This window comes from Aotus nancymaae, unplaced genomic scaffold, assembly GCF_030222135.1.
Source record: "Aotus nancymaae isolate 86718 unplaced genomic scaffold, 86718_ANA_hifiasm-v0.15.2.pri h1tg000040l, whole genome shotgun sequence".
Lineage (NCBI taxonomy): Eukaryota > Metazoa > Chordata > Mammalia > Primates > Aotidae > Aotus > Aotus nancymaae.
The window spans coordinates 127,840,761-127,901,708 of NW_026988454.1; the positions used below are offsets into that span (position 1 = coordinate 127,840,761).

At 55.1% G+C, this 60,948-nt stretch overlaps 2 protein-coding genes and 1 pseudogene across 5 annotated transcripts; 2 read left to right on the forward strand and 1 right to left on the reverse strand.

Moving 5' to 3' along the window:
* Positions 1-4,877: 4,877 nt before the first annotated feature.
* On the forward strand, positions 4,878-25,053 carry SPDEF (SAM pointed domain containing ETS transcription factor). Of its 3 annotated transcripts, none has more exons than XM_012461638.2 (6): positions 4,878-5,488; positions 17,038-17,502; positions 20,001-20,198; positions 21,581-21,628; positions 21,752-21,898; positions 24,382-25,053. In XM_012461638.2, exons 2-6 carry the CDS (start codon positions 17,067-17,069, stop codon positions 24,558-24,560), a joined length of 1,008 nt encoding a protein of 335 aa, XP_012317061.2. In that variant the 5' UTR covers positions 4,878-5,488; positions 17,038-17,066; the 3' UTR covers positions 24,561-25,053. The 3 variants fall into 3 exon arrangements, with proteins under 3 accessions (XP_012317061.2, XP_064217214.1, XP_012317060.2); XM_064361144.1 differs by lacking the exon at positions 4,878-5,488 and adding an exon at positions 15,275-15,574; XM_012461637.2 differs by lacking the exon at positions 4,878-5,488 and having other exon boundaries at positions 16,103-17,502.
* Positions 25,054-28,312: 3,259 nt separating this feature from the next.
* Positions 28,313-49,119, reverse strand: PACSIN1 (protein kinase C and casein kinase substrate in neurons 1). Of its 2 annotated transcripts, XM_012461639.3 has the most exons (10): positions 49,010-49,119; positions 37,184-37,309; positions 36,068-36,224; positions 34,712-34,947; positions 34,055-34,210; positions 33,770-33,945; positions 33,247-33,367; positions 33,023-33,150; positions 31,829-32,016; positions 28,313-31,127 (listed from the first exon to the last, which is right to left on the reverse strand). In XM_012461639.3, the coding sequence occupies exons 2-10, from the start codon at positions 37,244-37,246 to the stop codon at positions 31,018-31,020; spliced, it is 1,335 nt and encodes a 444-aa protein (XP_012317062.1). In that variant the 5' UTR covers positions 37,247-37,309; positions 49,010-49,119; the 3' UTR covers positions 28,313-31,017. The 2 variants fall into 2 exon arrangements, with proteins under 2 accessions (XP_012317062.1, XP_012317063.1); XM_012461640.2 differs by lacking the exon at positions 49,010-49,119 and having other exon boundaries at positions 37,184-37,522.
* An 8,830-nt stretch (positions 49,120-57,949) lies between these two features.
* Positions 57,950-60,456, forward strand: LOC135268286 (large ribosomal subunit protein bL27m-like; annotated as a pseudogene).
* The last annotated feature ends 492 nt before the right edge of the window (positions 60,457-60,948 follow it).

Genomic DNA, 60,948 nt, shown 5'->3' on the forward strand with positions numbered 1-60,948 from the left:
TCCAGCCTTCCCGAAGCTAGAGCTTGGGTCTGGGGGTGGGGCCCTGTGTCAGTCAGGAACAACTGGCAGCTGCATGTCCCTGTGGCTGGCATGTGTCCCAGCCTTGTCTCTGCCTCCATCGCCAGTCTAGCTGATCAGAGGGCAGGACGCAGCAAAGATGGGGGCGCAGGGAGATGGAGGCAGAAAGAAAGCTAGGAAGGTAGGAATCCAACTGACAGACTGACTTAGACGGACTACGCTTTCCAGAGCGCGCCCACTTCCGTTGCCCGTTGACAGTCGTTCATCACAGTACTCCACCCACGAGGTCAGCAGGGCAAGTGTTGTTATCCCTATTCCCAGGGGAGGCAAGGGAGACCCAGGGTGCTTAAGACTCGCTTGTGATCCCACTGCTTGTCAATGGTTGCACTGCACAGAAACTGAGCCCTGGGCCCTGAGCCCCACCCGGTGCTCTCCACACTCGCCTCTGATGAGCCAGGGGCCAGAGAGGACCAGTGTGGGGAGGAAGCTCAGGCCAGTGGCTCCAGAAACTGGTGTGTTGGGTCTGATGCTGCCAGCTGCTCTGCCTTCAAGGAGTTAGAATCTTGGGAAGAAAGAAATAAGAAATATTGGGGAAATAATTAGAGAACAAAGACTTGGGACATGTGAGGTCTGCAAGGACTGGAGGGGACAGGGACCGGCTTTTGGAGGAGAGGGCTCTTGAAATGGGCCTCAGAAGGATGGGGATTCTCTCCACCAAAACAGGAGGAACTCAAGTCCATTTGAATGACAGGAAAAGGAAATCGGGCGTGCATCCAGGTGTTCCCACAGCAATGTCAGGAGCGGGTCTGGCTCCCGCTGGCTCCTCCTCCTCTGGGCTGTCCAAATTCTCCCTGGGGGTAGCAGCTCCTGACTTCACACGTCAAGGCTTGGAAACTCTAGTTGCAAGAGAGAATTTGTTATCTCAGTAGGTTGGAGAAAAGTTCCAGGACAGAGTCACACTGGGCCAACTGGGGTTGTGTACTGGACCCCAGATCTGGAAGGAGTGGCTATGGAGCAGGCATTGCCCACAGCCGCTGAGTGGGGTCTGGATGGAGGGCAGACAGGAGGGGCCCATCTAACCTGATGAGAGCTGGCCAGAGGAGGATGAGACAGGAGTCCAGCCCAGGGAGCTGGAGGCAGGAAGTCTAGTGGACCCAGCGACCTACTCCAGGGACCCGGGACTTGGCCCTGAGGGGGCGTGAGAGCAGCAACAGGGTCTAACTGGGCATGGGGCAGTCATGGAAATTAGGGATTTGAGTTTGAAGCTGCTTCCCAGCTATGACCTTGGGCATGACATTTTAAATGTACAAGACTCAATTTCTTCCCTTGAAAAATGGGCATATGCCTGGCCCAGTGGCTCACACTTATAATCCCAGCACTTTTGGCAGCTGAGGCAGGCGGATAGTTTGAGATCAGGAGTTCAAGACCAACCTGGTCAACATGGTGAAAGCCCGTCTCTACTAAAAATACAAAAATTAGCCAGGCGTGATGGAGAGTGCCTGTAGTCTCAGGTACTGGGGAGGCTGAGGCAGGAGAATTGTTTGAACCCAGGAGGCAGAGGTGACAGTGAGCCGAGAACCCATCACTGCACTCCAGCCTGGGTGACAGAGTGAGACTCTATCTTAAAAAAAGAAAAGAAAAGAAAAGTGAGCATAGCAACACCTACCTGGAAGTGTTGCTGTGAAGAGTAAGATGGCCTTTGTCAAACACGTGGCTGCGGCTGGTGGTCAGCGAGGCACTGGAACGGGGCAACCAGGTTCATGGAGCACTTTGACCAGCGTTTTCTCCCTCCTCACGGCAGCTCTCAGGGTTCTCTGGATATGGGAAGTGACTGTTACGCAGGATTCAGATACTTGCCCAAAGTCACAAAGCTGGAAAATGGCAGAACCAGGACATGTACTTGATCAAATCCCAAGCTGGTGCCAAGACACCATCCCCGGTGGATCAGGGCGTCAGGAGGACGTGCATCACCCAGAAGTCCCTCATTGGGTAAGTTAGCCTTTTCTCCCCTGGAGCCCACCAGCATTGCCTTAGATGGGCACCCAACCCACCCTGGGCACACCACTGATGTCCATTGCAAGCAGCCTCTCGGAGGCGGGGCCTGTGTGAGCCCAGCTGAGCAGATGGAGGAGCCCTCCTTTGCTCCCTCTTGGTGGACCTTTTACAACTTCCAGAAGCAGTATTTGTTTCCCTCCTCCAGGCTTGAATGGGTAAAGACCCTGTCCACACCCGGTACAGCTTAGCTGGGCCCATCCATTCAGGAGACCTCTGTGAAGTGTTCCCTTGAGCCTTGAGAGAGGCCACACCCAGCATTCAAGGGGCAGCCTTCCCAGGTCAAGGTTTTCCGTGGTATGACCATACCCCTTCCCAATGCCACCTAGTAGTGAGGTATCTTCTCTGGCTGCAAGAATGCTGTGTATTCATAGGTCTGTCCATTTTCTTATCTATTTAAGGTAGGATTAGGGTTGGCTTTGAATAATAAGAATTCCCACTTAACAGAAGTGAAAAGTCCATTTCTCTCATAAAAGTCCTGAGGCAGGCAGTCTATAGCTGGTATGGAGGTTTTATACAATCCTGAGAGACCCGGGCTCCTTCTCTCGCTTCTACAGCGAGAGTAGAGCTCACTGCTCTACTCTCTTGTCCTCATGGTCTAAGATGGCAGCCAGAATGCCAGCTGTCACAGCTGCATTCCACACAGCAAGATGGAGGAAGGATAAGGAAGAAGGGAGTTAATAGTGCATGCCAGCTTACTTTTAAGTAAGATTCCTAGAATCTTGGCACATGACACTTCTGCTTGGTTATAGAGTCACATCTAGCTGCAAGGGAAGTTGGGATGGTCTTAATTCTAGGTTGCCATATGCCCAGCTAAAAACCAGGCATTGACCAGGTACAGTGGCTCATGCTTATAATTCCAGCACTTTAGGAGGCGGAGGTACAAGGATTGCTTGAGGCCCGGAGTTCAGGACCAGCCGGGGCAACGTAGGGAGACCCTGTCTCTACAAAAATAAATAAAATAAAAAATAAAAAGCAAGCCTTGTTTACTGAGGAAAAGGGGAGAATGGACAGCTATCTCTGACACCTCACCCACTCAATAAACATTTTTTTTTTTTTGAGCTTCACTTTGTCACCCAGGCTGGAGTGCAGTGGCATGGTCTCGGCTCACCGCAACCTCTGTCTCCCGAGTTCAAGCGATTCTCCTGCTTCAGCCTCCCAAGTAGCTGGAATTACAGGCATCCGCCACCACGCCCGGGTAATTTTTTTTGTACTTTTAGTAGAGATGGGGTTTCACCACGTCGGCCAGGCTGGTTTTGAACTCCTGACCTCAAGTGATCCACCCGTCTCAGTCTCCCAAAGTGCTAGAATTACAGGCGTGAGCCACAGCACCTGGCCTCAATCAACATTCATTAGATATTCCTTGTACTTACCCACATTATAGTACTTATAGTATAATTTTTTTTCTTTAAGAATTTTATTTATTTATTTATTTATTTATTTTTATTGCATTTTAGGTTTTGGGGTACATGTGAAGAACATGCAAGGTTGTTGCATAGGTGCATACGTGGCAGTGTGATTTGCTGCCTTCCTCCCCTTCACCTATATGTGGCATTTCTCCCCATGCTATCTCTCCCCAACCTCCCACCACCCCCGTCCCTACTTACAGTATGATTAATAGCTTAGCATCTCACGAGCACCGAACAGTGCCTGGCATACAGTAGGTGCCTGTTAAGCAGTGGCCATTATTATTAATGCATCAGAATGCTGTGATATAAGCCAGGCTTCTGTGAGAGTGGGGAGGGGGCCTGGCCGGCAGAGAAGCAGGCACAGAAATGCACTCTAGGGGAAGGAGGTCCACCTGGAAAAGTAGGGTGTCTTTCTTTACTGACGCTGGAGGACGGGGCCACTGGCTTAGGAGTGGTCGGCCAGGTGTACCTTTTCAGGACCTTACCTCCCCTTCCTCCGCCCATCCTACCTCAACCTTCTCTGGAGAATGACTGATAACTGATCCTCATCAATGTGCCAGTGACGATAACAGCCAAGTACAGGGCTCCCTGGGGTGCAGAGTGCAGCGTTATGTTGGGTATTGGTGAAGGTGAGGGGCGAGTTCTAAAGGCCTCGGGAGCCTCCTGCAGCTCCAGGACCCTCACACTGTCGCAGTTACACAATGACTTCTGAAACAAGAGGAGAATCAACGTTATCTAGAACTTTCTCCCCTGACAGAATGGAGGTAGCAGGTATGTGAAGCCCTTCCGAGACGTTTTGGAGAAAGGAAGGCCCAGCCTCCAGGGACCACCCTCAGCCCACCTGGCAGGACAAAGAGGAAGCCAAAAGCTGGACTCTGTGGCCCCCGTGGGCTCATGGAGGGGGAGAGGCTGGGGCGGTAGGCGCTTGGTGGTGGGTACCCTTGTCCTGTGTGATGTCCCTGCTGTCACCCTTTGGGGCTGTGGGAGAGCAAGTTGCTGCTGGCTGGTCCCCACTGTGGGCCTGGGAAAGTGAGCTAGGAGTCCTTCCCCACCGCCACTGCGTGACACGCCTGCATGAGGCCCCTGTGGGACACAGAGAACACCGTTCCCACCAGGTGGGGGTTGGCCCACAAGCCTCAGGACCCCTCCCCAGGATTCTCTGATGCACTGTCCATCCCTGGCCTGGGTATCCAGACAGTACCTCCTCCAGGAAGCCCTCACTGATTTCCCTGGCTGATGCCCACCCTCAGTGCCCCCACGGCCCTCCATCAGGGCATGGGTGGCTCTGGATCTCCACTGCTGCTCACTTGTCTGTCCCTGGCCCTCAGCTGATCCATCTTAGAACCCCAGCCCTGCTCCCACTTGATGCATCTCCTGCGTCTTGCACGTAATGTGAGCTCAGTGGCTATGCAGCAAGCAATGAATGAGTGAATGAGCGAGTGAATGAATGAGTCTCCTGGCTGTCAGGGCATGGATCCCCAAGCAAGGTGGGGAGGCCTGCAAGGGTTAACCGGGAGCCTGCCTGTGGTCTGAGGTAAGCAAGGAGTGTATTTGTTCAGGTAAATAAGGAAGGATTACTTATAATGGGAAATCGGGCCCTGGCCAGCTCTTCATCTCGCGGCTGTCTGACTTCCTCCCAGCACATTCCTGCACTCTGCCGCGTCCACACTGTCCCACAGACCCAGTCCCCCAAGCCTGCTGCCACCCCCCTGCAAGCCCCTCAGGTTGGGCCTTGCCACAGTGCCAGCAGGTAGCCCTGGGCTGGGCGTAGGGGACTCCCTACAGGCACACAGCCCTGAGACCTCAGAGAGCCACTCCTTGAGGGTGGCCAGGCCCCCAGTAGCCAACGCGAGTGCTGCCTCTGCCACCAGGCCTGCTGGCCTCTGGTTCTGCTGGCCCCCCAGATGCCTGGCTGAGACACGCCAGTGGCCCCAGCTGCCCACACCTCTTCCTGGCCTCCGAAGTTGGTACTGCAGCAGACAGCTCCCTGGGCACCAGGCAGCTAACAGGTGAGTCTGATGGGAGGTGCAGGTACCCTGGCATGGGGACTTTCCCTGCCAGCTGTGGGGTGGGTGATTGCAAGCAGGACTTGGCGGGGGAGCGTACTTTGCCAGCTCAGAGTTCACCTCCCAGTCATCAGTGACCCTGTGACCTGGGTCCCTTTACCCTCAGAATTCCCTGCCCCCCTCCTCATGCTGCCCAGACTGCCTCCCTGGGGCCAACTCCAGATGCTGGGTGAGCCACCTTGCCTGGCAAGGCCTGGGGGTACCCCACACCGAGCCCAGCCTACCCAGCCTGAGGGAGGGGAGGCCGCTGTGCAGGTGCAGAGCCCCTGGCCCTGAGACCCAGCCAGTTCTGCTTGGCTAGCAAAACACAAGTGGCTTTGCAGCTGCTGCCAGCCCAGCTGCTCTGCCAGGGGAAGGGTCTCCCTGGTGTCGGGTCACCAGAGGTCAGGGGCTCACTGGAACCTGGTGGGTCAGGGCTGGAGCCAAGGCCGGGTCCAGGTCGGGGCAGGGGAGACAGGTCCAGAGCCCAGGAGCTGGGCTGGGCAGGGGTGACCACAGGAGCCAGGGGTCTGTGGCCACTGCTGAGCACACCCTCTGAGCCCTTGGACACCGGGAGAAGCTGAGGGCCTTGGGTCTCGGTCTTGGCACACAAGGAAGGCAGCAGTAGTGGTCTCTGGAAGGTGCTCATTTCCAAGATTTGCCAGATTCCTGCGGTGGGGAGACAGGAAGTGGGGATGGGATGATAGGGTGGGAAGCTGAAGGACCTGGTGACCGGGTGCCCCTGAGGCTGGCCACAGTGTGTGTGTGTGTGTGTGTGTGTGTGTGTGTGTGTGTGTGTGTTGGGGATGGACAAGCCCAGATCCCCCACCTCACCTATCATCTGGGGCCACCCAGCAGCCCACACCCAGGCCCCAAGTCCCAAGTAGCCTGCGTCCTTTATGATGGCCATGGGCTTTCTCCTCCTTCTCGGCCAGGGCTGGGACTTGCCTCATTTCCTGCCCCAGCCTCCCCAATAAAGCTGCATCTCCCCATCACCAGCTGCTCAGCTGAGTAACAAAGCAAACAGGCGTCCAGGCTGCCCCAGGCCCAAGCTGGTGGGCAGGGATGCGGAGGAGACGCCCCACCAGATAGGTAGGCTCAGGTCATGGCTCAGTCAGGCCAGTTGGCCTGAGCTTCCCCCCACCCACCTGCAAGAGGGGCCAGAGCCAAGGACCCCCAACTTGGAGTCCCACTACCCCAACTCACAGACAAATGGTGGGGGGCATCCTCAGAGCTCTCAGGGAGGTGGGGCTATGTGGAGGATGTGGTCTTATTGGGTAGGGGACCACCCTCCCCTTTGAGAGCCTGAGAGTGCACGTACAAACATTTCCTCTGAGCGAGGCCCCGGGCATCCGAAGCTGAAATCTACTAGACTTGTTTATTGCACACTATCAGTTATAAGACACTTCGGTTTTCACAAGGACCTTCTGAAGTAGACAGGCCTTCTCTGTCAACCAAGTCTGAGGGCATAGGCTGCATTCAGTAGGTGCTCAATCAATGCTCAGAAAGTGTGATGCTGGCGGAAGTGCAAAGACTGGGACCCAGTTTTTACCGCCGAGGTGGTTGCAACTATAAAGTGAATAGCCCTGAAACAATTAGAGCAGTTTTGTGCTAAGTGACTTGATGCCGCCGAGTGCAACCTGGGGAAGTTAATTCAGGCCGACAGGGGGACAGAGACCCTCTAGGCGGAGGGCAAGAAGGAATGGGTGAGGTCCCGCCGTGTGGGACCGTGGTGGGTCACTTTTCCCCACTGCACTTGCAACATCTTGTCTGTGAGACGAGAAGGTTAGACAAGGCTGTTGTCTATTAACACAGGCTTCATGGAAGAGACGGCCTGAGCAGGCTTTGAAGACTGTGTAGGAGTCGGATTTGCCAGCCTGTCTCCCAGGCTGGGGTGGGGGGAAGTGGGAGGGCAGGAGTTCTTGGTTCTGGCTCCTCCTAGAGGGCAGGGAGGGTGGGTGATGCCTGCAGCTGCCTGGACTGGGCTAGAGAGCAGGACAGGACCCCGGCCTCCCTCACCGCCATCCTCGGCTCCCCCCAGACTCCACCCTCTGGCCCACCCCCTCTACCCGCCATCACCACCTGCTTCTTCCTTTGCTCCCCCTGCTTCCTCACCCCATTCCCTCTCTCTTTTCTCTTCTCCAGCTGATCCCCTCATCTGCTCCCAGGGCCCCCCTCACATGGGCACGCTCAGCCCATCATAAATGCTTTCCATTCACCCTCCGTTTCAATCTCCACAACCCTTTAAGACATGCTCTTGACAGCCCATTTAACAGACAGGACAGCTGAGTCTCAGAGGGGGCGGAGTCACTGGCCCCAGCCGCAGAGCTAGAGAGCAGAGAGTCAGGGATCAAACCTGGTCTGGGACCCTCCCCTGGTCCCCACCCCCACCCCATTCATGCCCCACCCTGTGCCCCCAGCCAAGCGAGTGGCCTGTCAGGTGGAACAACTCTTCCCAAAGCAAACTTTGCACAAGCCGAGTTGCCCTGGGCTCTTCCTGACATTTAATGCCAGGCTCCTTCTCCTGGCTACTTTGCGTGTTTTCAGCCTGGGAGGCGCCCCCTGCCAGATTCTGCTCTCCCACCTCTCAGTGGCTGGGGTGGGGGCATGGAGGGGGACCTCCAGGCTTGGGGAGGGAGAGGCTCATCCTTCCTCCCCAGCCGGGGACCTTAGTGTGACTCTGCTGGGGGTCAGATGGGACCAAGGCCTCCCCAGGATTATGACAGGCAGTAGGGTATCTCTGAGCACCACCAGGACCAAGGCCCCCCTCCTTCTCCCTCCAGCTCTGGCACAGGGGAGAGGTGGCTGGAGGGACTGCCCGGGCTGGGGGTCCAGAACCTGAGACTGGTTGGGGGCAAGGCCCAGGCCTGTCTGCTCCTGGGGTAGCATGTTGCCCTGAGGGCTGCTGGGACCTAGCTCCTTCTGCCCGCCCACCCTCTGTGCCAGGACAAAAGAGGGATGTGTGTCTGCTGACAGTTCACAGGTGGGAATGGCCCTGATAACCCCCAGTAACCCACTCCTGCACATCTCAGCCTTGTCGGAAGCAATGTCTATTCTTAGCTTCTCAGGACAGATCTCTCTGAACTTTTCTCATCTGTGGTGTTGGAGCCCTTCGCTTTGTCCTAGCACCCCTTTCCTAGCCTGGAGGTGTGCTCCAGAGCCTGGGGATCAGGGCTCAGGCAGGATTCTCCCCTCAGCTCATCAAGATTTTACAGATCAGCAACCAGGTGTGAGGGGGGTCTCTGCCTTCCTGGCCTGTGCTGGGTCTGGAGGGGGCCGCAGAAACAAAGACAGCAGTAACCACTGTGGATGCACACCTCTGGGGAGATGGGAAGGCTTTTCACATCGCTGTGCTGTCTGGTGACTTTAAAACCCAGAGGCAGAGCTGTCTTTATGAATCCCCATTTCACTGCTGAAGAGGCTGAGGCTGAGATCAGCCAGGGTGCCCCAGGCAGGAGGGGCAGTGCTCCGGGGACATCCCTGTGTTCTCATGCCCTCAACAACTCGGCGGCCTGGCTGGGCAGGGCCGAGGGGAGCAAGACACCCAGGAAACCTCACGGCCCCTGTCCTGTGGCAGGCTGGGAGGTGTGGTGTATACAGGGCTGGAGGAGAGCAGAGAAGAGGGAAGGTGCTGTGGCCGTCCTTCAAGGAGTGTTCGTGCGACGTGGGTGTGAGGACGAGACTGTTCCAGAGGGGTGGCCATGTGACCTGGGCCACATCACAAAGCTGGGATGTATGTGCAGGTGGTGGGGCCATGGCAGCCTTGGCGGGGCAAAGAGGCCTGACTGGGGCACTGAGAAGTGAAATATATTTACACACACATGGGCTCAACCAGGGCTGAGGGAAGATGTGAATGGCAGTTTCTGGAATGTCCTGAAAGTTGAGAGGAATTGTACTTGCGATGGTAGGAAACTGGGTTCTGTCCCCGCCCCATCAGCGTGACTCGCTGCAAGCCCCAAGCTTGTCTGGGGTGGGGTCCCTGCTGGCTGGAGGAGGTGGGGAGGTGCTGCTGCTGGGGAGGGAGCCAGGCCTGACGGGCAGCTCATGAGGTGCAGGACAGCCTGAAGCCAGCTCTGCTTCTTTAGAAGGGTGGGCTGAGTCTTTCAGAGCCTCTAGACACCAACTCCAGGGACAGTGGGGGACACCCAGCCACACCCCTCATCCTGCCAAAAGTGTCAGCTGTGAATGGAGTACGCCTCTGTTTACAAGGAAGCCCCAGGTGTCCCCTTCTGCATCTCCACCATCCTTCTTTAAGTCCCCAAAGCCAGGCTGACAGTAAGATGAGGGTCCTGGGTCATAGAATCCAGATAGTGCCCGGGCTGGAAAAGTCCTCGGAGATGCCCTGCCCTACAGAGCAGGAGACTGAGGGGCAGGGCCTCGCCCAGTGTCTCCCTCAGAGGAACAGGCAGGGCATGACCTGCATCTCCCAAAGCTGAGGCCTCTAGTTCTTCCAGCCCACATCCCCCTTCAGAGCAAACTCAGCTACGATGGTCCGCCTGGGGCTGCAGTGGGCCTCTGTACCTCCAGGCTGTGGGCACCTGTGCCACCCACACCCCCTCAAGGTGACCGCTGTGGGGCTGAGTTGGCAGATGGCCTGTGGGGAGGCAAAAGGGATGGTCGGCAGGGGCCACCTTAGGAGCTAGAAGGTTTGGGGTCTACCAGCACCAGCAGAAAGGAGGGTGGAGCTGAGTCTTGAGTTCGAGTCCCTGCTCGCTCACGCACAGACGGGTGCCCTTTTCTGTCAAGTGGGAATAATGGTGGCTGCCCCAGCTGGGAGAGCCCGGCAAAGCAGTTTTAGTTTGACCTTCCTCTTGTCCCAGAAAGCGCTGGAAGTGGTGTCAGTGAGGGTGTGTGTGGACACCCAGGCTGCCCAGGCAGCGGCGCACGGAGGAGACTTTGCTGATGCGGGCGTGTTCCTGCTGCCTGTGGGAACTGTGGGAAGAGCAAAACCCACCGAGTTCTCCTGGCTTCCTGTGCCCCATCCTCCCGCTATGTGGCCCCGGCCCCAGCTTCACCCACCTTCCGCCCCACAGAACCACATCCCCTCTCCTGGACTTTCCCCACAGACCCCAGCTCCTGGGCACCAGTTGGCTCCCCGAGGTGAAACTCACACAGAGCAGCGCTCCTGCAGAAGTTAGGGGGACAGGTGGCCTGGACAGAGGAGGTGGGGAAAGCCGGGGGGTCTAGAAGAAACCCACCTCCTCCACTCTCATGCTGAGTCCAGAACAGTAAGGTCTGTCTCACTCTGCTACCTCGCTGCTCCCCCGAGCCTACCTCCCTTCTTCTGCCCTTGGACACCCTGGGGAACCAGGTGCTTGGCGATGGCCACCATGGGGTGCTTGAGAGAGCGCAGGAGCTGCTGACCTAGAGGTGGCAGCGTGGGACCCCTTCCTGGGCAGCGGGGTGGTCTGTCCAGTGGGCAGAGGTGGTGCTCTGGGCAGTGAACGGTGGGCTGTCCGGAAGGGGTCTGGCACTTCTTTTGGATCCAGCTAGTTTGAAGAGCAGTTTGACGGGCAAGGTTGCTGCGAAGTCCTCCCCATGGGAGGGTTGGAGGAGCAGAGAAGGGGTGGGAGGAATGGCAGGGCGAGGGAGAGGCTGGGGCCCTGAAGGGATGGGGCAGGGAAGAGGTCCAGGGGTTCAGAGAAGCCGGATATGCTGCTGCTTCTGGGCCTGGTCAGGGGCCTTGGCTGGGGCTTCCTGCGGCCCCGGTAGCCCTGCTCTTCTCCGAGGTGCTGCCCACTCTGCACGGCTCCTGGCCAAGTCCTGGTCCCACCACCACAGCCCCCTGACTTCAGCCCATTTAAGGGGGCCCAGGGGCTTGGATGGATGGAGGGAGGAGCTGACAGCCAGCTCAGTAGGCCACGGTGGGGGGCGGAGTGGGGCGGGGAAGCCAGAGGAGATCTGTTCCCCATCACTCCTCCTGGAGTGAGGCCAGCAGGGGGCTGAGCAGCAGGGCCAGAGTGGCCATATCTGTCACTCCCTCAGCGCTCTTCTCAATGGGGACTGAAGCCAGGGTCCTGGGCACTGGGAGGGCTGGGTTTCAGGATTGAGGTGGCAACAAGGGTACATTCACCCCACACCACCATCCCCCCAGGAGGTAGGGGCTGAGAGTCCCGACCAAGCAGGATATGGAAGACAGGCTCCAACCCCACAGCGACCTCAGACCTTAGCAAAGGCCTCCCAGGTGACTCCATTCCCAGAAACTGTGGTTCGGGAGCTGTCAGGGAGGGCATCTTTTGCTGGTGCCAGTTGGGGTGTGGGAGTGAAAACCTGGGAGGCAAGGGGTTCCAGGGGCACATTCCTGGCCCGAGAGGTGAGAGTAGGCAGGGTGGTGGCAGGAAATGCTGCACCAAATCTCTAATTTTGGATCCCTCTGCTCTCTTTCTTTAACCTTCCTTCCCGGGGGAATGGGAGGCACTGAGAGAAGGGGCCGAGGTGGCTAACCCCCCGGCTGCCACCCCAACAATCTGGCCCTGCCTCTGGGCCTTGGCCTCTACCAGCTGTTACCAAACTTTCTTTGTCTGGAGTGGGATCCGGGGCCTCTGGAGCAGGAGGGAGCCAGGACACGCTGAGCCTTAATCCAGACACGTGGCTTAATTCAGAATAGATCACCTCGAGGTTTGGGAGCTGGAGGCATCGCTCAGGAGACGGCAGCCCCTGGGGCTGGCAGGCCAAGGCTGCAGGAATGCCAGGATCTGCCCTCTGAGAAACCTGGACGTGGCAGACGCCTGGCTCGTCCCAGGACCCTCGGCCTACGGAGCAGTGGCCTGAGTGTCAGGAGGCCTCTCGTCTGGCCCTGGCTGTGCTGTGACTGTGAGCACCTCCCTGCCACTCCTCGAGCCTCAGCTTTCCCAGTGCACGTGTGTTCCCCTGGGCGAATCGTCACCTGTGGATTTCACCCTGGGCTGAACTGCATGGCACAGATGAGGAGAGCCTGGGAGTGTAGGAGGGAGCTGTTAGGGAGGGCTCCCTGGGGGAGGAGGGCTTTGGGATGAATTGTGATGAGGAGGAATGGGCATCCTAGAAAATAGCCATGTTGTGCCCACAGCGCAGGGCAAGTATGAAGTGGCATTCTCATTAGAGCTTGGATTTGTGGTCACTGTGTCAATCCCTAGTTCGGGTCCAGATCCTGCTGCTAATATGCACATGAATCCCTTCTCCACTCATTGTTCCCATCTATGAAACGATCACATAATATATGGCCCCTTCCAGATCTGGGCTAGGTAGGAGGTGGGCTCAGAGGTGGGCACCAGGCATTGGGATGGGGCAGGGAAGGCAATGGGGAGCCATGGAAGATTCTCGAGCACAGAAATGAAAGGGTGCGGCAGGGAAATGAACAGTGGGATGGAATGAACAGCCAAGAGGTGGGGACAGAGTTCAGAGCATCAAGGAGCCCGGTCAGGAGGTAGGCAGATCCCCTAGGAAGATGAGACTGGCCAGAGCATGAGCCTCAGAGAGAATGTGGTCCAGTGAGCAGAGCCCGTGCCTGGCCAGGAAGAACCCCGGGCAGGCTGCATAGCCTCCCTGAGCCTCACTGTCCACATCTATAAAGCAGGGCTCTGGAGTCCACGTCACCCTGGCTGTGGGTAGGAGAGCGGGTGATGTGGGTGAAAGCCCTGGACGTGGCACTGGTGCTCCCTGCCAGGGCCTCATGGTGCCGTTCTCCCTTCTTCCCTCCCGAGGCCAGCCCGGAGCCTGGAGGAGATGCCGAGTTGCAGGTCGGGCACACCAGCCCTGGCTCCCTGACCAGTAAGCCAAGCCCCCGTACTCCAGACCTGGGCTGCCTTGGGGACAGAGCATTCCCTGCCACCCCCAATCTGCAGAGAGTCAAACCTTTCCTCCAGACACACAGTTAACCATTAACTTATTTTTCTTCAGGGAAGTGTTGGAGCTAGGACCAAGGCTTGGAGGGGAAGATTCCTTGGCATTTAGATAGAGGGCAAGGGCAAGCTGGCATGTGGGATGTAGAGGGGTCAGGAGCCTGAGCCAGGGGTCAGAAGACCTGGATTTGCAGATTTACCTCTTTACACCTTGACTTTCCCATTAGCAAAATAATGATGAGAATAAGACCTGGACCTGATGAGGTAGCTTGTGCCTGTAATCCCAGCACTTTGGGAGGCTGCGGTGGGGGGATCGCTTGAGCCCAGGAGCTTGAGACCAGCCTGGGCAACATAGTGAAACCGCGTCTCTACAACAGATTTAAAAAATTAGCCAGGCATGATGGCACACGCCTGTAGTCCCAGCTTCTTGGGAGGCTGAAACAGGAGGATTACTTGAGCCCAGGAGGTCGAGGCTACAGTGAACCGTGATCGTGCCCCTGCACTCTAGCCTGGGCGACAGAGCAAGACCCTGTCTCAAAAAAAAAAAAAAAAAAAAAAAAAGAATAAGGCCTGTGCTGCCTTTCTCCTGGCGAGAAGACGGATGCGAGGGCTTCGCACGCACTCAGCAAATGTGTCAAGGATGTGTCATTATATCCCTTCCTGACAAATACTGCTACTGCCCTGCCCATTCATCCCCACCAACCCCTCGCGAAACCAAGCCCTGAAACGCAGCAGCTGTCTCCCGTCCTACCTGTGGCTGAGGCCAAACAAACAGGAGGGCCACAAGGGAAGTGAGTTCTGCCTCTTGGAAAAGCTTTGGTCTCCCTGGCATGGTGCCCAGGGTGTTGGCAGAAACTGTCCTAACGTGGCAGGTATGGGGGCTCTGGGGATGTGGACAGGGCAGGAGGCAGGGAGGGGGTGATGGGGGACGGGGGCTGCAGGGGGGGTCCCCAGGGGTGGAGCCACCTAGCGGGTAGGGCATGGGCACTGGCCAGGGTGGGGCCCAGGGGCAGAACGAGCTGTTGGCACTGCCTGAGTAAATAATGTGGGCCCACAGCACACACGAGTGTTTGCACAGAAGGACTTGAAATGATTCCAGGTCTGCCCTCTGTCCCCCACATCCCAGCCCCGCCTCGGTCTCTGCCTACCCCTCCCCACCCTGACCTTTCCTTCCTTGTCACTTAAAGGAGCCCTTGAATGGGAGAGTTGAATTCAAAGGGAACACTTTTCCCTCCTGCTGGCATTCTCTCCACCACAGTAAACTGCAGGGCTGCCATGTGACGCTGGGAAGCTTGAGCACTGCACAAGGAGGGTGGGCAGTGGGAGCTGAAATTCTACCTGGGCTCCATTCGTCAAGCTGCACTATCCAGGGGGAAGGGGTGCCATTTTCTGAGTTGTGTGAAGATGAATGGGCTAGTTGTGGCCCTGTCGAACTGGAGGTGTCTTCCAAACTGGGTTCTTTCCCTTGTCCCACCTGCAGAGGCAAATGCCAGCTGCATACGGAGGCTGTGCTGGTCAGTCCCACAGGGTGACTGGAGTTGGACCAGGGAGCCCCCTTACCTGCCTGCTGTCCCAGTGGCACCATAAATGCCACCATTAGAGAGGATTTCAGTGCTTAAAGCCTTCCCCTTCACTGGCTGGTTGCCTGTAAAGCAGTGATCCTCAAATTTGAACATGCATGAGAATCACCCAAAAGGCCAGTTAAACCAGACTGCGGGGCCTCCCCCAGAGCTGCTGATTCAGTGGCTCCGAAGTGCCTGAGAATCCAAGTTTCTCGCAAGCTCCCAGGAGGCGCTGGTTCTGCTGGCCAGGCTCCACATTTTGAGAACCACTGCTTGAGAATCTAAATAGCCCCGAGAAAGGACACCAATTAACTTGCCCTTAACAGGTTTATCTGCTCCTTTCCCCCTCTCTAACTGGTTCTCTGTACTGTTGGAAGCATATAACTGTTGGTAATCTTCTACCTCTGTCTTTATTTTTTTATTTTTATTTTTTTTTAGATGGAGTCTCGCTCTGTCGCATAGGCAGGAATGCAGCAGTGCAGTGGTGCGATCTCAGCTCGCTGCAACCGCCTCCAGGGTTCAAGCAATTCTCCTGCCTCAGCTTCCTGCCCAGCTAATTTTTGTGTTTCTAGTAGAGACCAGGTTTCACCATGTTGGCCAGGCTGGTCTCAAACTCCTGACTTCAGGTGATCCGCCCACCTCAGCCTCCCAAAGTGCTGGGATTACAGGTGTGAGCCACTGCACCCGGCCTGTCTTGATGTATTCTTAAGTTTCAGGCCCCTACATCACTGATATTCCAGAATATCCTGAGGTTTTGGGTCTTGTGTCCCTCTCCAGCCCCCTCCTCACCCAAACTGTACAATCTAATGTGGAGTTCAGGGAAAAGGACCTGGGCAAAACCAAGCCTGGGTGCCCCATGGGGAGCAGGGCCTCTGACTGCTTGTGTTGAGGCCAAATGGTTCCCCCTGGAGAGCGTTGGGGCAGAAGTGAGGAGCAGGTGTCTGAGTTGCTAAGGGTTTTTGATGTTCCCTGGAGCCCTGCCCCTTCTCACCACCACCCCGGCTTCCCCCTGGAAAGCCTGGCCTGTGGCACCGCCTCCAGGAGGCTGTGTGCTCCTCCAGGCATAAGGGAAAGTAGAGGGTGCCGGTGCTGGGAGCTGGGAGGGGCCCTGGGGACAGCACCGTCCAAGGGAGGATAAGGGGAGGTGGGTACTATGCACCCAGCCCGGGGTGTGGGGAGACAAGCAAGCCTGTGAGCTCTCACTCAGTGGCTGCCTCGGGAGTTTACTTAGATCCCCCAGAGAGCCCTGTGGGAGGGCAAGGGCTGGCCAAATCCTCAGTGTGTGAGAGGGTCTCTACCCCATCACCCACCTTATTCCTCTCTTTTCTCCCCTGCTGGTGAAGATGATGGCCACCTTTAGGGTGGTGGCCTCTGCCTGCCACCTCTGCTCCTATCCTTATCAAGGGCAGAAGAAAATCAAGCTTTGTGCCGGGCGCGGTGGCGCGTGCCTGTAGTCTCAGCTACTTGGGAGGCTGAGGTGGGAGGATCGCTTGAGTCCAGGAGTTCTGGGCTGTAGTGCGCTATGCCAATCGGGTGTCTGCACTAAGTTCGGCATCAATATGGTGACCTCCCGCGAGCAGGGGACCACCAGGTTGTCTAAGGAGGGGTGAACCGGCCCAGGTCAGAAACGGAGCAGGTCAAAACTCCCGTGCTGATCAGTAGTGGGATCGCGCCTGTGAATAGCCACTGCACTCCAGCCTGGGCAACATAGCGAGACCCCGTCTCTAAAAAAAAAAAGAAAGAAAAACAAGCTTTGCAACAGCAGAAAAGATTTGGACATTGAGGGCTCCTCGTCCCTGCCTCAGTTTGCTCATCCGCCAAATGGGGCCAAACATGCCTTCCATTGTGAGGGCTGAATGAGGTCAGGAACCTCAGAAGGCCATTTGAACACATTCCATGTGTGAAGCTTTGCGGCCCCCACCCAGCCTGGCTTCCCACTCCACCTCGCTGTCTTTCCCAGCCAGAAGGCCTGTCTGCCCAACCATGTCCTGGCTGCCCAATGACCCGGAAGACCCAGCTCTGTCCCAGGCCCAGCCCACTGTCCACAGGACCCCTTATCCCCATAACCAGCTTAGCGGCCCCCATGGGGATGGAGAAGCAGTCAGACCTGAGTCCTCCTTCATTTCCATAGACGCAGCCGCCGGCCTGAACAGCAGCGGCATGGGCAGCGCCAGCCCGGGTCTGAGCAGCGTGTCCCCCAGCCACCTCCTGCTGCCCCCCGATTTGGTGTCTCGGACAGGCTTGGAGAAGGTGGCAGCGGGGGCAGTGGGTGTCGAGAGACGGAACTGGAGCCCCAGTCCACCTGCCACACCCGAGCAGGGCCTGTCTGCCTTCTACCTCTCCTACTTTGACATGCTGTACCCTGAGGACAGCAGCTGGGCAGCCAAGGCCCCTGGGGCCAGCAGTCAGGAGGAGCCGCCCGAGGAGCCTGAGCAGTGCCCGGTCATTGACAGCCAAGCCCCAGGGGGCAGCCTGGACTTGGGGCCGGGCGGGCTGGCGCTGGAGGAGCACTCGCTGGAGCAGGTGCAGTCCATGGTGGTGGGCGAGGTGCTCAAGGACATCGAGACAGCCTGCAAGCTGCTCAACATCACCGCAGGTGAGCCCTCTCCCCGTGCCCGCTTCCGTAAGAGGGGTCGCAGGCCAGGTCGCTGGGGTGGGTGGGTTGGGGCACTGCTGGATGAACTCTGCCCACCTCTGCCCCCGCCTCGGGTGGCTTCGGGGTTGCTGGCGCTTCTCCACAGTCAGCTGTGAGCCTGGACTGGGAGGGTTTCCACCCATCTCTGCGCCCTAGCCATGCCAGCCTACTGTCCCCACTGGTAGGTACTGGATGACATGAATTCCGACTGTGTCCCCCACCTCCTCTTGGACTCCGCTCTCCCCTCATTCGCTCTGCTCCAGCCACACTGGCTTCTTTGTGGTTCCCACGACACTCACTAGGCTGCTGCTCCATCAGCCTAGAACGCTCTTCCCCCAAATATCTGCGTGGCTCACTTCCTTCAGGTCTTGGCTCAGATGGCACCATCTGCATGAGGCCTTCTCTGACCCCTCCATTAAAATTGACGTCCATGAGCACAGGACATGGTAAAGAAAATAAACCAAAAACGAATTAAAAAAAAGAAAGAAGAAACATTTCTGCCCACATCCCTGCCTCCTGTTCCCACCTGCCTCCTCTCAGGACGTGCTGCACAGTGTCTGTTGATCTTGCTCATTCTCTGTGTCCGCCACTAGAATGTACACCCTACAAGGGCGGGGATTTTCATTTGTTTTGTTCATCACTCAATTTTCAGATCCTAGGATAGCACCTTGAATATAACTGATGCTCAGTAAACAGTTGTTCAACAAGCATTTCCTTTTTCTTCTTTTTGAGACAGGGTCTGGCTCTATCACCCAGGCTGGAGTGCAGTGGCATGATTTCAGCTCACTGCAACCTCCGCCTCTGGGTTCAAGCGATTCTCCTGCTTCAGCCTCCTCAGTAGCTGGGATTACAAGTGCCTACCACCATGCCCGGCTAGTTTTTGTACTTCTAGTAGAGATGGGGTTTCGCCATGTTGGCCAGGCTGGTCTTGAACTCCTGACCTCAGGTGATCCACCCGCCTCAGCCTCCTAAGTACTGGGATTACAGGCATGAGCTACCTCTCCTGGCCAACAAGCGCTTCTTAATATGCCAAGCTTTACTCTAGGACTGGGGAATTGAGTGGTGAACACAACACAAAGTCCCTATGTTCATAGGACTGACATTATAGTGAGGGAAACAGATCATAGATACATAGAGAAATGTGTCACTGATCTGGTGACACATTTCTCTGTTTATCTCTATTGATGACACATAGCTCTATTTATGAGGAGGGAATCTCCCAGGGCGGACATACATGTGTCTGTCAGTCAGACCTGGAAGGTGTGGTTATGGAGCTGATGCTGTGGGCAGTGGGGCTGCTGAGTCTCCAGTCCTCTGTCCTGCCATCACCTCTCCAGCTTCAGGCAGGCCTGACCCATGTCCCTCGGTCTTTAGGCCCTGGCATTGCAGCACCCAACTCTGTGCAGCTTTCTCTGGGAAGGAGGGGTCTTCACGCATCCCTCAGGCCCAGCCCCTGCCCTCAAAGCCTCCCGGTTGACATCTTTTGAAGCTGCTCCTGCCGATGCCGCAGTCCTCTGGTTTCCCAATGCCCATGCCAGCCGACCTCCCCACCCACAGGGCTAGGGAGGGGAGGGCCCTGCTCCATGAACAATGGCAACAGAAACAAATGGCTTTGACCTTGGGGAGGAAAATGAGCTTATTAAGTGGGGGCGGCCCAGCCTGCAGGTCACCGAGCTGGGACACTGGCTGGACCACGGTGTTCACTGGGAGGCCCCATTGTGACCATGCCCACCAGCCTGGCCCCCACCTGTAGGCCTATCAGGCTTACCCTAGAGCAGCACCCCAGGGAGACATCTAGGCCCTAGCTGGGGCTCCCCTCCTGGCCTCTGGGGCCTGTGGCTGCCCATGACCACGCTGTGCCCTGCCATTTACTTATTCAACACATGCATGGAGCAGCTCCTGTGTGACCAGGCCTTTATTCCGTGGAGGACAAGGGGATGGAGTGCCCTGTGCCTCAGTTTCCTCATCTGTAAGATACAGGGGCTGGAGGGAATGGTGGGGTTCTAAGACTAATTCCCAGGTAGGTGTGTTGCTGGTTCCTTGAGGGGTTTGGGAAAGGCAAGAAGTACCTGAGGGAGAAGCCCAGGTGTTTCTGGTAGAATGTCACTGTTTCTCCAGGGCTGGGGCTCCCTCGAAAGGTCCTTTGGAGAGGTGGGGAGAATCTGGGGGGATCCAAGGCCTGGGTGAGGCAGGCAGTGCAGATGCACCAGGTTACCCTGCCCTGAACCAAGTTCATTTTTTAGGGCCCTGGTTCCTTCCTGATGCCCCCCACTCTCTCCTTGGGTACCCACCTCCACAGGGGCCCTCACGGGCCTGTCCGGACCTGGCCTGTCCCTACCCTAAGGAGCACTTGGTCTCAGGCCACAGGTTCCTGTGGGTGCCCCATCACAGAGGGGTGTGCCATATTTGGGGTGGTGCCCTCAGGCTGCCCCTGAGCTGAGGGGGTGCCTCTTGCCCAGATCCCGTGGACTGGAGTCCCGGCAACGTGCAGAAGTGGCTCCTGTGGACAGAGCACCAGTACCGGCTGCCCCCCATGGGCAAGGCCTTCCAGGAGCTGGCGGGCAAGGAGCTGTGCGCCATGTCGGAGGAGCAGTTCCGCCAGCGCTCGCCCCTGGGCGGGGATGTGCTGCACGCCCACCTGGACATCTGGAAGTCAGGTAGGACGTGGCGTGGGTGGGCGCGGCCCCTCCCGGGCTCCAGCCAGGGACAGGATGCCGGCCAGGAGGTTGCCCTCTGCTGGGGCAGCAGCCCCTTGGCCCCCGCCTGGAGTCCACTCTGAATCTCAGCCCCAATTGCCGCTGCCTCCTGGATCCTGACCCACTCCCAGCCCGAGTCAAGGCCCCAGAGCTTTGAGACAGCACCTGGGAGGTCAAAAGGTAGAAGTCAGACTGTGAGGATGCAGGGTGTCAGAGCTGGGGCGACCGTGGACACTAGGAAGTCCTTTCCTTTTAAAATTTTGTTTTTCTTTGTTTTTTATTAGAGAAGTAATAAATGTGCATGTTATAAAATAGACCACAGTGAAAAGTAGTGTTCCATGAAAAGTTTCTCCCTCCCACTCCTGACCCCAGCTTCCAACCCCCGCCCTAGAGGCAACCAGTTACCAGTTTCTTGAGTATCTCTGCGGGGAAAGTCTATGAATATTCAAGCACATATACACACATGCAGTTCTTTTTTTTTTTTTTTTGACACCAACAGTAGCAGAGTATCACCCTGCTCTGCACGCCACAGCACGTCTTGTATACTGCCCCTGTCAGTCTGTATGCAGCAGCCCTGTTTTAATTTTAGTTTTTGTTTTTTGAGACAGGGTTTCAGTCTGTTGCCCAGGCTGGAGGGCAGTGGCATAGTCACAGCTCACTGCAGCCTTGACTTCCCGGTTTCATCGGATCCTCCCACCCCAATCTCCTGAGTAAGCTGTCTACAGGTGCAACACCACGCCCTGCTAATTTTTGTATTTTTTGGTAGAGATGGGGTTTCACCATGTTGGCCAGACTGGTCTCCAACTCCTGGACTTGAGCAATCCACCCACCTCAGCCTCCCGAAGTGCTGGGACTACAGGCGTGAGCCTCCACGCCCAGCCTGCCCTGTATTTCGAATGGTTGCGTGTCAGCCCCTGAGTGTCTAAATCGTCTTGAGCTCGTTGGGCACCACCTGCTGCCTGCACAGGGCCGGGTGCTTTGAGGAGGTGGTGCCTGCTCTATGAGCCAAGGAGTGAGACACAGGACCCCCTCATATGACCCTGCCAGAGACCAGTGCCCTGCCCCAGCCTAGGCAAGCCCCCATGTCAGATGTCCTCATCTGAACAAGGTGATGCCTGCAAGGTTTCTACGGCCCCTCCCAGCTCTGAAACCCTGAATTTTCTTCCAGGAAGCAGCTCCTTGTCACCAGCTTGCTTCCCCAGGTTGGCAGGAGGCAGGGAGCCACAGGGGTAACCCCCAGCCACAGAGGGGCTCCCATAGCCCCACAGTCTCACCCAAGTGCCTCCCCTCCTCCACCCTGGGGGTCTCTCCTGGGTCCCCAACCCCCTCTCCTTGCCCTGCAGCGGCCTGGATGAAAGAGCGGACTTCACCTGGGGCGATTCACTACTGTGGTAAGCCAGGCAGGGGCAGGGCGGGGGTGGGGGCGGGGGTTCTGGTGGGGTGGAGGGTGGCTGCCGCTGAAGCAGGGGCTGGCCTCCCCTTCCCACTCACCGCCGCCCTCCCCGGCCGCCCAGCCTCGACCAGTGAGGAGAGCTGGACCGACAGCGAGGTGGACTCGTCGTGCTCTGGGCAGCCCATCCACCTGTGGCAGTTCCTCAAGGAGCTTCTGCTCAAGCCCCACAGCTACGGCCGCTTCATCAGGTGGCTCAACAAGGAGAAGGGTGAGCAGGGTGCCCAAGGGGCGCGGCAGCAGCACCGAGCACGGAGGTGATGGGAGCTCCCTCCAGGCACTGTGCATGGGGGCGGGGGCGGGGGCGGGGCGGAGAGGTGAAGCTGATTCTCACCTGACCTATCTGTCCTGGATGCCAAATACGCTGCTGTCATGGGACGGCCCTGGGGGTCTGTGTGCAATTTGTGTCCATACCTGTCTCCCGCCAGACTCTGTCTTGCTTAGGAGCTTTTTTAGTACGGCACAGCGCCTGGAACGTAGGAGAGGCTGAAAGCTACTTTCTGGGAATGGGACAGTCTTTGCCCTCAAAACATCATAGCTTCACTGGGGGACGAATGATGTCCAGCAAGAAATAGAATTTGAGCCACGTTTGCAATGTTAAGTTTTCTAGCTGGGCACAGTGGTTCACACTTTAGTCCTCACTACTCAGGAGGCTGAGGTGGGAGGATCGTGTGAGCCCCAGAGTTTGAAGCTATATGGAGCTGTGATCTCACCTCTGTACTCCAGCCTGGGTGACAGCGTGAGACCCTGTCTCTAAGAAAAAAAGTTGGGGCCGGGCGCGGTGGCTCACGCCTGTAATCCCAGCACTTTGGGAGGCCGAGATAGGTGGATCACGAGGTCAAGAGATCGAGACCATCCTGGTCAACATTGTGAAACCGCATCTCTACTAAAAATACAAAAAATTAGCTGGGCATGGTGGCGCATGCCTGTAATCCCAGCTACTCAGAGGCTGAGATAGGAGAATTGCCTGAACCCAGGAGGCGGAGGTTGCGGTAAGCCGAGATTGCGCCATTGCACTCCAGCCTGGGTAACAGGAGCGAAACTCTGTCTCAAAAAAAAAAAGAAAAAAAGAAAAAAAAAGTTGGGCTGGGCGGTGGCACACGCCTGTAATCTCAGCACTTTGGGAGGCCGAGGCGGGTGGATCACCTGAGGTCAGGAGTTTGAGACCAGACTGACCAACATGGTGAAACCCCATCTCTAGTAAATACAAAAAGTTAGCCAGGTGTGGTGGCAGGTGCCTGTAGTCCCAGCTACTTGGGAGGCTGAGGCAGGAGAATCACTTGAACCAGGGAGGCGGAGGTTGTGGTGAGCTGAGATGGCGCCATCGCACTCCAGCCTGGGCAATAAGAACAAAAACTCTGTCTCAAACAAAAAAAAGAAAAGAAAAGAGGAAGTTTGAAAGCAGGTGAACTTAATTTAAGAATGCATTTATTTAAACCAATATTATAAATTATTCAGACTTCAACATATAATTAATATAGAACTTATTAATGAGGTATCTTCCTAAGCCTTAGAAATCTAGTGTGTATTTTACACTTCCAACACATTTCATTGAGAACCATATGTGGCTGGTGGCTACTACCCTGGAGAGTGTAGGGCTTGAGGAGTGTGCGTGTGCAAGTGTGCCTGTGTGTGGGCGCGTGTGTGTGTTTAGAGAAAGGCTCAGAGCCGAGAAACCTGCCCTAGGTGCTGTGGGAGCCTGGACCTCCGCCGTCTCCGCTGTAAAATGGACTGGATTCATCCATCCAACAAACCTTCAGCCAGCAACTGCTCTGGTTCCACACTTGCTCAGCTGACATTTACGGAGGGCCGGGTCCAGGAGGACTCACGGAGGAGGAAGAGGAGGAGGAGTTGGTTAGATGGGGGTGGTGGCGAAGATGCGCCTGTGCACGGTGTGGTGGCCCTGGCTGTGTATTTGAGGGGGTTCAGGGAGAACTGGTGGTCTGCGAAGTCTCCCTGGAGAAGGGATGCTGGCCTGGGCCTGGGCTGGAGGGTTTATGAATAGAATGAAAGTTGAGGATATGAACAATGGAATAACTTGTCCCAAGTAAGCGCTTTCTGTAACAGCTCAATAACCCATGGTAGTCACGTAACTCCCTCTCACACACAGAAAAAGGTGGCCAATGGCAGAGCCAGGACTCAAGTCCAGTTGGCTGAGCTTCAAGTCCACTCTCTCTCCACCACCTCGTATTAATTAATCCTGCCAGAAAGGGCTGCACAGGCCTAACTGCCTGAGAATAGCAGAGATCATTTCAGGCTTAGGAACTACAGAGACACCTGTAGTAGGGGAGGGGTGCTTTTGCTCAGTGAGCCGTGGGCACTGCCAGGAGCCACACAGGACTCTGGATTAGGGCATGCAAACCCCACATGGAGCAGGGACTGGCAAGGGCCAGGCCCACAGGGCCCCAGGGAACCCATCGAGGTACACAGACTTGTCTGCGCCAGGAGGTTTGTGACTCCAGAGTGTTCTCTGCCATTCACTGGAGCCTGCGGCACCTGCTGTGCACACGTCTCTTTAACCTCCACTGCAAACACACCATGCAAGTAGGCATTCTGGTCCCCACAGCCCATCCCGCCCAAGCAGAGGGAGGCCTCCACACGGGGTCCCTTGGCTGACCTGGTGGTCTGCGTCTTTCTCCTTCCTGCCATCTCACTCATACTGCTGGCTCTCTTGGGGCCCTCCTGCTCTCCCAGGCATCTTCAAAATTGAGGACTCAGCTCAGGTGGCCCGGCTGTGGGGCATCCGCAAGAACCGTCCCGCCATGAACTACGACAAGCTGAGCCGCTCCATCCGCCAGTATTACAAGAAGGGCATCATCCGGAAGCCAGACATCTCCCAGCGCCTCGTCTACCAGTTCGTGCACCCCATCTGAGTGCCTGGCCTAGCGGCTGGCCCAGGGCCTGAAACCCGCCCTCAGGGGCCTCCCTCTTGATTGCCCTGCCCCAGCCAGGCCCTGAGCTGGGGGAAGACGGGCAGTCTGCTCTGCTGCTCTGACTTTCCAGAGCCCAAAGTGAGGGAGGGGCGCCCCACTGCTCCCTGGGAAAAAGTGGGCCCTCTGGGGTCTGTGGGACCCCAGGGCAGGGGTGCTGCTCTCCTGGAGGACAGAGGAGCCAGGGCTACTGTCAGTGTTCACTGCTCCCCAACAAAGGACCCTCACCTGCCTCTGACCCCAGCATTCCCAGAGCAGAGCCTCAGAAGGGCAGGGACTCCACGAAGGCCACAAGCAGTTCAGGGCTCTCTCTGCTCCATCGCCCTGCCTCCCATTCTGCATCACACCCGGCATGGTGCAGGGAGGTGTTTGCACCCCTGAGTTGGGGAGGCAGGAGTGCCCCTGGGAATGGATAATAAAGATACTAGAGAACTGACATGTCCCCAGTGTCCGTGCAGTGAATGGCACAGCCCCGAGACCATCAATGGTCAAACGTGGTTGTGGTCACAGGGCCTGGAGTAGCCAAGGGAGGCTTTCTGGAGGAGGTGGCTGTGGACTGAGCCTAACGGGAAAGGGATAATTGATTGGTAGATGCTTCTGGGAGAGGGATAGTGAGTCTTCAAAGGCAAGGAGGGAAGGAGGGACTAGAACAGCCACCTTGTCCTGCCTATCCCATTTTGGGCTGAGAGGCAGGTGGCAGGGCCAGCACTAAAGAGGGTCTGTGTGCAGGGCCGGAGTGGGGAAAGCATCTTCTGCATCCGTTTGCTGTGTTGTAGAGCAGGGCTTTGTACCTGGGTGGGCCGGAGGCCCAGGGCCCTTGTCTCTGCTCAGCCATCTAAGGGAGCTGGAGTTGTTGGGGGGAGGTCACTTCAGTCCCCTCATGGGACACTGGTTTTGCAGCTAACAGGGTGAAAGAGAGGTTGCTTGGCTTCCATTTCTGTTTCCTCAAGGCCTCAGCAGTGCCACCTGTGAAGCTGTGAGCTCCCGTGAGTGGGTGTGAGACTCCCCGTGCGTGATGGGAAGAGGGGATGCATCGGTGTCTGTGGGCATGCTGGGGGTGACCAGGACCTACCACCCACTCTCCTGGGCAAAGCAACTCATTCAATTCCTCATACTTCCCTCACATTTGTCACCTGGCTCAGTGTCCTGATGGTCTACTGTGTGCTGGGCGCTTTGTCATTCATCTTCCCAACAAAACCATGAGGTAGGGGCTACACCCCATTTTGCAGATGATAAAACTGAGGCTTGGAGTGCCTAAGTGACTTGCTGATGGTCGCACAGCTGATCAGCAGAATAACTCATGCCCGTCTCTCCCCAAGGACAGGGCTCTCTCTGCTCCTCTGGCCCTCCGGCTTCCTGACCAGTCAGCAGCCTTGGTGCCCCATCACCCTTACCGTCTGAGGCCTGGCTTGCAGGAAACCATCCAGATCACCAAGGGTTAAATGCTACCCTGTGCTGCTGCCTTCTGCCCTCAGCAATTTTATTATTCAGAAGAAAGTTTACTCCTGGCAGTGAGCAAATAGCACCTTGGCATCTGTCAGCTGGGATTGCACTGGGAGGAGGAGGGGGCCCTGCCCCAGGCCTGTGCCTCGCTGGGCCCCGGCTGTCTCTCACTCCCTTGGAGGGGGGAGTGTGGGGGGAGACTGGGACCCTGGCCAGAACCAGGCTCTGCTCTGCTGAACTGGTTTTGTCTCCAGCCAGTCCCCTGCTCCCAACTGAGTCCAGGGAGCCACTTGCTTGTATGTCCCCAGCTGGGCCTGGGCCTGGAAACGCATCAGGTCTCAGACAGGGGCTGGGCAGGAGGATGAGTAGGGGGAGTAGAGCTAGGAGTGCAAAGCCGGAGCAGCTCCGGAAAGGGGAGATGTGGGGGCCCGGGTGAGGCAGCCCCTGCCCGTGAACCTTGGCAGGCACACGCCTATCCAGTGACACCTTGTGAGCTGGCAGCGATCTGCAGACTCCTCTCCCTCGTCCAAACACCTCCCAGCAGAACCCAACCTGGCTGGGTATTCTCCGACTCCTCTCCATGGGGTCCCACCCTCAGGGCTCCCCATCACTAAATGGAACAGCCGTTTAGTGCAGATAAGACAATACAACAACCGTTTGTCTTTATTTGAAGATTCCTCTGTTTAGCTAAAACCAGAGATTCACATGGAGGTAAGTTTGGAGGAGTAAGGAAGATGGGGTGGCAAATCGATTCAATCCCCATCTCAACCTTTCTCCCTGCCTGGCACACCCTCAGGCTGGGGGAAAGCGGTGCTGGGGAGGTGGCTGAGGTATATTTGCCATGAGAAAATGGGCTTGTGTGACGGCCCTGCCAGGCTCCCGGGGCCAGAGGACCCTTAGAGTGACATCTCACCAGACTGGGGAAGCTGAGGCCCAGGTGAGGGTGGGAACACGATGAGCTGATGGTGGAACTGGGACTGGAGCTGGGACTCTCGCACTGCCCCAGAAGAGATCCCCTTGGGCTGGGGTACAGGGGGTGGGCTCAGGGAGGCGGAGCCAGGGCTGGCCTGGGGCTGGCAGAACAGCCAAGAGCCCAGAGCTCTGGCCCTGCCCATGCCCCTGAGAAATTCTCCCCAAGGAGCCTTCCCATGGGTCCCACATAGAAATGCCTTCAGAGCCAGGTGGGATGCAGGAGGGCATGGCATGGCCCAACGTCACCACACAGGGAGCTTGGTTGGCACTGTGGACAGCCGGGAACCACGGGCCTCAGCAGTCACTTAGAATTCTGCTTTAAAAAGCAAAACCACCTGGCGCGGTGGCTCACACCTGTAATCCCAGCACTTTGGGAGGCCTAGGTGGGCGGATCACGAGTCAGGAGTTTGAGACCAGCCTGGCCAACATAGTGAAACCTCATCTCTACTAAAAATACAAAAAGTTAGCTGGGCATGGCGGCGCATGCCTGTAATCCCAGCTACTTGGGAGGCTGAGGCAGGAGAATTGCTTGAACCCGGGAGGCAGAGGTTGCAGTGAGCCGAGATCGTGCCACTGCACTCCAGCCTGGGCAACAGTGCGAGACTCCATCTCAAAATACATAAATAAATAAAAATTTATAACAAATAAAAAGCAAAACCTATTTGAGGGTCTCATTCCTTCTTTTTTTTTTTTTTTTTTGGAGACAGAATCTTGCTCCATCACCAGGCGCCAGGCTGGAGTGCAGTGGCGCAATCTTGGCTCATTGCAACCTCTGCCTCCCGGGTTCAAGCAATTCTCCTGCCTCAGCCTCCCAAGTAACTGGGACTACAGGCGCGCGCCACCACACCCAGCTAATCTTTTGTATTTTTAGTAGAGACAGGGTTTCACCATGTTGGCCAGGATGGTCTCGATCTCTTGACCTCGTGATCCGCCTGCCTCGGCCTCCCAAAGTGCTGGGATTACAGGCATGGGCCACCGTGCCCGGCCACCTCATTCCTTCTTGATCCATCAGGGCTTGTCACCAGGCACCCAGATCCTGAATAGGCCAGAGCTCCAGGAGCCTCCAGTATCCCCCTCCCAAGTCCAGACAAGACCCAGGCCCCTGCAGGGTGAAAGGACCAGCCCTCAGCGGCCTAATCCGTGGATGATTGGCCAGGACAGCACCCAGTCCTGCTCAGACACCACCTCTGCTTCCCACATCCCAACACAAACAGCTCTCAGAGGGCTCAGCAACCTCCAGGGCTGGAGAAGGCACACAAGACTCAAGATGACAATGCACAGCCAGGTTGACACAATTCTGGATTTTATCCACAGTCATACAATCACAACAGATATATATATATATTTGTATTTATATACCTTTAAATTACACAATCATGTACAAAACAGGGGCATTGCTGAGACCACAGCACTTCTCGGAGTTTCACAAGTGTCGGAACTAATGAAGTCAGGAAGCCTAGGGTGGCAGATGGCGGGCAGTGGGGCAGCGCCGGCTCCTCACAGAACGAGGCCGCAGAATGGTGGTTAATTGGGGACAAAACACATTAGTCGCCGAGCCCTGCTGGGGCAGGCCCGTGCAGCATCGAGGGTGTGGGCAGGAGCTACAGGAGGAGGCCATGGGCATAGCAAAGGGTGTGGCCCCCATGCTCGGTGTAGAGTGCCCTGACACCAGCACTGGCAGGTAGGGCTGGGCCCTGGAGCTCACGGGGACCTCCAGGAAGGAGACCCTCCTGCTCTGGGGCCCTGAGGAGCCTGGGGACAACTGAGAGAGAGTGGTCCCAAACAGGGCCCCCGAGGTGGCTGCTCAGAAGGGAGGGGGTTTCGAGTCCCTGCCCTGGAGTGGGCAGCTACCGTGCTAAGAGGGACAGGCTGGAGTCCAGCTGGGGCTGCAGCTCCTCCGCAGGGGCTGGGAAGCCACTGGCACAGAGAGGGGGAGCCCAGGCCCCAAGATGCAGATGTGCCAGCTTCCCACCTTTCCAAGGTAAAGCAATGAAGGACAGAGGCTCCCAACCCCAACTCCTGCCTGGGGAAAGGCTGGAGAGGCTTCTGCGCTGGAGCTGGGAGGACTGCAGGCTTCCAAAAGCTTGCTTCAGGCTCTGAGGAGCCCAGGACACATCTCAGGCTGCAGCTGAGGCCCAGAGACCAGACAGTGATAAGGAAGGGGGCGCTGGCAGCAGGAAGGAGGTCTGCCTGTCCCTGGGTGCCATCGTCCCTGGCCCTGAGGGAAGCCTGCCCCAGCTCAAGCCGCTACCAGTGCCAGGATGCTCCATGCCCACATGGAGAAGGTCAGAGCCTTGAGGCTGGGGTCTACTACCTCCTAACAGTGGGCTGTTGGGAGAAGCAGCAGGAGTAAAGAAGTACTGAGGGGTGACAGGGCTGGGCTGGCTCGCTCTCTTTACCTGGAGGCCCAGGAGGCCAGGTGTGCAGGAGGGAGGAGGGCATCTGCAGTCCAGAGGCCTAGAAGTGGCATCCACCATAAACAAGTCTCACCTGATGCTGCAGGACTTCTCAACTCCTTGCCCTAGAGGTCCCCAAGAGCCTTTTCTTTCAGCTCTTCGACGTTGTGGGGTTTTGTTCAACCCAGGTCTGCTTCCCAAGCCCCTGAACTCCTCTTGTGCGGGAGAGGCTGGTACCTAGCACTCTGGCACCACTGCTGTCGCCAACCAGCAGGTGGGCCCTTTGCTCCCACCCACCCCCAAAGGTGCTTTCATTCTGACCAGGCTTGGGGAGATGGAAGGGCTGCCAGCAGAGGGAATGTTGTTCTGGGGGCCGTGAGGACAAGGAAGAAAGACATGTGACTATCTTCCTCCTGAGGGCCAGGGCTCCTCCTTCCTGCCAAACTCAGCTGCAGGCTCTCCCCTGATGACTCAAGCTGGAGGCACCCATGGGGCCCTCAGGGGCTCCCCAGGCAGGCCAGAGAAGAGAAGAGAGGGATGGTTAGGCCAAGAGCCTTGCAGGTACAAGGCTTGGCCTCATGGAGGCTGATGTGGAACCCAGGGATTTTACAGTTTTTAGATGGATGTGGAGGGAGGGTAGGGGGCCAGGGGGACAAGATGACCTCCTCCCCAGGAAATGGGAGGAGGCTGCTACTGTTGCTGGCTTTGCCATGGGTTTGGGGGTCCCCACCCTAGGCCAGGGGACTTATGAGAGGAACAGGTCCTCTGCAAGTTGCTGAGGGGATTTGGATCTGCTGAAGAGTCGCTGCTCAATGTGCTGACTGCTGGAAAGAAGGCCCTGTGTAGCAGGGTCTTGGTCCCTCAGATGGGCCTGGGTCTGGGGGAGCTGGCACAGCCCGGGCTGAGGGCCTGCATGCCCTTCCTGCACCCTCCTGTACCCCAGTGATACCATCACTTCCTCCAGCTCACCCCTCTTTCATGTCTGGGAGACCCCTGGAAACCTCCATGGGGAAGGAGGGTGACCATTTCTCCTCCAGTCCCACCGATCCCAAGGGACGGGGCTAGGAGTAGAAGGGTGCTTCCCGGGGCAGGGTGGAAGACTAAAGATGGGGAGGCCTTCCTTCCTGGGGTCTGGAGAGGAGGCTTTTGAGAACAGTGTGGTGGAGGAGGGGAAGCAGGGCAGGGGAGGAAGAGGTTAGGAAACCAGGCCAGGGAACGGGGCAGGTGCCGGCAGCCTGGGGTGGAGCAGGATGGAGGGAGTGAGGCAGGGTAGAAAGGTCAGGAGACATCCCTCAGGGCTCAGGAGACTCTGGTGGAACCTGAAGAGCAGATGTTGTAATGTTGGGCTAAGTCCTAAGACCCCCACCTACCCTGGGACCATCATCCCAAGCTCCTGCACCCCAGCCTCCAGGTGGCCCTGCAAATGCTCTGTCTCTGTATACTTTGTTTTGTTCTGTTTTGACTTTTAAAAAAATAAAAGCTTGATCGGAAAATATGTCTGGAACTCTATGGCAAGGGGAAGGAGACGAGAGTGGGAGGGGAGGGGAGGCGGTAGGGAGGAGTGAGGGGAGTGTGGAGGGAGCCGGCCTCTAGATAGCCTCCACGTAGTTGGCAGGGTAGAGGCCCAGCTGCCCGCTGTCCAGCCGCCCACGGCACCAGCCCTGCTCATCCTCCTCGCCCAGCTTGGTGAGTTCGTCTCCTGGTAAAGAGAACACAGGGAGGGGCTCAGAGAGAAGGCAGTCCCTCCCTCAACACACCCACTGCTAGGGGAGCCCTCCAGTGCCCCCTCTTCATTACAGTACTGAGTCTTAGATTCTGGCCACAGGCCCCGCCCATGAAGACCAGCCCCAGACCCACGCCAATATTCGCGTGCCACCCTTGGCATAGGGGTCCTGGCCTACCTCATTCACCTAATCTGGTTGTCGGGTCTGCCCCCAAGTCCAGACCTCGCATCCACCCTATTCTCAGGTTCTGACATTGCCCCTGGCACCAACGGGGCCCTATCCCTATCCCCTAATCTAAATCTTGCCCCCACTCCCATCTTGGGCCCAGGCCACGCCCACATCCAGGCCACGCCCCATTCAGTTCCCTGCAAATCCTTGCAACCCGTCTTCAAGCCCTACCTCCACCCCACTACACACCCAATCCAGGCCCAAGCCTCTCTTAGGCACCGCCCCTGCCCCACCACGCACCCAGTCCAGGCCCAGGCCTCTCTCAGGCACCGCCCCTGCCCCACCACACACCCAATCCAGGCCCAAGTCTCTCTCTCAAGCACCGCCCCTGCCCTACCACACACACCCAATCCAGGCCCAAGCCTCCCACAGGCACCGCCCCTGCCCCACCACGCACCCAGTCCAGGCCCAGGCCTCTCTCAGGCACTGCCCCGCCCAGCCGCCCTACCGGCCTTAAAGCTGAGCTCGTCCTGCTCCTGGCCGTCGTAGTCGTAGAGCGCGCGCACGCGCACTCCCTTGGAGTCGTCTTCAAAGGGGTTGGCGCCCCCGTTGGCCTCACTGCCCCCAAAGGGGTTCCCGCTCTCGTCGTCCGACCACTCAGTAGCGTAGGGCTGGCCTCTGTCGTAGCTGCTAACACTGAGACGCAGAGGGAGGACCCAGCTTCGATGTCTCCCGGCACCGCACCCCGATGGCTACTCACTCCTCCTAATCAGAGCTCTGACCCCGAATTCTACCAAGGCTAGAGCAAGGATTGTCTACATAGGAGGGGGTGACCCTCATGAGCGCTTTAAACAGATGTTTACAAGCAGGACCATTTACGTTATTTTTCAGCCCTCGAGGGAGACGGCACTGAAGGGGACCCCAGGGCACATCTGAGCCTTCATCAGAGAGGAGGAGTACGGCCTAATGGCTAAGAGCAAGGATCCTGGAGTCAGACCTCCTGGGCATCGTATCTGGCTCTGAGGTTTACTAACTAGCTATGTGACCTTGGGCAAGCCACTTAACCTCTCTGGATTTCAGTTTCTCCATCTGTAAAATGGGAATATTTATGCACTTGGGCTTGAATGAGTTAACACGTGGAAAGTGCATAGAACAGTGCCACACACAGTAGGTTCTCTAGAACGATCCACTACCACTATTTTTTAGAGAGGAGGCTTGGTTCCTATGTTCTAGACCGGGGTCCCCAACCCTGGGGCTGCAGATAGTCTGTGGCCTGTTAGGAACCAGGCAGCACAGCAGGAGGTGAGTGACTAGTGAGCATTATCTCCTGAGCTCCACCTCCTGTAAGATCAGCGGTGTCATTAGATTCCCATAGGAGCGCAAATCCTACTGTGAACTTCGCATGGGAGGGATCCAGGTTGCACCCTCCTTATGAGAATCTAATGCCTGATGATGTGAGGTGGAACAGTTTCATCCCCAAACCACCCCCCTCCCACCCATGGAAAAATTATCTTCCACAAAACTGGCCCCTGGTGCCAAAAAGGTTGGGGACCTCTGCTCTAGAGTGATGAACTACCTCTATCCTTTAGAGAGGAGACACAGTTGCTATGATCAAGACCGTTATTGTCTCCTGAAGCAAAAATCAGCTGCCCCAGTGTGTGGGTGCCTCTTGGCCCCGGGAAGCTCCTTGGGAGGCACTCACCTGCCACGGTCCCCAGCCTGGGATGTGGACTCTACTGCCCCAGTGGCATTGGACAGTGCCACTCCCTCTGCCTTCTTGGGTTGTTTCTCCTTCTTGGTGGTGGTGTGAGGGAGGTCTGGGTTCCACTCCTGGTGGGGCAGTGGAGCAGTCAGGCTTGGAGGCCTACACCGTGAGGCACCTTTCAGCCTCTTCAGGCTCCCCTTCCCCTCCCCACATATCCTCACCTCAAACTGGGGCCAGTTCATGGGCATGCCAGGGCCACTGGTGCTGCGGAACCATCTGAGGTCTTCCTGGGCATCAGCCCCCCGGATGGCCTGCTCCAGCTCACGGTACACATGGATGTAGCTGTGCTCAGGGAGATGGGGGAGGTGGAGGGCACAGATTCACCGTAGCCCCTTCTCATCCTTGGTGAGGGGCCAGAGCCCATTCAGGGGACCAGGGTGCTGGGCATGCTGCCCAGCCAGGAATCATGTGAGCTTTTCAAGCAGCAGCTCCGGCCATGATCGGTGGACACCCTTCTCCCTCCCACCTTGGCCATTCACCCATCATCCAGCATGTGTTTCTAGAGTACCCAGTGTGCATCAGCTTTCACCCAACAGCCCCTGTGTTTGAAGCCTCGTCCCTCTTGACCCCTGCAGCTCTGCCTCCCCTTCCCGTCACTGTGATGTAGGGCTGGGAGGTCCTGCATGCCAGTCACACCATCTGCTGGCTGTGCCTGTGCCCTCTGTGCCTGCCATGACCAGGTACCTGCTGTTCTCAGCCAGGTTGAGGTGCCGTTTGATGTCCAGCAGCACCTCCTTGAGGAAGACCAGCCGCTTTTCCTCGAATTGCTGGCACTGCTCAAACACCTGCTCCATGTTCTCCATGTACTGGGGTGTGGTCTTGCCCACATCTTCCAGTACTTTCTCGTACTTCTCCTGTGTCTGTGGGCACCAGAGTGGAGAGAGGGTGACACCTAGCCAGGCCTGCAGCTCCCAAGCACCACCTGCTGCAAGGGCCCCAGGCCCCTGCTCCCACCGCGCCCTCCAGCACCTTCTGCACATCCTGCTTGCACTTGTCCACTTTGTCCTGCAGCTTCTTTTGCTGCTCAGGTGTGACCGACTGCTCTGTCTTGCTGTTCATCTCCCGTGTCATGGCCATCTTCTCCTCTTTGCAAGCCAAATGGTAGGCCTTCTTGGCTGTCTCCAGCTGTGGGGAAGGTGCAATAGGGAGTAGGGTTTCCTCTGTGACCGCAGCAAACATGGTCACTCATTAACTCCTCCCCTGCCCGCTCCCCGGGAGCTGTGAGCCACACTCAAGAGGCAGAAGGGATGCAGGCCCTGGCTCTAGCAGTGCCCCTCCACCTGTGGCTGCGTCTCTGCTTGGCACTGCCTGCTCCCCTGCAGATACCCTCCTGTCAGGAAGTACAGTGCCTGCCCCATCTGGGGACAAGAGGCCAATGTGCCCTTCTGCCCCCGCTGTTATCTTTCCTGAGGACAGTGCCCCTTTTTGCCCATGGGTCTCTTAACCCAATGGGCACTGCCTGCCCATCTGTGAATATTTCTTCCTGGAAGACAGTGCTGCTCCCCTGGGCACAATCCCAGAGGGCAGTGCCCAGCCCACCCTATCCATAGATGCCCTCCCTGGGATCAGCACCCTCTGATCAGACGAGCCCACCCCATCCCGCCCATAGCAGCACCCACTGAGCACCTCCTTCATCTTCTTGGCCCAGGGCTTCTGGGCCTTTCGGAAGCCGTCTTCAGCCTCCTTGGTCTCCTTGAAGCCACCCATAATCTGCTTGTGATAGGCGTCCTTCTGCCAGTTCTTCACCTTCTCCAGGTCCTCATTCAGCAGGTTGTTCTTCACCTCCTGGTGCAGCTCACTCACCTTGTCCGCCTCCGTCATTATGGCACCCCAGGCCCGCTCCAGGCTGCCATACTGTGGGCCTGAGGGAATGGCAATAGGTCACAGGAACCTCATCGCCCTCTGCCCAGAGGCCCACCTCACACCTTCCTCTGAGGCGTTCTCCTTCCTCCCATGACAGCAGAAATGCCCTCCTCTGCACTATGCAACCTCATCCTTTAGGTCCCACATCAGCCACCATCTCCAGGAAGCCTTCCCTGACTGCTCTGCCCTCACACCATGGCCTGCAGCCCTCCCTGCATTCTTCTCACAGTATCTGCGGCTGTATCTCCCTCTTTATCTCCCCCTCAGCGTGTAAGCCCCATGGAATGGAGTCGGAGGGGGAGGCCTGGATCCCGTGAGCTCTGACAAGCCCAGCACAGCGCCAGGCACACAGTAGGTGCTCCAGGAATGTTAACTGAAGCTTGTGACAGAGGCCTGGAGGCCACTGGGGACCAGTCATTCCACATTGACTTGTTGTTTGTGTACTGGCACCGGCTCTGTGCGGGGCACTGTGCTAGGTTGTGCAGGCCCAGCCCCTGCCCTCATGGGGTTCAGAGCATACTGCAAGAGAACAACATGAACAAGTATACGTAAACCGCAACTTGGAACTGTTCTAGATGAAAGGAACCTGGAGACACGACGCGTAGAGGCCGTGTACGACTGCTCCGGATACTGGACTAGCAAGCACAATTGCTACGGTAAATGTGCACATGGGTCGTATTACATGTCCCAGATTTGATAGTTGAACTATGGTTACATGAGCAAATGCTCTTATTCTTAGGACATACGCGAAGAATTTAGGGGTGAACAGGGATAATGGCTTCAACTTACTCTCAAATGGTTCAGAAAATATGCATATCAATAAACAGTCAGTGAGAAAACAAACGTGGGGCCAGTGAGTCTGGGGGAAGGGTATGTAGGAATTCTCCGTACTACTGTTGCAACTTTCACAAAATTTAAATTATTTCAAAATAAAAGTTTTTTTTTTAAACCCAACCTAAAATTGTACAAAATAGAGATGAACAGGTAGGCCTGGTTTGATCTAGGAGGGAAAAGCGCCTGCGAAGGTCCTGTGGCTGGTAGATGCAGGGCTCCCAGGACCCAGACCGAGGGGGCCGGCGACGGCCTGGGGGCGCGCACGGTGTGGGCCTGGGGGAGCACCTTTCTCGATGAGCTGGCGCCAACGCTTGCCCCAGTCGGTGAGCTGCTGCGCGTACGCCTTCTCGATCTTGGCGCGCTCCTGAACGCAGTTCATCAGGTCGTTGCATAGACGGTGGCCGTCATCAATGCGCTTCACCGTCCGCTTGTAGTTCCCCACCTGGCGGCCAAGCAGCAAGCACCACTCCCGCGGGTTCCCAGCGTCCCCGGCCCCGGCCGGCCGCATCCGGAGCGGCCACGCCCACGGTCTCCCGCCCACCGCCCCGCCCACCGCCTCCGGCTCCTCCCACGTCCCCGCCCGCCTCCCCGCGGCCAGGCCTCAGTGTACCCGGGAAACCAACTTTCGGAGGCTCCAGCACCCTGCGTCAGGCCCCACCGTCTACACGCACCCTCACCCCACTTTAAACATGATTTCCTCGCTGCCACAAAATGCAGAAGGATTTTTAGAATTTGGACTTGGGCTGGAATGAATTATTCATTTTGTTTTTGTGAGCTAAATCTATTATATTTATATAGCCATAGAAGCGTTGAGTTGAGCTGCAGCTTCTTGACATAATATTATGTTTTGTAGACATCGCATTAAACGCTTATTAATTTAGGTTTGGCAGTTTTCGTCTTGGGTTTCGGGAGCCAATAGCAATTTTTTTCCTCCACGTCTCAGATAATTCCGAAGGCTCTGAAAATGCTGGCTTCTGGCCGCGCCTCCCCCTCTGCTGCCCCGTAGGGCTCTGGGAGCTCACTCCCTCCTCTGTGTCCAGCGCTCCACCCCTGCCCACCTCAGGATGGGGGCCGAGAGAGGGAAATGGGAACAGCTGGGAAAGGCTGTGCTGCACCTGCCTGATGGAAGTGCCACAGAGTCACGAGGGCCTGTTCCCACACTGTGAAATGCCACAGGCTCTCTCTGGGGGCAGCTGTGGGGAGAGAGGGGCTCCTGGCTCAGTGGGCAGGGCTCTTATGCCACTTCATGGCTACCGCTGCCTGTTGGCCATCTAGGGCTTTGGAGGGGCCCGGGGGCCTGGGGAGTGCACCCTGAGGTCACGGGGTGAGTGATGGGGGAGCCTGGCCTCCAAACAGCCAGGCTATCTGATCCCCAGGACCTGGGGAGCATCAGAGCCTCACCTCCCAGAAGCTGTCGGTGGTCTCCTCTGGAGCCAGTGAGGCCTCATCGTAGGAGCCAGACATGGTGTAGCCGCAGGGGGATGGACAGGTGTGCAGCTGCAGTTAGCAGGCTCCGCTGCTCATGCGCTGGGAAGGCAGGAGAGAGATCCCTGGAGACGAGGGAAACGCCCTCCACCCTTTGCCCCATTCCAGGCCTAAGTCCCCAAGCCGACAGGATGGGGGGCTCCATGGGAGGAGGCTTGCATTAGGATGCCGGCTTTCTGTCCAGAGACTAGCTCACCAGACCTAAGGTAACCCCAAAGTCATCCTACACTACCCTTATGCTCACCTCCCCATCCCTACTCCCTCCTCCTCCCTCAAATCCACCCTCTAGCTCCGGTATGACCACCTCCGCCCAGAAGCCAGCCCCAGCCCCCAGAGCCGGTTCTGTCTCCTGGACTGTTGGAGCCCAGGCTCAGCGCCTCCTCAGTTACCTGAGCCCCGGAACCCTGTAAATGCCCTTCTGGCTGCCCTTGCTCCCAAACCTCGGCAGCCCCCATTAGCTCCTTACAAGTCTCCTGGGAGTCCCGAATGTGTGGCGTCCTGGCCCACAGGTCACACCACCGCGATCTATGGGAGCGTCTGGGGTGGCTGTGTCTGCCCTGGATCTGTTGGCAGGCATCACAGTTGTCCAATCTAGGCCGTGTGCTGCCCCAGGGCCGAGGTGGGTACTCCCTTCCTCCCCTCCCCCAGCCAGACCTCGCTGTTACCTCAGGCAAGAACGGCTCAGTAGTCAAGAGCTAGGACTCAGAGGGCCAGGAGCCTGCTTTTCAAAGAGGCAGCAGAGTGCAGGCTGGGCCTGGCCCCGCTGCAAGCTGCCAGCCTCTGGCTGGATCTGGGCACCAGGGGATGCCTCCCTGCTTCTGCACTGCAGCCCCAGGACTGTGAACCCTGACAGTGTGTATGCTCAGGGAGGGCTGGCCTCTGCAAGATTCAGCCCAACCTAGGGGTCCAGGGGACCCCCCAGCCCTCACCAGCAGCTGGCTGTCAGGCTCAGGGCAGGGCTAACAACATGTGAGGATGGCTGGTGGAGGATGTCCCTCCCTCAGGGCTCCCCATCTGTCCAGGGCCTGGGGCTCTTTCCCAGTAATAGCCCAGCATTGCCTCTTGCACTCTCAGGCATCTAAACATACTTTGTTCCCTCCCTTTTAGCAGAACCACAGGCAGACTTTCCCATAAACTCACGCACAGTGGGGGTGGGCGAGAGGGAGGGTGGCTGGATTTCATCAAGGGACAAAGAAATGAGTCTGAAGTTTTCTTTTCTTAACTTGGCACTTTTCACTTGTAAAGCAATACTTGCTTCATAAGGAACATTTTAAATTTAGATACAGAGAAGTAGAAAGCAGGGATACTTAAGGAAGCATGGTCAGCCAGACGAGACAGGAATCCCTGGGACCAGTCCCTTCTAGAACCCTTAATGTCACACAGAACTCTGCCCCTTGGGACTCCCCCATAATGCATAGCTGCCATGGGGACTGGAGGGGGTGGGCAGGAGTTGGGTGGAGGGTAGAGTCATTCATTCCCTCATGGGAACAAAGGTAGAACCCAAGCCATGTGTGTCTCACCCACGGTAATGGGAAAGTAACTTAATACCATACAATTGTCATGGATACAATTATAGGCACACACCCTTTACCCAGCAACACCACTTCTAGGAATTGCCTTCCAGTCAGTCAGTCAGATGATGCATCAGATTATTTACTACAGTACTGCTTGTGGACTCAAAAGACTGGAAACAGCCCAAATACCCGTCCACGGAGGGCTGGGTCCATAAGTTATGGTGCAGGCCTGTCATGGAAGCTCTGCTCCCAAATGGAACCTTCCGCACACCACATCACTAAAGCCAAGTGAGCAAGGTGCAGAACCCTGCGGCTGGGGAAAATACAGAAGCAGGGAGTATTTTGGGAAGACTGCAAGAGAAACTGGTTATGGCAACTATCTTTGGGGAATGGGGTGGCCAGGGGAGGGAGACTTTTCTCTGTAGGTCCTTTTGTACCCTTTTAATTTTGCGACATCTGCATGAATTGCATATTTTTAATATTTATATTTGTATTTTTTGAGACGGAGTCTCTCTCTTGTTGCCCAGGCTGGAGTGCAATGGCATGGTCTCGGCTCACCACATCCTCCGCCTCCCGGGTTCAAGCGATTCTCCTGCCTCAGCCCCCCAAGTAGTGGGATTACAGGCATGCACCACCATGCCCGGCTAATTTTTGTAATTTTAGTAGAGATGGGGTGACTCCATGTTGGCCAGGCTGGTCTCATATTCCCGACCTCAGGTGATCGCCTGCCTCAGCCTCCCAAAGTGTTGGGATTATAGGTGTAAGCCACCGTGTCCAGCCAGAATTGCTTGTGTTAGGGGAGAGTTGAGGAAGCTAGGAACCAGGAAGGAGGGTGCTGTTAGCATGGAGGGAGGGGACAATGCAGCTGAGCCCTGCCATGTCAGGCTAGAATGCCCGATGGCTGAGACTACTCTCCACCTCATCCAGAAAAGGCCAGGCCCAGGGCTCCTGGAAGTCCCTGGGGTCCACGCTTGGTGTTAGCAGGTAATGCATCTCTCCAGCTCCCAGCTGAGGGAGCAAGCATAGTGGAAACAGCTCCAACCTCAGGGTCCCTGCTCTGCTACCAACCTGCTGTGTGACCATGGGCAATCTGCAGGCCTCTCTGGGCCTTGCTGGGAAATGGGGATGATATGGCTGACTTAAGGATTAGATGAGGTGGTAAGTGTCCAGCCCATGGCAGACTCTAGGCCCTCCCAACTCCAGCCTCAGGTCTGACCCACACAAGGGTGGGCTCAGGAAGAAGAGCCAGAAGGCAGCATGTGGACCCCCGTATCATGTGGCTAGACACACTGTCCCAGCCTGCCTCCACCTCTTCCAGACTAGCCTCACACCCCCACCCGGGGGCAGGCAGGAGGCTCAACTCTGGACAAATGCCATGTCCTTCCTGAAGGGCAGTTGGTACCTGCTGTCACTAAAAAGGCTTCATCTCTCACCATCAGAACGGGATGTGGCTGGCACCTGGCACTCCCTGTGGGCCATGCTCTTAGCCTTCCTCAACCCTTTAAAGGGGCACGAGCCCCATCTGCCTTCTCTCACCAGTGGCTGTGAGGCTATCTTAGTCCTGAAGACCCTTTAGTGTCTCGATAAATGACAGCCAGCATTAATTCACATGTCAAATCTACCTCCTCTAATCCTCACCACGACCTGAACAGGCAGATTCTGGTGTCACCCCCACACTGTAGCTGAGAATCCAGGGTTCAGGGATGTAACAGGAACAGAGCTTGTCCACATGCCATGGGGAGAAGTGAGCCCAGAGCATCACAGCATCCCTGCGTGGTATTATTTAAGGCTATCACAGCATGACAGTGGCCAGCAAGCAGTGAGGGCCGAATGTCCCACGCATGGTGCACAGGACTTCATGTGGCAGCTCAGCAAATAGACAACGGCCATGTGACGTGGGAACTACTGTTACACTGTTTTATAAATGAGGAAACTGAGTCACAGAGCAGTGAAATAACCTGCCAAAGTTTGCCCAGTGTAATGGTTAATTTCAGGGGTCAACTTGACAGGACTAGGGGATACCCAGATAGCTGGTGAAGCATTATTTCTGGCTATGCCTGTGAGGGTGTTTGGAAAGAGACTGGCACTGCAATCAGTGGACTGAGGAAGGAAGAGCTGCCCTCACCCAATGTGGGTGGGCACCACCCAATCAGCTGAGGGCCTAGAGAGAAGGAAAAGGCAGAGGAATGGTGAGTTCCTGCTCTCTCTTCTGGAGCTGATGTTCTTCTCCTGCCCCTGCACATCAGATCTCCAGGTCCTCAGGCCTTCGGCCGCAGATTGAGAGTGACCCCACCGGCTCCATTGGTTCTCAGGCCTTTGGACTTGAACTGAGCCATGGTTCAGCAGCTCACAGACAGTCTAACATGGGACTTCTCCACAATCACGTGAGCCCACTCCCCTAATAAATCTCCTCTCATCCATCTTTTGCTACCTACCTATCTATCCATCTATCATCCATCCATCCATCCACCCACCCATCCATCCAATTGATTCTGTCTCTCTGGGGAGCCTAATACACCCAGGTAGGGGAAGGTGCAACTGGGATTTGAGCCCAGGGTCCGGATCCAGAGCGCACACTCCTGACCACTACACTCTCATGGCATAAAGCGGTGTTGACATTAACACTGGCTGTCACTAGCTACTGTTTACCGAGTGCCTACTGTGTGCTAGGTACTGCTCTAGATGCCTTATGTGTGGCTTATTTTTATTTACAGATGGGGAAACTGAGGCACGGAGTGATTTTTTTTTTTTTTTAAATAGTGCATCCATGGCCTTTGAGACAGTCAACAGTGGAGCTGGGATTCAATCTTGCTCAGCACGGCCCCTGCTGAGCCTCATTCCCGGGACTCCTGGGGGAGAGCAGAAGCAAGGCTTACTGAGCACTTCCTCAGGACAGGCCCTCACACCCAGCACCTCACTCATTCTCACAGCAATCCTCACAGCGAGGGGCTTCCTCTTTTTCTTCTTGTGGAGACCAAGACTCAGAGAGGTAAGCCAAGATCATGTGGCTACAGGGTGCCAGAGTGAGGACTTGACCCTGGGGCCCACGTAGCACAGAGTAGGATTACAACCCAGACTCAGGAGCCAAATACTCTGGGTCCGAACCCTGGCTCTCTCATGAGCTGTGCGACCCTGAGTGGATCTCTTCCTCTTCCCAGGCCTCAGCGTCCTCATCTGTAAAATGGGTGACGCACGCAAGCTCTCCACAGGTGTCGGCGCTCACTGTCCTTTCGCCACCACTGCTGCAGGTAGTGGGGTGACAGCTCCATCTCAGGGATGACCCTCTCTCTGTGGAGCCAGGAAAGGTCTTGGCTTTCTCATCCATGAGGGCAATGTAGCTTGTGAAGTGCAGGACACGGGGTGCAGGGCTCTGGCACTGGCTCCCCCAACCACTACCAGTGAGATCTGGACCAAGTCTGTGATGGAGGCCTCAGTTCTCCAACTTGGACAATGGGCTTAGTGACAAAGAAGCCCCAGGGCGAAAGGTGTCTCTCCTCAGGCCCAGGCATCTCCTGACAGGGCCTCTAGGAAACCCTGGAGGGCAGGGCTCCCAGCTGTGTTTCATCCACTCCTGGCTTGAAGAAAGGATAGAGGAATTAAGAACATGAGCCTGGGCCAGGTACAGTGGCTCATGCCTGTAATCCCAGCACTTTAGGAGGCCGAGGCAGGCGGATCACCTGAGGCTGGGAGTTCAAGACTAGCCTGACCAACGTGGTGAAACCCCTTCTCTACTAAAAATACAAAATTATCCAGGTGTGGTAACACATGCCTGTAATCCCAGCTACTTGGGAGGCTGAGGCAGGAGAATCAGTTGAACCAGGGAGGCGGAGGTCACAGTGAGCTGAGATCGCGCCATTGCATCCGGTGCAGTGCCAGCCACATAGTAAGTGCGCAGTGCACTTTTGTTGTATAAATGAATGAATAATTGCCAATATTCTGGAATATTCACTCAATAAACAGCAGAAGTGATGAATTCTCTATCCCAGAGCCAGACACAGTTACCTGCACACAGCGGGCTCCCAGCCAATACTGATGATGATGATGACACAACCAGAGCCAGGAGCCAGGAGGGGGTCCCGTGTCCCACCCACCCTCTGTCTCCAGGCCGGGCTTCTCCCGGAGAGCCCTTCCCTCCTCTTGGTCAGCCCTCAGGGCCCGGTTCCAGGGTCTCCTCCTCCTGTGGTCCCAGGACCATCCTACCCTCAGCAGGGCGCCCCCCCGTCCTCAGGGGTGCTGCAGCACACAGGCAGCATCAATGACACAACTGTCTTTGAGGGCCTACTGTGTGCCATTATAGCGCCTCCTCACATGCTTTCTCTCCAATTCTCACAGCCACTGAGATAACTATTGCCTTCCCTGTTCTACAGGCAGCAGCAGAGACTCAGAGAAGTCAGATAACTTGTCCAAGATCACACAGCAGGGAGGAGGCAGAGCCAGACTCAGACCCAGGGGTGGGTCCTTCCCCTGCCCCTGCTCCCAGCTCTCCATGGGTGTCACTCCAGCCCTCCTGGCCTAAGGCCTTCTCCCCCAACAGGCTCAGCTCAGGGGCAGGGCCGTGGGGAAACCAGAGCTGCCTGCCCCTCCTCCAGAGTCTCAGGTCCCACAAAACATTTCCAACAGCACCCCCACCTGCCCCTCCCCTCACTCAGAGACAGACCGACAGGCTCGCCGCACCAGGCCTGGGGCCACACAGGGACTCTGACCCGCCTCTGCTGGGGCTCCCAATGCAGCTGGAAGGAATCAGGTCAGCTGAGACCCACCGCGTCCACTAGAGCTTCTGCCCCTTTGCTCATGCTGCCCCCCCAACCCAGTCTAGGGCGCATGCGTCCTCCCTCCTGTCACCCACCCCTCCCCAAAAAACCCTGCTTCCCTTCAAAGGTCCGCTCAGTCCCTGTCCCTCCAAGAAGGCTTCCCCGAATACCCAGCTCTCGCCTACCCTCCCCTCATCTGACACCGCTGACACTGACACTGTGGTACATTCTTAGGCACGCCCTGCCCTAAACAGTCTTGCTAGTTCAGGAGTAGCAACCTGCTGTCCCAAAGAGCCGATTAGCACAATAGCTAAGACACTGCCCCAGGGACCAGACAGAATGTCTGGAGATGAGGTTCAAATCCTGGCTCTGCCACTGACCCTGGCAAGTTACTTAAACTCTCTGTGCCTCAGTTTCCTCATCTGCAAAATAGAGGTGATGACAGCACCTACCCCATGGGATTGGTGTAGGAGGAAATGAGAACCCAGTGCCCAGGAGGTCCAGAGTTCACCTTCAGTATTATGGGTATTAACAGGTACAGAGCCTTCATGACCTGAGCCTCCTCTCTCTGAATCACCTGGCCCCCCACCCCCCTCCTCAGTTAATACTCCCAGAGCCCTTCCAGGTTGAGCCTCACCTGGGACCCCCAGGTCTCCAGGACACCCATGAAAGGAAGATCTCAGGCCAGGATTCCTCTTTGGGTCTGAAAACCAATCCCTGGACCTCCATCTCCTCTAACCTGGGGTGTTCCAGGCAGTCCCCAAGGGGCCTGCTCATTAGAAATGACGATCCCAAGGTGAGGAGGAAGGAGGATGGAAACACAAATGGGGAGACTCAGGGAGGCAGAGCTCAAACTCACTTGAGGTTAGAGGGCCCCAGAGAAGCCGAGGGCAGAGGGAATCAGGTGCGCTCATCCCAGCCAGGAAGGGGCCCAAGGCACCCCTTGGCGGCCCACCTGTGAGAACAGGCAAGCCTCAGACACAGCCTCAGGCACCCCAGCCTCTGTGGTGGCCCCTCCTCCCTAGCCCACTCCTAGTCTGACCTTTCACCATCCCCCTGCTCTATCTTCCTCCTCCAGCCACCCCCTTAGGAGCCCCAACCCTCTCTTTCTCCTTCAGAGAATCACCCCAAAAGGCCTACATCCCTTTCTTACTCCCAAGCCAAGTAGACAAGGCAGCATTTTGCACAGCCCACGTCGTTAGAGGGCCTCTAAGCCTGTTTCAGGTGGGGCAGGCTCAGCAGGGAGTAAGACCGGCCCTTCCCTCATGGAGCTTACATTCCAGCGCAGGCAAAAAGCCAAGAAGCAAATATAATAAATATCACCACATTAGGTGATGACAACAGTTCAGAGGAAACTCAGGCAGTGTAAGAGGGACAGGGTGAAGGGTGGTGGAGAGCCACGGGAAGGTAGTGTATACATACCACAGCTTCCCCGCCCTCCTGGGCTGAGTCAAAGGTGTGTTCAAAACCCCTCCCAGTGGGAGTGAGGTGAATTGCCCACAGTGGTAACTTGCTTGGTAAGGCATCCTTTTTGGGCTGCCTGTCTCCCTGTCTCATTCCCCCACCCTCAGTGTTTCTGTGGGCCACCTCCTAAATGAATCACGTTCTTATCTCAGGGTTGGCTTCTGGGAGAGCCCAAAGTAAGATACCACAGATGGGGAGGCAGGGCAGGAGCTTGTTGGGAAGGTCGGGCCCCCTCCTCTCTGCTCTGGGGCATCCGTTTTCTCGACTAGTCAGCACACACTTGGCCCCTCTGCAGGGGTCTGTCTGTCTGTCCTGAGCCCACCGCCTCTGTGCCACTTGGAGAGCAGGAAGCCCCCTCTGTGGGCAGCACTCCTGGTGGGAGAGCGGCATGTTTTTGCAACACAAGGAGCTCAGGGATGAGTTCTGACCAGGAAGAAGGGGTTGTGACCCTCCAGTGTCAGTGGCTTGGCGTGGGATACATGCAGCTTGCTCTCTTCCTGGTCCTGGCCAGGCAGAGCTGCTCTGGCTACAGCTGGAGTGGAGAAAAGGAAGGCCCGTGGACCCAGTGTAGGCCCAGCATCCTGTCCGACCCAATGCCCCTGAGGCAATGGCCCAAGTAGGCGGGCATCACCTTCCCCTGTGAGGACAGAATAATAGGCCCCTCACGACAGCCCAGACCAGATGCTGAGCCAGCCCCTGAGGGAGACACTCCTGGCTTTACACTGCAGCCCTGATTCTCAGGGTGCACAGCTGGGCTACAGCAGTGAACAAGACAGAAAACCCCCTCCCTTATGGAACTGACATTCTAGGGGGGCTGAGCAGGCAAGAAACAAGATAAATAAGTGGTAATCAAGGGTGTTAGAAGGTGACAAGGGCTGTGAAGGAAAGCAAGGCAGGGGAGGGGACAGGGAGGGAGAGGGGTGGTGCTCCTTTATGCATGATGGTCAGAGAAGGTCATTCTGAGCAGGTGGCCTTGGAGCAAAGGGCTGAAGGAGGTGGGGAGAAAGCCAGGCAGAGCACTCAGGCAGCCCCGACAGCCCGTGCAAAGGGCCTGGGGCAGAAGTGCAGCTGCCAGGGTTCAGGAGCAAGGGGGTCATGTGGCCTGCGCAGGTGAGGGAAGGGGAGGGGTGAGGCTGGAGAGGTGGGGGGAGGAGGCTGGGGAGGGGAGGGGTGAGGCTGGAGAGGTGGGGGGAGGAGGCTGGGGAGGGAAGGGGAGGGGTGAGGCTGGAGAGGTGCAGGGAGGAGGCTGGGGAGGGAAGGGGAGGGGTGAGGCTGGAGAGGTGGGGGGAGGAGGCTGGGGAGGGAAGGGGAGGGGTGAGGCTGGAGAGGTGGGGGAAAGGGGCTGGGGAGGGAAGGGGTGGGATGAGGCTGGAGAGGTTGGGGGAGGAGGCTAGGGAGTGGGGGTGAGGCTGGAGAGGTGGAGGGAGGGCGCTGGGGAAGGCTTTGTCTGTCAGAGGGAGGCCTTCAGCTTTTTCTCAGAGTGAAATGGGAGCCATTGCAGGGTTTGGGAAGAGGCGGGATGTGATCTGGCTTCTGTTTTAAAGGTTCTGTGGCCACTGGGGGAAGAGCAGACCACAGCAGGGCAGAGTGGGCAGAGAAGCTCTAGGAGGCAGCAGCCGTCCCCCAGGTGAGGGAAGATGGGGCCTCAGAATGAGGAGGTAATGTCAGAAGGAGCGTGAAGAGGCTGGAGTCTGGAAATGCTGACATTCCAGCCACCAGAATCTGCCGATGGTTTGGATGTGATGGTGGCATGAGAAGTTAAGGATGGCTCCTGCTGGAGCAGCTGGCAGACAGAGCTGCTGTTCGCGGAGCTGAGGATACCGAGGGAGGAACGGCCTTGTGGGGGACTGGAGCTCAGTTCTGCAGCCCTGAGATGCCCGTGGACAGCCGGCTGGAGACACCTCCTCACACTAGCCAGCTCCTGCACGGGGGTGGGGGCAGTGAGGAGGGGCCAGCCGGGAGCCAGATGTTCCTGTGCCCCAGGCCCCAGCCCCTGCTGAGCTCCAGGCCTCTCAATGCTCCTGGGGCCTCCCTCAAGCTCCCTTTCACATGAGAAGGTTGGCCGGGGGAGATCAAGTCCCAATCTGGCTTCCAGGCAGGTGCCCTGGGCCATGGGCGCATTGTGTGCCGCAAAGTGAGGCAGGGAAGTGTGCCCCAGCAGCCCATCCGGAGGGCTCACTGCCCCAGAGTCTGGTGGCAAGAAGGTGGGAGAAAGACAGGCAGCACTGCTGGGCGCGGTGGCTCACGCCTGTAATCCTAGCACTTTGGGAGGCCGAGGTGGGTGGATCACCTGAGGTCAGGAGTTCAAGACCAGCCTGGCCATCATGGTGAAACCCCATCTTAAAAAAAAAAAAACAAAAAAAAGACAGGCAGCACCAATCGGACCTGTGAAGAGAAAACCTGATGGGAGGGCCCAGGTCTAGAGGAGGCAGGCCAGAGGCAGGGGCGGGAGGTTGGGCCCAGGCCCTGGGGGCCTGCTGATCAGACAGACGCTCTTTCAGCTCTCACCCAAAGAACCTGCCCTCCAGGCCTCACCAGCCCCTGCTGCAGTGGAGACAGGGCGGCTGCTGACTGACAACTGAGGCCAGCAGGCCCAGCTGCAGGAGGTGAGGCAGGGCAGATACCAGCTCCCACCCTGCAGGGGGAGGAGGAGAGTGGCAGGGTTTGGAGGAGCAGGGCAGGCAGTGCCAGTGTGCACATGCGAATCTGCATCTGTTTCTGCCACCCCTGAGACATGCCCTCCTCCCTCCTAGGCCCTTGATCCCAAAGTGGGAGCCCCTATGTCCAGCACTCTGCAAATGTGCGCCTAACGTCTGCAGAAGCGAGCAGAGCCATGCCAGCTTCTCAGCGTGTACTCCCCCACCCAGCATGCCACCCCACCTCAGCCCTGAGCCAGGCCCTCTGACCTGAGCACTCAGGGGAAAGGGACACCCCACACTGTGGTCCAGTGAAAGACCCAGCCGGACTGTCAGGGGGCACAGGAGAGAAGGCAAGGGGAGAAGGAGCGGGACCTTAAGCGCACCCATAGGGGCACATCAACCCTCTGCCCCTCTCAGGCTGGCATCTCCTCCCCATGCCACTCAGGGTAGCTCAGCTCCATCTAGAGCAAACCTGGACCAGGTGCCCCCACCCGTGCACTCCTGTGGGCCCCCTCCTTGCCCAGAGTGGGGGCTGAGGGCCCAGCTCCTCCCCTGCTCCCCACCCCGCCCCGTCCTGAGCAGCCGGCAGTGGCTCGGCTCTGCAGTGGCAGTGCCTGAGAGCTCCTCCAGCAGCAGTGAGTCTGTCCCCAGGAGCAATGCAGCAGAGGGACAGAGAGCGCAGGAGGGAGGGTCACAGGCACTCCCACCCCATCAAGAGCCTGCTCCCTGGTGCCCCAACTTGGAGACCCTGGGCTTGCTGGGGATGGCCATGGGTGTGCTTTGGGAGATCTGGGGTGGGGGAGAGTTCACTAGGTCTGCAGCGAGAATGAGGAAGGGGAAGGGCCTGAGCTTGGGGCAGGAGGTATATGCCTCTGACCTGACCTGGGGGCTCTAAGCCCAGTGCCTGAGACTATCCAGGGCCAGCAGGGAGGCTCTGGCGTCATCAGGGGTGGGAGGTGAGTGTGCTTATCCCAAATGGCCAAAGCCCGGCAGTGCCTTGAGTGGGGCAGGGGCATCCTCACTCCTCCCTGCCCTCCGCTGCCTACCCTGTCTAGCTTCAGACTGTGGGTCCCTGGAGGCCCCAGCCTCCCTCAACCCACTGTCCCAAGGAGGGGCCATGACTACAAAGTCAGGACCTGTTGGTGGCAGAGACAAGAGGTACAGAGGAGGAAAGGCAAGAGGGACAGTCCCCTGATGAGGAGGATTAAGGTTCTGAGGAGGCCTCTTGGGATGCCGGCTGTGCCCCACACCCCACTCCCCAGCCGGGTCCCTGGCCCGGCCTGTTTGGCTCCTACCAGGTGCAGCTGGTAGGAAGGCAGGGCAGTCCGGTTCCCCACTCTCCACAAAGCCTCCTCCAGCCATCGAAATGCCTACCTGGGCCTGTGTGGGCACCAAGCTGGGGGCAGGTAGGAGCTTACTGCCCCTGCTGGGCCAGGCCAGGGCCGGAGGGGCTGGCTGTCCTCCTTCTCCTCCGTGGTGGCGGGCGGAGAGGGGGCCTGGCGCCGGGCTGGGGGCTCTGTCTTCTAGGGTTCCCTCCACCGCTCACTCTGGAAGGCAGCAGCGCCAGAACTGCAGGAGCCAGCTCCCCCCACCGCTGCCTCCTCCCCACTCCCCCCTCCCGACCCGCCTCCTTCTCCAGCCACCCACCTCCTTCTCTGGTTTCTATGGCAACTGGGCAATGCTCCGCACAGACAGCCTCCCTCCCATGTACAGCAGGGGACGCCCGCCTCCCGCACGTCGCGCCACATCAATATGGGCACGCACGCACACACTTCACGGCCACAAGAGAGGCTGGTGGAGACACAGGCTGGGCCGCCACCCTCCACTGGGGAGCCCTGCCCCAACTCCTTTCTTCCTTTCTCCCCAGGATCCTGCCTCCCAACCGTCCTTCCAAACAGCTGTACCTTGCCATGCACTTCCCTCAGGTCCTTAAAATCTGAGTGCCTGCTGCTCTGTGAAGCATTTCTATTTGTTTAATCATTTATCCTCTTGAGTTTTTTCTAGGCCAGGCTGAGTGTGAGAGATGTTCAGGTAGAACCTCGTGCCATGAGACTTCATACCCATTTTACAGATTGGAAGCTGATGGGCCACAGCAGTAAAAGACTTTAAGCACCCAAGGTTCCTGGGCTAGCTGTCAGCAATGAGGCCTCGTGATGCCAGTTGTGACGCTTCTCCCGTGGGCCATGGCTGCCACACACCACTCAGGCACACACATGGGTGGTGTCCAGGATGTGTGGATCCCAACAACACACTTAGAGATACAAACACCCACTACACATATTTGCACACGTGCATTTTCACAAGTCTGTGTATCTTCCTGCATATGCACCTATAACACACACACATAACTGTGACACTAATATCAGCATACACACATCTTTAAGACATGTGCACACACATCAACATGGATTTGGAAACTGTAACGCACAAACCCTTCCTATACAAACTCACCGCGGCACACACAAGCCCTGATGCTAGCTAGCCCCGTGGGCGGGGTTCAGTGGTGGCAGTAGAAGTGTCAGGGCCGGCAGTTGCATGATGAGTGGCCTCCCAGAGGAGGATTTACCTGTCTGCTCCGCCCCGCCTGGGGACCAGGCACTAATCTGATCTCAGCAGCATCTCAGCTCTGCTGCTGAAGGGGAATGGGGTGGGGGTGGAGACAGGGCCCACCCTCCCTCATTCTCATTCTGAAAATCCACACTAGATCCCTCCTAAAGCCCCTTCAGCCTAGGGGGTTCACACATATGCCTACCCTCCCCCTGGCTGCTGTCCAGTCCCAGGACTTGGGGTTATGACAGGACAGAGGAAAACGACTGTCCCCGAAGAGAGAATTCCAGGCTTCACACAGGTTTCTAGACTCCTGCCAACACCCAGGAGGGACAATGTGGGTGGCAGGTGGCAGGAGACAGGAGTGGGGACTGGGACCCGGGACACACAGCATGCCCCACAGAACATGCCGTTACCAGCCCAGCACCCCTGCAGGGCCTCAGGCAAGCGTCACTGCAGCCCTTGTGCCCCAGGGCAATTTCCAGGGACCCCATACTCCCCAGCGAGGGCAGATACAACAGGAAGGAACCAGAAGCCACCACAAGTGAAGCAAAAGGCCCTCTGGTGGGCCAGGCGTGGTGGCTCACGCCTGTAATCCCAGCACTTTGGGAGGCCGAGGCAGGTGGATCACCTGAGGTCAGGAGTTCGAGACCAGTCTGACCAATATGGTGTAACCCCGTCTCTTAAAAAAAAAAAAGAATTTTTTTTTAAAAAGGCTCTCTGGTAATAATGATAGCTCTTCTGTATTGATCGTTCCAAGACCGCTCTCAATCACAAGGCTGCTGCCAGTGAAACTCAGACATGCCATCAATTGCACGAAGCATCTCAATATTAGAGATGTCAAGTGATAAGAGAAAAATCATCTCGGAATAGAGAAATGGAGCATTTCATCCATTCAACAGATACTGACTAGGAACCTATTATGTGCCACAGATGGTTCTAGACACTGAGATACAGCTGTGGGCAAAACAGAGTCCCTGCCCTTGAGGAGATGACGAGCTAGTGGGTTCCCGGAAAGCCCAGGTCTGTCTCAGGGGCTCTCCCGCAGTCTTCGGCTGTCACAGGGCATGGTGACTAGGAAACAGGCTCTGAGAGGGGAGCAGCTTGTCCACAGTGACAAAGGCAGCCAGTGGCTGGGCCTGGGATTTGAACCCTCTGCCTGCCAAGCCTTTTTCAGTGTCCCATGTTGATTCATTAAGAAAGATCTGATTGGGAAACACGGCATCAGCCACCCAGTTTCTAAAAGTTTCATAGCCAAGTTAGCTTCTATCCTTAGGTCAAAGGCGGGACGAGATCGTATTTGAAGTGCCAGTCAAGTGGTGGACATGAGGACTCCATAATCAACCTCAGAAGTGACTTCCAGCCTTGCCTTCCTTGGGCCAGAAGCTTGACATCAGCTGTCCCCAGGCCTGGAGGTCCTTGGCAGGGAGTTCAGATCAAGGCCCAGCCCAGGAGGGTGGGGACTCCTGGCCCCAAGAGCAGAGGCTTCCTGGAGAGTGAGGAAGCCTCAGCTGGGGGACAGGGAGGGATTGAATTTCCAGGTGCTGTTAGCAGAGCCCCCTGCCCACCTTCCGGCCCCCAGCCCAGGATCATCTTTCTCCTAAAGAGACGGGCTCCATCCAGGGATACCAAAGACAGCTGCCCTCCTACCCACCCCTCCGTCAGCCTGATCAGGCCCCATCTGCTGCCTGGCAGACCCCACGTCCTGTCCTCTCACACTCACGGATTCTAGACAGGCCCTGTGGAAAAAACCAACCCCTTCTGTCTCCGCCTTCTTCCCCTGCCCAGAGACCATCCACCCCCACCCCCCCCACCCCCCCCCACTGTCAGCCTAATCTGGCCCCATCTGCTGCTGGGAATGAAGGTCCTCTACTCTCCCACTTGCAGGTCCAGGGACACCCCCCTACACCATGTACACACACATACACGCACGCACACACACGCACTCCATGCCCAATCTCAGCTCCTGTTCCTGGACCTTAGCCATGCTCCTGTCCCACAGGTGAGATCAGAAGAGGATATCTGGCCCAGGCCACAGGGCAGCAGCCCTTCATGCTCCCAGGGAGAAGTCTGCTCCTGTCATCCCTCTCCTTGCCTCCTTGCCTCCTTATCCAGCTCCCCAAAAGCATTCATTGCCCCCTTCCTCCAGCTCAGCACAGTTATCCCACGTGTTCCCCAGAGCCAGGGGAAATGCAATCAGTGCTCATTAGCTGCTGCTTTGCATCTCATCTGCATAATATTCCAATGACTGTCAAAATGCCAGAATCCTCCCCAACCCCAGCCCACAATAGGCAGGGCTGGCCAGCTCTGGAGAAAGAATATGGAAAAAGCTTTAGTGGGATTCTGTGTAGGTGGCTAAGCATGTGGGGTGGGTACTTGGGAGGGGAAAGATCAGAGGGAGAAAATGTCCAGTGGCCCCAGCAGGCACCCGGAGGAGGAGCAACAAATATTAATACTCGCTGAGTCCCTGCTACATCTAGGCACTGTGCATGATGCTCTATACTGTATCCCCTGTTTTTTTTACAACGAGCCATTTTGTAGGTGTGGAAACTGAGGCTCCAAGGAGTTAAGGCCTCACTTTCCAAGGCCCAGCAGCTTGGGGACCACCTGGAAGCTGGTCAGAAATGTAGAACTTCAGGTCCCACCCCAGACTTCCCGCATCAGAATCTGCATTTTCACACAATCCCAGGTGATTGGGGTGTGAGACTCCGAGGTTAAGGGGCTAGCCCTATACTGTAACACACAGCTGCAAGATGATGCTGGTGTCAATATGAGGTGTCTGACTAAATCCTATGCTAGTTTCTTTGTGTATTTAACAAGCATTTCCTGAATGCAACTCTGTGCAGTGCTGCTCTAGGGTGGAACACAGCAGATAAACAGACAACATCCATGACCTCAGGGAGATTTCACGCCAAAGGGAGACACATGATAAATAAAATACATATGTTTGGCCACGCATGGTGGCTCACACCTGTAATCCCAGCACTTTGGGAAGCCAAGGCGGGTGGATCACAAGTCAAGAGATCAAGACCATCCTGGCCAACATGGTGAAACTTCATCTCTACTAAAAACACAAAAATTAGCTGGACATGGTGATGCGCATAACCAGCTACTCAGGAGGCTGAGGCAGGAGAATCACTGGAAATGTGGAATTTCAGGTCCCACCCCAGACTTCCCGCATCAGAATCTGCGTTTTCACATGATCTGGGAGGCGGAGGTTGCAGTGAACCAAGATCACACCACTGCACTCCAGCCTAGCGACAGAGCAAGACTATGTCTCAAAAAATAATAATAAAAGTTCAGATGATGACATGATGAGTGGTGCTATCAAGAAAAATAATGTGGGTTAAGGAGACAGAGAGTATGAGGCAGGAACATTTTATAATCCCCCTTTGAAGAGATGACATTTGAATAGAGACCTAAATAAAGGGAGAAAGGAAGGTAGGTACGTGGTGATTTGAAGGAAGAGTGTTTCTGGCAGAGGGAACAGCAAGGGCAAATGTCTGGAGGTGGGAGTAAGCTGAGCACATTGAAAGCAGCCCACAGCTGAATGTGTGGATGGGTGGATGGGAGGGCGGATGAATGGATGTTAGGTAGAGCAAGCCAGACAGAGAGAGGTGGCAAACAAGATAGTGATAAAGAAGAGGCAGGCAGGGACTGGCTCCCGGAGGGCCTTGTAGGCCATGGTGAGGACTCTGAATTTTAGTCTAAATAGGAAGGGAAGCCATTGTTGTTTTTGAGCAAGGGGAGAAAGGGATCCAAATTATGTTTTCAGAAGATCACAGTGGTTTTTACTGGAAGAAGTGATTAGAAGGAGACAAACGCTGAGGCAAGGAGACCAGTTAAGAAGCTTTTGTGGTCTCTTGCGGTGGCTCATGCCTATAATCCCAGCACTTTGGGAGGCTGAGGTGGGTGGATCACCTGAGGTGAGGAGTTCGAGACCAGCCCGACCAAGATGGAGAAACACCATCTCTACTAAAAATACAAAATTAGCCGGGTGTGGTGGCAAGCACCTGTAATCCCAGCTACTCAGGAGGCTGAGGTAGTAGAATCACTTGAACCCTGGAGGCAGAGGTTGCAGGTGAGCTGAGATTGCACAATTGCACTCCAGCCTGGGCAACAAGAGCGAAACTCCATCTTAAAAAAAAGAAGCTTTTGCAATATTTAGTGCTAATACCCACAAAAATGCATGTCCAAGAATGTTCACAGAAGCTTCATTCTTAATATTTCCAAATTGGAAGCAACCCAAATGCCCACCCACAGAGGGGTTGACAAACAAACTGTGCATTTTACTGCATGTAGTAAAGGTAGTTTGCTGTGTAGGATTACATTGTATAAATTCTACAATGTGGTTTGTTCATATAGTGGAATACTACACAGCAATGAAAAAAATCCCACTACACACAATCACATGGATAAATTTCAAGACATCATGCTGATTCTGTACACTAATAAACAGAAAATTCTGAGAAATTCTGAAAGTTTTCTGAAATTTCTGAATTTCTGAAAAAATTTTAAGAAAACAATTTTATTTATAATAACATCAAAAAGAATGAAATACTTAGGAACAAAGCTAACCTAGGAGATGAAATACTTGTAAACTGAAAACTATAAAATATTGATGAAAGAAATTAAAGAAGGCACAAATAAATAAAAACATTCCATGTTCATGGATTGGAAGACTGAATAGTCCTAAAATATCCATACTACCCAAAGCAATCTACAGATTCAATGTAATCCCTCTTAAGATCTCAATGGAAGAATCCTAAAATCATAGGAACCACAAAGGTCCCTAAAATAGCCAAAAAAGTCTTGAGAAGAACAAAGCTGGAGGCCCCATACTTCTGATTTCAAAATATATTACTAAGCTACAATAATTAAAACAGTATAGTGCTGTCATAAAGACAGACATATATGCATATTATGGTCACCAGCAATAAATAAATAAGTAAAGACATACAGACCAATGGAACAGAATGAAGAGCCCAGAAATAAACCCATGCATATATGGTCAACAGATCTTCAGTGAGGGTGCCAAGAAGACACAATGGGGAAATGATAGGAAGAACAGTTCTTCTTCAACAAATGGTGATGGAAAAACTGCTTTCTACATGCAAAAGAATAAAATTGGATCCTTATCTTACACCACAGACAAAAACAAGCTCAAAGTGCATTAAAAACTTAAACATAAAACCAGAAACCATAAAATTCCTAGAAGAAAACATAGGGGAAAACTTCAGAATATTGGCCTTGGCAATGATTTCTCAGATCTGACACCAAAAGCACAGGCAACAAAAACAAAAATAGACAAATGAGACTACATCAAACTAAACAGCCTAAGCACTGCAAAGGAAACGGTTAGCAGACGGAAAAGATAACCCCCCGAATGGGGGAAAAAAGCTGCAAACTACATATCTAACAAGGGATTAGTATTCAAAATATGTAAGAAACTCCTATAACTGGATAACTAAAAAATAATAATAATTAATTAATTAGGCTGGGCGCAGTGGCTCATACCTGTAATCCCAGCACTTTGGGAGGCTGAGGTAGATGGATCACCTGAGGTCGGGAGTTTGAGACCAGCCTGACTAACATGGAGAAACCTCATCTCTACTAAAAATACAAAAATTAGCTGGGCGTGGTAGCGCTTGCTTGTAATCCCAGCTACTCAGGAGTCTGAGGCAGGAGAGTCACTTGAACCTGGGAGATGGAGGTTGATATGAGCCAAAATTGTGCCATTGCACTCCAGCCTGGGAAACAAGGGCAAAACTCCATCTCAAAAAAAAAAATTAATTAAATATTAAGCGAAGAGCTTGAACAGATATTTCTCCAAAGAAGGCATACAAATGACCAATTGGAATATTAAAAAATGCTCAACATCACTAATCATTGCGGAAAGGCAAATCAAAACCACAGCGAGATATCACCTCGTCAGGATGACCGTTATTTAAAAACTAATAATAATAGAATAACAAGTGTTGGCAAGGATGAGGATAAATTTGAACACTTGCGCACTGTTGGTAGGAATGTGTAATGGTGCAGCTGCTGTAAAAAACAGTATGAACGTTTTCAAAAACTTAAACATAGGCTGGGCATGGTGACTCATGCCTCTAATCCCAGCGCTTTGGATGGCCAAGGCAAGAGGATTGCTTGAGCTCAGAAGTTCAAGATTAGCCTGGGTTACATAGCAAGACCTCGTCTCTACTAAATAGAAAATTAAAAAAAAAAAAAAGAAAATTAAAAAAAGAACTACTGCCAGGCACGGTGGCTCAAGCTTGTAATCTTAGCACTTTGGGAGGCCGAGGTGGGTGGATCACCTGAGGTCAGGAGTTCAAGACTAGCCTGGCCAACATGGTGAAACCCCATCTCTACTAAAAATACAAAAAATTAGCCGAGCATGGTGGCACATGCCTGTAGTCCCAGCTACTCAGGAGGCTGAGGCAGGAGAATTGCTTGATCCCAGGAGGTGGAGGTTGCAGTGAGCTGAGATCATGCCATTGCACTCTAGCTTGGGCAACAAGAGTGAAACTCTGTCTCAAAAAAAAAAAAGAACTACCACATGTTTCATCAATACCACTATACCACTACTCTGGGTATGTATCCAAAATAATTGAAATCAGGGTCTCAAAGACAAATTTGTACTCCTATGTTCATTGCAGCATTACGGTAGCCAGTATGTGAAAACAACCTAAATGTCCACCACTGGTGAATGGATAAAGAAAATGTGGTATATACATACAGTGGAATAGCATTTAGCCTTAAAAAAGGAAATCCTATCACATGCCACAACATGACTGAACCTTGAGGATATTATGCTAACTTAAATAAGCCAGTCATTGAAGGGCAAACACTGCATTATTCCACTTTATGAAGTATCTAAAGTAGTCAAACCCATAGAAGCAGGAAGGAGAATGGTGGTTGCCAGGGGCCGAGGGGAGGAAGAAATGGGGAGTTGCTATTTAATGGGTATAAAGCTTCATCTTTGCAAGATGAAAAAGTTCTAGAGACCTGCTACACAACATTGGGCCTATAGTTAATACTGTATATTTAAGATTTTGTTAGAAGGGTAGATCTCACGTTATGTGGGCTTTTTTTTTTTTAACCACAATAAAAGTTTTTTGGAAAAGACATCATGCCGAGCAAGAGAAGCCAAACTTAAAAGAGCACACACAGTAGATTCTATTTATGTGAAGTTCAAGAATAGACGAATCTGGACTTCTGATTCTGAACAAGATGGAGTAGACGCACTTCTCCCCAGCCCTCTGCTAAAACTCCCTGGACACTATATATAAAACAAACATCAGAAGACTCTAAAAGGTAGAGAGAAGAAGGCAGACTGACTAGAGACCTCAGGACCAAACAATGACAGAGCAGTGAGTTCCCTGGGTTTTCTTTTTGCCCAGTATATGCCAGATTTGGAGCTGGAAGAAGTCAGCAACCCAGAAATACCAAAAAACACAGACAAAAACAGCCCCAAGAAAAACCTGCTCTCAGCTCCTACTAATGGGTCTAAAACATAATTTAAAAAGAGAGAGAGAGAGAGGAAAAAAAAAAAAACCCTGTTCTCTTTAGCCAAAGGCCCAGCAGAGATCTAGGCTAGCAAAACAAAAACCTATAGAACAATGACCTCCCTACTCTAGCCAAACACCATGGAAGAAATTACAGCCCCAGACCCATGCTCCCCTTTGAGCAAAAGCCAGGTAGGGAGACTTGCCTGGCCATAACTAGAAGCCCCATCCGCCACGGCCAGGGTGATAACAATGAAGAATGAGGGAGAGCTGGGACTTCCACTCCACCAACAGTAACAAGGTGCCCTTCCCCCTCCATGCTGGGTTGGTGTCAGGACTTTCAGCCCCACTCAAGAGTAATCAGGTCAGTGGAAACTACATCGGAGCAGTAACAAGGCACCCTCCCTTCCCATGCTGGGAGGGAACATTGGAGCCAGAACTCCCACCACTGCCCTGAAGTAAGAAGGCACCCCTGACCCCCCACCAGGGTGTCAACCAAGGTCAAGTGGGGGACCTGGATTTCTACCCCACCTTGCATTAATAAGGCCCAGGGTTAAAGGAGGCCTGCTGAAACAGATTTCAAGAAGATCCGGCATCTCATAACATATCCCCAAATGTCCAGGATATAACACAAAAATAATCTGTGGCCATGAGCAGTGGCTCACACCTGCAATTCTAGCAATTTAGGAGACCAAGGCAGGAGGCTCGCTTGAGGCCAGGAGTTTGAGACCAGCCTGGGCAACATAGTGAGACCCAAAATGAAAAAACTAGTCTGGCATGGTGGTGCATGCCTGCAGTCCCAGATACTTGAAGGATTAGGTGGGGTTGCTCGAGCCCAGTAGGTCGAGGCTGCAGTGAGCTGTGATCATGCTGCTACACTCCAGCCTGGGCAACAGAGCGAGATCCTGTCTCAAAAAAATAAAAAAGGAAACTATTTTGTCACACCAAGAACCAAGAAAATCTCAGCTTTAATGAGAAAAGACAACCAACAGATGCCAACAGCAAGACATAAATACTGGAATTATCTGACAAGGATTTTAAAGCTGCCATCTTAAAAATGCTACAGCAAGCAATTATGAACATGTTTGAAACGAATGAAAAACAGAAAGCCTAAGCAAATAGAAATTACAAAGAAGAACCAAATTGATAGAATTTTAGAAAGCTCACTGGATGAGCTCAACATCCAGTGAGCTTTCTAAATAGAATGGAAGCCGGTTGTGGTGGCTCACACCTGTAATCCCAGCACTTTGGAAGTCTGGGGTGGGCAGATCGCTTGAGGCCAGGAGTTCGAGACCAGCCTGGGCAACATGGTGAACCCCCATCTCTACTGAAAGTAATCCCAGCTACCAAGGAGGCTGAGGTACAAAAATCACTTGAACCAAGGAGGCAGAGGTTGCAGTGAGCCGAGATCGTGCCACCGTACTCCAGCCTGGGTGACAGAGAGAGACTCCCTTTCAAAAAACAAAAAAAATAGAATGGAGGTAAGAGAGAAAAAAGTCATTGAACTTGAAGATAGAACAATAGAAATTACCCAATCTGGGCCAGGCTCATGTCTGTAATCCCAGCACTTTGGGAGGCCAAGATGGGTGGATCACAAGTTCAGACGTTCAAGACCAGCCTGGCCAACATGGTGAAACCCCATCTCTACTAAAAATACCAAAAAATTACCTGAGCATGGTGGTGCATGCCTGTAATCATAGCTACTCAGGAGGCTGAGGCAGGAGAATTGCTTGAACCCAGAAGACGGAAGTTGCAGTGAGCTGAGATCATACCACTGCACTCCAGCCTGGCAACAGAGCAAGACTCCGTCTCAAAAAAAAAAAAAAAAAAAAAAAAAGTTACCTAATCTGAACAACAGAGAGAAAATGGACTAAAAAAAAGAAAATAAAAGAACTTCAGGAACCTGTGGGTCTAAAATAGAAGCTCTAACATTCATGTTTTTAGAGTCCAAGAGGAGGGGGAGAAAGAGTGGGAGTTGAAAAAATATTCAAAGAAATAGCAGCTGAAAAAATCCTGAACTTGGCAAAAGACAAACAATGGATTTAAGAAGGTGAGTGAACTCCAAACAGATAAAACCCCAAGAAATCCACTCCAGGGCACATCATGGTCAAACTCTTGAAAACTAAAGACAATGAAAAATCTTGAAAGCAGAGAGAGAGAAATCACACTTTACTTAAAAAGGAAAAACAGCCCGGGCAACATAGCAAGACCCTATTTCTCCAAAAAAAAAAAAAAAAAAAATCAAAAATCAGCTAGCCCTGAGGATCCGGACAGCCATTACATCCTTGCTGAGCCCCCCTCCGGCTACAGCTCTTGCTGTCAGATATGCTTCCAAGAAGACGGGTGGTAGCTCCAAAAACCTCGGTGGAAAGTCATCAGGCAGACGCCTAGGCGTTAAGAAAATGGAAGGACACTATGTTCATGCTGGGAACATCCTTGGAACACAGCACCATTTCCGCTGGCACCCAGTTGCCCATGTGGGTCTTGGGAAGAATAAATGTCTGTAAGCCCTGGAAGAGGGGATAGTCCACTACGCTAAGGATGTCTGCGTGCCTCATCCCAGAAACATGGAAGCTGTGGACCTCATCACCAGGCTGCCCAAGGGTCCTGTGCTCTACAAGACTTTTGTCCACTTGGTTCCTACCAAGCCTGAGGGCACCTTCAAACTGGTAGCTATGCTTTGAAGTCCTGTTTGAGGTCATTGGACAGAGACTGGAGCCCAGGTGACAGGAGATGGTGATACCAGAAGTCAAGCATTGGGGCGATGACACGGCCTCCTGAGGAAGATGTCTGCTTGATGGTGACTCTGCAGGAGACTCTGAAGTGACTGCTGGGAAACCCTTTGGGAGACCTGACCTGGGGCCAAAAATAAAGTGAGCCAGAGTCATGAACGTAAAAAAAAAAAAAAGAAAAGAAAAATCAGCTGGGTGTGGTGGCGTGCACCTGCAGTTCTGACCACTCAGGAGGCTGAGGCCTCCTGGGCCCAAGGATTACTTGAGCCCAGGAGTTCAAGGCTGCAGTGAACTATGATTGTGCCATGACACTCCATCCTGGGCAACAAAGTGAGACCTCATCCCTAAAAAAAATCTAAAAATTAAAAAAAAAGGCGGAGGAAACAAATTACAGCAGATTTTTAAAAATCAGAAACCACAGAAGTCAGAAAGAAGGGGCAAAGCATTTTTCAAGTGCTGAAATAAAGGAACTGCCAGCCCAGAACCATATATCCAGAGAAAATATCTTTCAGGAATGAAGGAATAT

Coding starts and splice junctions, on each gene's coding strand:
- SPDEF (XM_012461637.2), top strand. CDS start 16,803: ATGTGTGAAGCTTTGCGGCCCCCACCCAGCCTGGCTTCCCACTCCACC. Junction 17,503..20,000: donor GCTGCTCAACATCACCGCAG/GTGAGCCCTCTC, acceptor CCTCTTGCCCAG/ATCCCGTGGACTGGAGTCCC. Junction 21,899..24,381: donor GTGGCTCAACAAGGAGAAGG/GTGAGCAGGGTG, acceptor CTGCTCTCCCAG/GCATCTTCAAAATTGAGGAC.
- PACSIN1 (XM_012461639.3), bottom strand. CDS start 37,246: ATGTCTGGCTCCTACGATGAGGCCTCACTGGCTCCAGAGGAGACCACC. Junction 34,948..36,067: donor GCGCCAGCTCATCGAGAAAG/GTGCTCCCCCAG, acceptor CCATTCCCTCAG/GCCCACAGTATGGCAGCCTG. Junction 31,128..31,828: donor CGAGCTCAGCTTTAAGGCCG/GTAGGGCGGCTG, acceptor TCTCTTTACCAG/GAGACGAACTCACCAAGCTG.